The 72,089-nt window shown below is 34.3% G+C and overlaps 3 protein-coding genes across 4 annotated transcripts; 2 read left to right on the forward strand and 1 right to left on the reverse strand.

Annotated features, from left to right (window-relative positions):
* The first annotated feature begins 24,554 nt into the window (after positions 1-24,554).
* LOC140004563 (putative late blight resistance protein homolog R1B-17) lies at positions 24,555-29,851 on the forward strand. The gene is made up of 2 exons (XM_072071329.1): positions 24,555-29,153; positions 29,529-29,851. The coding sequence occupies exon 1, from the start codon at positions 24,710-24,712 to the stop codon at positions 29,102-29,104; it is 4,395 nt and encodes a 1,464-aa protein (XP_071927430.1). The 5' UTR covers positions 24,555-24,709; the 3' UTR covers positions 29,105-29,153; positions 29,529-29,851.
* Positions 29,852-35,263: 5,412 nt separating this feature from the next.
* Positions 35,264-44,867, forward strand: LOC140016686 (uncharacterized). Of its 2 annotated transcripts, XM_072070272.1 has the most exons (7): positions 35,264-36,185; positions 36,688-36,892; positions 41,032-41,097; positions 41,169-41,267; positions 41,617-43,009; positions 43,124-43,768; positions 43,861-44,867. In XM_072070272.1, exons 2-5 carry the CDS (start codon positions 36,756-36,758, stop codon positions 41,789-41,791), a joined length of 477 nt encoding a protein of 158 aa, XP_071926373.1. In that variant the 5' UTR covers positions 35,264-36,185; positions 36,688-36,755; the 3' UTR covers positions 41,792-43,009; positions 43,124-43,768; positions 43,861-44,867. The 2 variants fall into 2 exon arrangements, 1 of the variants encoding a protein (XP_071926373.1); XR_011822885.1 differs by lacking the exons at positions 35,264-36,185; positions 36,688-36,892 and adding an exon at positions 39,590-40,496.
* A 797-nt stretch (positions 44,868-45,664) lies between these two features.
* On the reverse strand, positions 45,665-47,397 carry LOC140016447 (uncharacterized). The gene is made up of 2 exons (XM_072069968.1): positions 46,781-47,397; positions 45,665-46,304 (listed from the first exon to the last, which is right to left on the reverse strand). Exons 1-2 carry the CDS (start codon positions 47,395-47,397, stop codon positions 45,665-45,667), a joined length of 1,257 nt encoding a protein of 418 aa, XP_071926069.1.
* Positions 47,398-72,089: the final 24,692 nt, after the last annotated feature.

The raw sequence follows: 72,089 nt of genomic DNA on the forward strand, positions 1-72,089 counted from the left end.
CTCCACCTTGACTCCGCTTGAAATTCACTGTCGTTTGGGTCATCCATCTTTACCCACTTTGAAGAAAATGTTTCCAAGTTTTCAAAATTTATCCCATTTAGATTGTGAGTCATGCCAATTTGCCAAGTATCATCGTTTGCCTTATTTGCCTAGAGTCAATAAATGGGTTACATCCCCTTTTGAATTAGTGCACTTTGATATACGGGGACCTTATCCAATAGTATCTAAGTTTGATATTAAGTATTTTGTCACTTTTGTTGATAACTACTCTCGTGTTATTTGGTTATATTTAATGAGAAGTCGTTCAGATTTATTTAGTATCTTTTGTTGAAATAAAAACACAATTCAATGTGTCTGTTCGCATTTTGCAAAATGATAATGCAAAAGAGTATTTTTCTAAACCCTTTAATTCATATATATCAGAAAATGAAATCTTTCACTAATTTTCATGTCTTGACACACCACCACAAAATGGTGTTGCTGAAAGGAAAAATAGGCACTTATTAGAAATTGTTAGAGCCCTCCTATTTCATATGAAGGTTCCTAAGCAATTTTGGGCAGATGCTGTTTCAACAGCCTATTTTTTAATTAATCGTAAGCCAACTTCTGTGCTTGCTGGTGAGATTCCTTATTCAATTTTGTTTCCAACCCAATCTTTATTTCCCATTGAGTCATGTATATTTAGGTATACTTGTTTTGTTTATGCTACCCGTCCTCAGGTGTTTAAATTAGATATCAAATATCTCAAGTGTATGTTTTTGGGCTATTCGCGTCTTTAAAAAAAATTAGATATCAAATATCTCAAGTGTATGTTTTTGGGCTATTCACGTCTTTAAAAAGGGCATAGATGTTACTCTCTAATTTTAGATCGTTATTTAATCTTCGTTGATGTTACATTTTTTGAGATACATCTATTTTTTCTTGAATCTAATGTTTACAGTAGTAAGGGGGAGGAAGATAATATTCTAGTCTACATTGTTACAACAACTGTTTCTACAAGACCACCAATCACTCAAGTATATTCTCGTAGTTCTCAACATATAGACTCACATCCTCTACCACCTTCTCTGTCTACAGAATCCGAATCTTGATCAACCGCTTCTTCAGTTTCCAGATTTCAATCTTGATTTGTCTATTGCTTTAAGAAAAGGTAAAAGACAGTGAACTTACCCAGTTTTATTATTTGTTTCATATGACCATTTGTCTCCCTCCTTGCGTTGTTTTACTGCTTCTTTAGATTCAATGTCTCTTCTTCAACAGTTATCTGAGACTTTGGAATATCCTGGTTGGTAGGCTTTTATGGAGGAAGAAATGATGGCTCTAGACAATAATGGCACCTGGGACTTGGTTCAGTTATCAACAGGTAAGAAACCTATTAGTTGTAAATGGGTGTTTGCTATTAAAGTCAATCCTGATGGTTCTGTTGTTCGCCTCAAAGTTCGTCTTGTTACAAAAGCGTATGTTCAGACATATGGGTGGATTACTCAAACACATTTTCTTCTGTAGCAAAACTCACCTCTGTTCGATTATTTATTTCCCTTACTGCTACTAATAATCGGTCTTTATACCAGTTAGATGTTAAGAATGCATTCCTTCATGGAGATTTACAAGAGAAAATTTATATGAAACAACCACCTGGATTTGTTGCTCAGGGGGAGTCTGGTAAGGTTTGTTAACTCCGAAAGTCATTATATAGCTTAAAACAGAGTTCTCGTACTTGGTTAGGAAGATCCAGTGAGATAGTTCAAGAGTTTGGTATGAAAAAGTATAATTTTGATCATTCTGTCTTTTATCAATAATCTGAAATTGGTATTATTCTATTAATTATTTATATTAATGATATTGTTATTATTGGTAGTAACAATGCAGGTATTGCAACTCTTAAAAATTTTCTTCAATCGTGCTTCCAGACAAAAGATTTGGGCATGTTGAAATACTTTTTAAGTATTGAGGTTACAAGGTGTAAACAAGATATCTTTTTATGCCAAAGGAAGTATGTCCTTCATCATTTGAAAGCAACAGAAAAGCTAGGTGCTAAGCCATGTAGTGTACCAATGATCCCCAACATGCAACTTACAGCAGATGATAGGGAGTTATTCTCAAATTCTGAAATATACCAGAGATTAGTGGGGAAGTTGAATTATCTTACTGTGACTCATCCGGACATTGCATATCCGGTTAGTATTGTGAGTCAATTTATGTCCTCCCCAAGAACCACCTATTAGGCAGTTTTAGAGCAAATCTTATGTTCCTTAAAGGAGCTCCAAGACGTGGTATACTATATGGTAATCATGGTCATTCTCATTTTGAATGCTTCTCAGATGCGGATTGGGCAGGTTCTAAAATTGATCGAAAATCTACAACTAGATATTGTGTCATCATTGGAAGTAATTTGGTATTATGAAAAAATAAGAAACAAAATGTCGTATCTCGCTCTAATGCAGAGTCTGAATACCGGTCTATGGCACAATCCACTTGTGAGTTTATATGGATACATCAATTATTGTATGAGGTGGGAATCAATAATTCACTTCCAATAAAATTATGATATGACAATCAAGCTGCCCTTCATATAGTATCAAATCCAGTTTTTCATGAGAGAACAAAGCACATTGAAATTGATTGTCACTTTGTTCATGAAAGAATTCAGTAAAACCTGATCTCAACCAGTCATATGAGAACTGGAGAGCAGTTTGCTGATATTTTCACTAAACCTCTAAATGGTCCGAAAATTGGTTATATTTGTGACAAGATGGGCATGATTAATATCTAAATTCCATCTTGAGGGGGAGTGTTGAAAATATGTGATCTGATATTATAGAAATCATAAATATATGATTTGATTTAATATTGTAGATATTAGAAAAGATTTGATTTGATTTGATTTGATTTGCTTTGATTGTAGTATCAGATATTAATTAGGTAATAGAGTGATTTAGATTAGCATGATTTTAGGATGTAAATTAGGTTATACTTATGTATATATTCGTACATTGTGTACTCCAAAAGAATAATAAAGAAGAGTGTTCTCTCCCTTTTTAGTTTTCACATATGATTAATATAATTTTGAAATAGCAACCAAAGAAACTCTATACAAATGTGAAAAAAAATAAAAACAAAAGGAAATTCAACAATTGGTACAACTGGAGAAGGAATGGGTTGGATGGGTTGGGGGAAGAGAGTGTAAGTGAGAGGTCCTAGACTCGAAAAAAAAAAGAAAAAAAAATTTAAAAAAAAATTGGTACAGTTTTTTATAGAAACAAAATAAATTTTATTACTAAAATTGTTGGAAATCATCCAATTCGTGCAGCTTTGTTAATACTAAATTGATTGAAATAAAAAAAGGGTGAATTACTTATAATCCTCTGGTGATTTTGTACAATGCCAGATGACCCCCATAAGGTTTTAAAATAGCCACATAATCCCTCTATGATTTTATGTAAAATGAAAAATGGATGGAATGCACAATCAATTACAGCATTTATACCAAACATGCTCTAAAAGCACATGTGGTAAAATCTTAATCTCTATTTAACCCCCTTATGATTTGTATAAATATCCACTTTACTCCTCTATGATTATTACATTTATCCATGTAATTCTCTTATGCTTTTATGCAATATAGTTAACTCGTCGATTGTTTTAGTATTTTAGTAAGGAAACTATTAATATTTCAATTAACAACATCACATAAGCTATTTTCCGTCAAGTTTCCACTTTACATGAAATCATATGGAGTAAAGTGGACTGTTTGATACGTTAAAGGGTACATGTGGTAATAGGCGAAACTACAGGGGGTTATATGTAATTTATCAAAAAAAAAAAAAGAAACAATGGCTTCAGTATTAGTTAATGTTGAACAGCATGATTTGTGGAATTGCTAACAGATTGTAGTAGTTAGTTATTCACTTTGCTATTTTTTAGGCAATAGATAAGTCAAAGTACTTGTTTTGATTTTGATTCTGAGATTTTATCTCTAGCAGATCTTTTTCCAGAGTTTTCTCTAATTCTATTTTCTTTATGCTATATAAAAGCATAGCTTGTAACTCAATAAAAAGTGACTTCTGCAATACAAAAGTTTTCATTCTTGTTCACTTTCTCTACTCTAATAAACCAATAGAGTGTTACTAGAGCTTTCATCTTGAGAGATCTGTGAGGATTGAGAGAGCTTAAACACCTTCTTTAAACATTTACCCTTATCAAAATGAATCTAGAAGTTTCCTCTACTCATCAACTTGAACCTCCCATATTTAATGGAACAAATTATCAAATGTGGACTGTCAGAATGGAAGCCTATCATAGTGGAAATGATTTGTGGGCGGATGTAGAAGATGATTATGAAGTACTTCCTCTTCCAAACAATCTAACAGTTGCTCAAATGAAACACCATAATGAGAGGAGACAAAGGAAATCGAAAGCTAGAGCAAGTCTATATGCAGCTGTCACATCCACAATCTTTACCAGAATCATGACGTTGAAAAGGGTGCATGAGACCTGGAATTTCTTGAAGAATGATTATGAAGGAGATGAAAAAATCAAAGGGATGTGAGTGTTGAACTTGGTTCGAGAATTTGAGATGCAGAAGATGAAAGGATCAGAAACTATCAAGGACTATTCTGACAGACTCCTTGACATAGTCAATAAAGTAAGACTCCTTGGTACTGATTTTTTTGATTCGAGAATAGTTCAAAAAATTCTAGTTACCATCCCTGAAAAGTTTGAGGCTACAATCGTAGCCTTGGAAAACTCAAATGATCTATCAAGTATCACCTTGGCAGAATTGCTAAATGCACTACAGGCACAAGAACAAAGAAGTCCGATAAGGCAAGAAGGTTCGGTGGAAGGTGCCTTTCAAGCCATATCACAAAACAACAACAGGGGCAAGAACAAGAAGAACAACAAAAATGTGCCTAGAAACAACAAATCTCAAGTATTTCCACTTTGCCCTTATTGCAAAAAAACCAATCATCCACAGAAAAGGTGTTGGTGGAACCCATATGTAAGATGTCACAAATGTGGTCAGTTAGGCCATGTGGAAAAGATATGCAAGTCTCAACAGCAACAAGGAGAAGCCAAGGCTGCTGAGAATCAACCTCAGTAGGAGCAATTGTTTGTAGCTTCATGTTTCGCTACTAATTGTTCCATGGAAAGCTGGCTTATAGATAGTGGTTCTACAAACCACATGATTTATGATCGAGAGCTTTTTAGAAAGCTTGATAAAATTGCTATTACTAGAGTCCGGGTTGGAAATGGAGCTTATTTTGCTGTAAAATGCATAAGAACAGTGGCAATTGAAGAGTACACGGGTTTGAAATTAATTTTTGATGTTTTATATGTTCGATAAAGCTATTATTTATGACTTATGATCAAGAGCTTTTTAGAAAACTTGATAAAACTGCTATTACTAGAGTCCGGATTGGAAATGGAGCTTATCTTGCTGTAAAAGGCATAGGAACAGTGGCAATTGAAGGGTACACAGGTTTGAAATTAATTTCTGATGTTTTCTATGTTCCAAAAATTGATCAAAACCTTTTAATTATTCCTTAGTAATTGGAAAAAGATTATAAAGTGCTATTTGAAGATAAAAGTTGCATAATTAAAGATCCAGAAGGTAGAGAAATGTTCAGAATTCAAATGAAAGGCATAAGTTTTGTGTTGGATCTGATGAAAGAGGAGCAAGCGGCTGTACACAAAGAAATTAGCGATGCCGCACTTTGGCATAAGAGATTGGGCCATTTTCATCATGCTGCTCTACTGTTCATGAAGAAAAACAATTTGGTAGAAGGTGGAGTTAGATGAAGAACTTCCTATATGTGTTGCTTGTCAATGTAGGAAGCAATCAAGACTTTCTTTTCCCCAAAATACAACTTGGAGAGCTACACATAAGCTGCAATTGATACATACAGATGTAGGAAGACCTCAAAAGACACCATCCTTGAATGGTAGTAAGTTTTATATTCTCTTCATTGATGATTACACCAGAATGTGTTAGATATATTCATGAAATTCAAATATGAGGTTGCTGACATCTTTTGAAAGTTTAAAACGTGGGTTGAAAATCAAAGCAGTTGCAGCATGCAGGTGATCAGGTCCGATAATGGAACTGAATATACCTCATAAAAATTCAACAAATTTTGTGAAGATGCAAGCATAAAGCACCAACTTATAGCCCCTTACACTCCCCAGCAAAATGGAGTGGTGGAGCGTAGAAATAGTACACTTATGGAGATGAGAAGATGCTTGTTGCATGATAAAGGGCTGCCAAAGAAATTTTGGGCAGAGGCTACGAATATAGCAATTTTTTTACAAAATAGATTGCCAACGAAAACTCTACAAAAAAAGACGCCATTTGAAGCATGGTATGGTGATAGTGATATAATTGTGCGTTTTATTCGTTAGTATTTGGTCTTAATTTTGGTCACTTATTGTACAAGACACTGGATTTCTGTCCAAATTTGGTATTTGTGTTATTGGCAGGCGAGTGGTGTTAAAAGTGACAAGAAAAGGCAAATTCCAAAAGACTAGGCATTTTATAGCATGCCCACGCTAGACAATGTAGAGCTGCATGAAAAAGACGGACCGCGGGTTCTATCCCTGGAACTACCGCCTTTCTTTAGGAACAAATTCTGAACTTGTGTGGAATAAGAAAACAAAGTCAAAGACGACTTTTGGCAGCAATTCAAGGAGGGAAATAAGGAAGCAATTCGTTTGAGAAACAACCTCTAATTCGGCTAGCTAGAGGACGGCGGCGGAGCTTTAAAAGAAAACAGGAATAGACTAGGGCTTTGTCTTTTAGCTTAGAAACTTTTGTCTTTCTTTTCTTCTTCATAACATTAGTCAGAGATTCGTGGCTTTTTACTCTTCCATCAACAAAATTCTATTCCATCGAAAAGCCTTCAATTGCTTCGTGATTTTGCGACAAGGTTAAACCCTTTTATCTAGTTGAGGAATAATCAAGGCCCGAAACATGAATAATTGTGAGATCATTTTGTTTATTCTAAACTCTGTGTTTGTGAGTATTTAATTATTCTTTGTTTGAATTGCCTGTTATTGTTTAGATTTATTGGATCAATATGGCCAGTTGTTCAATTGTCTAAATAATATACTGCCAATTAAGACAAGGGTGCGTATCACTTGATTGTCTTAAGTTAGTGGCAAATGGTACAATTTCATTGCCTCGCAAGCAGTCTAATGTGTGTCGTAGGAATAATTAACCTAGTTTAAATGAGCCCGCATGTGTGTTTGTTAATTAGAATTGAGTCTCTCTAATGTCTAAAGCTGTGATTAGATTAAATCCTTCGAGCGTCTCTGGGGTTATCTAATTTATAAGAGGGTAGTTTAAAAGCGTCTCTGAACTACCATATAATTAAGGAGAGATTGGTGGTTTGGCGGTTGTTAAATTGTTTTAACCAATTTATTTACGAACGTGTGAATTAATTCAGGTATCTATGATCAATTATGTGAACCGGTGTCGAGATTATCTCCTTGACTAGATTGTGTTAATTAATTGTTTATTATATTATTTAGCTACTATACTTTCATGCTATTAGAAATTCAGTATCTTTTGCATCTTTAATTTATCTCTTTTATCTCTCTTCCAAAAACCCCCCAATTATTTGTGTGTGATAAATCTACCGATTCCCTGAGGAGATGACCCTACTCACCACTATACTCATTCAATTTTGGTAGTAGGTTTAATATAAATTGTATTTTTGAGTTTGACAGCCACCATATGGCTACAAGCCAAAATTGCTTTATCTAAAGACCTTTGGTTGTTTGTGTTTCTCTTAGATTCCTCAGGTTAAAAGAGGCAAGTTAGACAAGAAAGCAGAGTAGGGGATTTTTGTAAGCTATTGATCTTTTTCAAAGGCCTATAGAATCTACTCACCACAAAGCAACAAAATAATTGTGAGCAAGGATCTTAAATTCCTTGAGTCAGATAGTTGGAGTTGGAAAAATGAAGATAAATTTGAATTGCAGGTAGAGAATGATGATGTTGATGAAGAACCTATTAGAGGAACCTGATTACTCTTTGACATTTATCAGAGATGAAATGTTGCTGTTATGGAGCCTGCAGGATATAAAAAAGTTGCAACTAATAAAAAATGGATAGTTGCAATGAAGGAGGAGCTTAAAATGATAGACAAAAACCAAACTTGGGAGTTGGTGGATAGACCTACATACAAAACGGTGATAGGTGTCAAGTGGGTTTATAGAACCAAATTCAACTCTGATGGTTTTGTAAACAAGCATATGGCAAGACTCGTCGTTAAGGGATATGCTCAGGTGTTTGGAGTAGATTTCTCCAAAACGTTTACTCCAGTTGCCAGATTGGATACCATACAAATGTTGTTGGCTCTTGCTGCACAAAAGGGCTGGGTTATACATCAATTAGATGTTAAGTCAGCTTTTCTAAATTGATACCTGGAGGAAGAAATCTTCGTGGAGCAACCTAAAGGATTTGCTCTTCAAGGAAAAGAAAATAAGGTGTACAATCTAAAAAAGGCACTGTATGGTTTAAAACAGGCACCGAGGTCTTGGTACAGCAGAATTGATGCACACTTGATGAACTTAGGCTTTGAAAAAAATCTGAGTGAATTTACCTTATATATCAAAAAGGTTGATGGTGAAATACTTGTGATATCTTTATATGTTGATGACCTTCTTGTTCCAAGAAGCAACAAGGAGTTGATTGACAAATTCAAAAAGGAGATGGAAGATGTCTTTGAAATGATTGATATTGGTATGATGTCATTTTTCTGGGTATGGAGATTAAAAAAGAAGCAAAATGAAGTGTTCATATGCTAGCAAAAGTATGTATAGGAGGTCCTGAAAAAATTAATATGGAAGGGTGCAAATTAACTGGGACTCCAATGAATCAAAATGAGAAGTTTTGCAAAGAAGATAGAGCTGAAAAAGTTGATGAAGGGTTGTATAGAAGCTTAATAGGTTGTCTAATGTATTTGACTGCAACCAGGCCAGATATCATGCAGGCAGTGAGTCTGCTATCAAGATACATGTAGTGTGCTAGTGAAATTCATTTTCAAGCAGCAAAAAGGATTTTGAGATACCTTAAAAGTACTGTTGATTATGGAATAAGGTTCAGTCAAGTTAGAAATTTCAATTGTTATGGTCTTTCTGATAGTGATTGGGCTGGATGTGCTGATGATATGAGGAGCACCTCAGGTTACTGTTTTACTTTTGGGTTAGGAATCTTTTCATGGTGTTCGAAGAAGCAGGATGTCATAGCTCAATCCATTGCAAAAGCAGAATATGTAGCTGCCGCTGCTGCTGTGAATCAAGCACTTTGGATAAGAAAACTCATGACTGATCTACACATGCAACAGGAAGAATGCACTCAAATATTTGTTGACAACGAGACTGCAATTTCTATTTCCAATAATCCATTGTTCCATGGCAAAACGAAACATTTCAAGGTAAAGTTTTATTTTTTAAGAGAAGTGCAGCTGATTTTCTGCAAAACAGTATATCAAAGTACTGATATCTTTACAAAGGCTCATCCCAAGGAAAGATTTGAGTTCTTAAGGCCAAAGCTTGGAGTATGCAGCTCCAAAACCAAGGAGGAGTGTTGAATAGCATGATTTGTGGAACTGCTAATAGATTGCAGTAGTTAGTTATTCACTTTGCTATTTTTTAGGCAATAGATAAGTCAAAGTATTTGTTATGATTCTGATCTAGGATCTTATCTCTAGCATATCTTCTTCCAGAGTTTTCTCTAATTTTGTTTTCTTTATGCTATATAAAAGCATGGCTTATACCTCAATAAAAAGTGACTTTTGCAATACAAAAGTTTTCATTCTTGTTCTACTTTCTCTACTCTAATAAACCAACAGTTAAAGATAAACACCAAAAGTGTGTTACTATGATAAGGCATCGACTCTTCCCCAAACTCCATCATTTCAAGGCAATTTTTTTTTTAATTTTTTTGGGTGCTTTATAACTTTTTAATTGCAACTTAGATATTAGTTATAAGGGTTAATTATAAGAATTCCCCTTGAGGTTTAAGCATTTTGCACTTTTCCCCCTAATATTTTTTCTTCACTTTACTTCCTAAACCGTTGGTCAACTCTAACATTGCGTAACGAAAATGTCAAAAAGACATGATTATTTAGTTGACATCACACTACATTATTATTGATAGAATTAATATTTTAGAAGGTGATCCAACACGACATGATTATTTTCGTTTCATAAACTAATTGAGCCATCAATAACACAAGGGAGAATTGCAATTTTGATCCCTAATGTTTAGCCATTATGCAAAATTGATCTCTAATGTTTTATTAAAAGAAAATTTGGTCCTTAAATTTAATGATTTTAGGCACATTTAGAACAACTAATGGAAATTCAAGAATGACCAACAGTCAACATTAGATTGCCATTACTTAACAAATTTAAATTCATACTTTTAGTCCCCAATATTTTGATTTTGAATCATTATATTCTCCTAAATTTTAAATAGTGACATTAACAAATTTAAAATGAAATGAGATGCAAATTAGAATAAAATTATACTAAATGGTAATAGGATTTTGAATCATTAAGGATCAAAACTACAATTCTCTCGTAACACAAACAACAACTTTTGAGGGATTGATTTTTAGTTGCACTACCTTTTTTTCCCCTAGTTTCTCCACCTTGTCTTTACTCCATATAATTCTTGGAATTACTGAAAAAATTCTGAGATTAGCAATGGATTTGCTTTTTCTAAATCATACAGCATAGTAAAAATAGGAAATAAACAAATTAATCAATTAATTAAAAAATACAGGAAACAGTTTAGATGGAATACCAAATGCCTATTTCAACAAGCTTTGGATACATGAGGATATTCCGTATCTTGCAGTTTTATTGACAATAGCAGAAAGAGAATTACAAAATGATTATATTCCTGAAACTCTGATAACTTTTAAAAGTGTTGATTATTTGTCATGATTGGGATTCGAGCATTAGTGCTGTGACAATAAGTGAAATATTTTACTTCTACAAGGAATTTTCATTCACTTAATTTTCACCACCGTCTACTTCATACGCATAGAACCAATTTTACCTGTTGGTTATTCAGAAGTATTAGTGATTTGTTTTCCGTCTTAAGTAATAATTATTGTATTATGATTTTTTTTGAGCAGCACTCGCCCAGGCACATGATATTGTGCACAATTTACCCACTAAAAAGACAATCATATTGGCACTTAAAAAAAAAGGTTCCAGGCACTTTATTCTTTTTCAATATTGTTGAATAACCTAGATTTTCTACAATTTAAATGTCAAAATTACCCTCAAGGCATAGTTTGATGATCATTTTGCAACACTTTTTATGAGGCATCAACATTATTGACTACAAAGTTTTAACTGTTTTTCTTTTTTATTTTAAACTTCAAGATTGTTTAAAGTTTTTAAATTTTGTTTAATGAATAAGCCCAAAGTAATAGATAACTCTAAAAAAATCTAGTATTTGACTCAATGACTGCTAAATAAATAATCATTCATCGCTAATAGGAAGTTTCTCCATCATTAGTTGTATAACAATTTAAGACTAATTCAAGAGTAGGAAAACTAAGTGAATTCAAGAGAGTACAGAATGTTGCCGGTAAATATATAGGGTTTTTTGTGATATTGCCCAATAAAAAAAAGGTGTAATTAAGAATTGTGAATAATCATCTCGTGTCTATTCAAACACGACGCAATTAATCTAGTCCTGTTGTGTATTACTTGTCATATTATAATTATGTCTTTGTCATGAATCTCTAACCTTAACATGACCCACGTAAGAAATAATCGTAAGAAATCGTATGTTGTCGTGTTTGAACAATTTATCCTATGGAGTTGTATTTGACTATTTAACCCGTTTATTCTTAGTAAGAGTATAGTAATATATTTGACTTGTTAGCATATTCAAATAAAAACTTAAATTTTGATCCTTTAACAAATTTTTATGTGTATATGTGCGTGTGTCTATATTGATAGGGAGAAACACCTCGAGAAAGTCCACCAAATAGTTCAATATGTAAGTCAGGAACCCAACTTTAGTCCAAAAGTTTAAGCTATTAGGTTTTGGACCCTTACTTACATATTAACCGATCTTTCTCTATCTCTCAGACCAATGTGGGACATAACCCTTTACTCATGAATCTAATAAATCTCCTCCTTCATGAGTAACCATCACATTAAACCCAAATTTACAAGCCTTTCTTTGAAGACCACTTTAATACTCAATGCAAGTCTACCTTATCGCCTAAGGTCATCTCTTCTCCCAATCATGGACCCACTCTTCTTCAACATCCAAATTACATTTTGGACCCTTGCCAACTCTTGCCTCCTTGGTCTAATCCCAACCGGACCCTCTGCCAAACCCATGGCACACCTTGTCCAATACTAGCCAAACTCCTTAGCACTTTGGCACTTCGGTCCACCATCAAGAAGAAAATTTTCACCAGTCCAACTCCGAGAAGAGTTCACTTGCCCATAAGTAGCCCAGTCTCGTAACCTGAATCTCTGATGCCAATATGATAGGGAGAAACCCCTCGAGAGAATCCATCAAAAAGTCCAATATGTAAGTCAAGAACCCAACTCTGACCCAAAAGTTTAAGCTATTAGGTTTTGGACCTTTACATATTAACCGCTCTTTCTCCATCTCTCGGACCAATATGGGACATAACCCTTTACTCATGAATCTAACATATATATATATATATATGGGGTAATGTTATTTGCATTTCTTTTATATTATTTGCACTCTCACTAATGAGATCATACTACCCCTGCTCTAATTTTTTTTTCCTACCCTATCCTGTGTTCACATGCACGGAAGTTGGGCAAAATTATCATACATGTTCAGAAGGTAAAAAAATTTAACTTTTGCTTCTTTTTTTCTAAATCTACATAACAATTTTTTAACTTATTTTTCTTATTCTTATTTCAATTTCAATTTTGCAGATTTTTTATGAGCACATTTGAGGTTCCATTACATTATCTGGATACTAGATGATGTTATGCTTTTGTTGAAGAACACTAGAAAGCTTCATTCCCTCTATAGTGGCTATATGAGTTATTCTTGGTAGATTTTTTGAAATATTAGTGTCCTATTTATGAGACATTATAGTGTACTCAGTTTTTGGTCATCTTTGACGCTTGGAATTTATTTATTTATTTTTAGGCTTGAAGTTTGTAATTTGTTCATATTATATTGCTAGATTAATCTTTGGCATCATATAATTTCATGAAGTTTTGTAGAAAATACATAATACATATTAGTGACAATTTTAAATTAGCCATTTTAATATGTAATCAAATAATTAATTGGTTTAAAATGTAAGAGAAAATCTAGCAAAATTAACTCATAGGCAAGGAGATGAAATTAGAGATGAGGTAAAATGGTCTCATCAAAATAAAAATGGGATAGTAGGACTATAAATAACATATGGGGAGTGCAAATAACATTACTATATATATATATATATATATATATAATGTTCAGTTCCCTATATGGTAGGTTATTGAGTTGCACAAATCTACGTTCTGCCAAGTAGATGTCTTATGTTTTTGCCACATGGAAAAAATTTTATGTCTGTTTATGGTTTTTGGTGAAATTATTTCTTTTTTTTTATAACAATTAATTTGCAGTTTTTTTCTCTACATTATTTATGGTACATTTCAATTAATTATCAATTACCTACCTTATGCATTTATATTAATTATGCCTTTTTTTTTCCAATCAACTCCTAGCTTTCATTTTTAATTCTCTATTCATTTTATTGGCGTGATCATCTAGTACTAGAAAGAAAGTTGAACCAACTTTCATTTTTTTCTATCATCCCTAGTGTTTTGAAAGCATGCCCGGGGCGAGTCCCAGAACAAGGCATTCCCAACCTGCCTCTGGCGGCCAAATGAGGTGGGACGTTAGTGTCATGGGACACGAACGCCTGGGCGTTTGGATGACTTTTTTTTCAAGGCACAATAAATGTACGTCATTAATATTCCAGCACCTTTTACCCTTTTTTTTAAACTCTAGAAGAACATTCAAACTGAATTTTCTCTTTGCTTGCTTAAGGAACTTGAGACCCTAAAGCTGAACTTGTTTTATTTATAGTACTTTTCTTATGTTTTATTTAAATTGGAATTTAATGATGTAAAGGAGGTGAAACTTCAAAACGTTGTGCCTCATATTGAGGATACTCTAAAGAAACAGGGAAATGACACACGCTCTACTAGTCTAAGACCACAACTGTTAAGAGTTGCGCAACTGTGATAATTAGTTTGCTAGATGACAAGACTTGCGCAAATTATCATTCAATTTTACAGTGGTTTGTTTGACTTCTGCCCATAACATAGCATTAGTCGCACAAATAGGTTTTACTTTTCTTATGTGGACATAAGGTTGCTGTTTTTCTTTAATTTATCAAATCTTTTTTTGTGTTTTTAGTATTTTATATTTATATATATATGTATTCGTATTTTTATATTTTTAAATATTTAAAAAATAAATTTTTGTGGGGGTTACGCCTCATACCTTATGATTTTTATCCCATTTGGGAAGACATAAAATGCCTTGCCTAACACCTTCATCTTTTAAAACACTAATCATTCCAATAATTTTTACTATTTTTCCTATCATTTATTACTATACCTTTATGTTCTCTAAATTCCAATCAACCTATTACTCTCTCACTTTTTACATGTTTGTACTGACTATACCTTTCTTCTCATTTAATCAATTAGTCAATCAATCATTCAACCCATGGGCCCTAGTTTTATTTCTCTTTTTTCAATCACAATATTCTTTCTTTTACCCGTGATTAGGGAAATTTATAATTAGTAACATTTTTTCTATTTTTCTATTCCTATTACTTGACTTGATTATTAATTCAATCCTATTATGCCTCATTATTGATGACAAGGCCATTAGGAAATTTATTATATTTTATTTGATATTTCTCTATCTTATATATTTTTTCTCCCTTATTTTCTTCCATATCACTACCTCTAATACTCTTTTTTCCTTGCTCCCATTATTGAGTTTGGTCACATGTTTTTTCGTAACACTTTGAAATTTAATTTTTTTTCATGAGTTGATGCCTTAATTTTAGCTTATATCTGAATGCCATCAATTCAATTCCATTCACTCAAGGTGAAGAAAAAGTTTACGTTTTCATTCTCAAACTCTTTTTGAATATTGAGTGACAAAAGTAGTTTATCTATTAAATGAAGATTTAGATTTTTCAAATTTTATGCTGTAATTTTTAATTGTACTATTGGATGCAAAATGCCCCGTGCAAATGCACGAGGAAAAAACTAGCTAATCATATTTTTGGATCAACCTAGATCTGATAGACAGTATTTGGGTTAAATACCAAAAATGCCCCATTTGATTTAGCAAATATTCGATTTACCACCCTATAGTTTACAAATCTATAATTTAATCTCTCATAGTTTGTAAATTTTTAAAATATTGATAGAAATTGTTAGTTTGTCAGTTTTTTAATATATCAACAGAAATCGTCAAAACTAACTTTGGCAAATAAAATATAAAAATTGCCCCGTATAGATAAATGGGTTACGTTCCAAAGATCCTCATGGTTTAAAAATGTTTAATTTATCTGCTTATGGTTTTGAAACCTAAATTTAAAGTTGTTAGGGTATCAGGCAAACTATTTGAGATAGAAAAAGAAAAATCAACAATTGAATAGAAAACAATAACTAGAACGAACGATGAGCAGCACACAAGAATTAACGTGTTCGATTTAATCACCAATCCTACATCCACGGAGAGAAAAACTTTTCTTACTATGAGAGAAAAAAATACTACAAGATTATAGTTTGATTCTCAAGTCCAACTCTTATATAACTCTTTCACGTACTAAGAACTCTCTCGCTCCTTTCTTATGTGTCTTTGTAGGATGCCAATTTACTTATTTATAGAGAACATTATTTAGCTAAAAAACAAATAACAATAGGAAACCAATACTAATTCTTACATTTCTACAAAATAGGAAATAACTTCTAAATCCTAAACAAAATAAGAAATTCCTTGGCTGCTAATTCAAGTAACTAAAACCAATTGGAAAACTAGTTACTTCTCACACAAAATAAAAATCTTGATTAAAAGAAATTAAACTAATTTTCTAACAAAAGTACTAGGGGTGCTAGTTGACCAAGCTATTGTGAGATTTACTCGACTCAATCTCGCAAGTACTTTGGTCAACTACACTACTTGAAGTAAGCGTTGACCGATCTCAAGTCGTGTTTGAGCTGCTTGATAGCACCCCAAGAGTCAAATTCATATTAAATTTCTAAGCTTGTCTGCTGGAAGAGTCTAATCGAGTTGCTAATAAATATATTTTCTAAGTTTTGCTATTTATTAGTATAAAAATGTCAATTATATCCCTTGTTTAAGATTATATATATAACATTATTTTATATTAGGTGAGTTTGATTAGACTTGATTAGATTCGATTAAGCTTGAGTTTGAGTTTGGGCTCAAGTAAGATAAATTGAAATTGAACTCGAGCTCGACTTTTCAAAATTCAACGAGTTTGAACTCAATTATTTTAACTTGAGTAGAGCTCGAGTACTACTCAAACTCAAATCAATTCTAATGCACCCTATTTTAAACCCTTCGCAGCATGTATGTTTTTTAAATTGCAAGGAAAATCATCAAAAACAACCAAATTTTTAAGGAACGTGTGGCTGGTGCTATAGTTTTTTTGGTAAAAAAAAAGTTTTTTTTTAACTATAAGTAATGCTTGATTTGCCCAATAGTTGATGTAAAATAAACTCCCAAATCATAATTTAGAGTTCGTCCAAATCTTCGAGAAGAGAAAATAGTAGATTTGAAGAGAAATCAGGCTTCTGCTTGTTCATATTCAATGTCATTAACTTGGGACACGAGGTTAAAATTTTAAAGGGCAAAATACACTTTACCCCATGTGATATAGCTATGGTTTAAATAACCCCCTATAGTTTTAAAAGTTATATATAACCCCTCATTGTTTGAATTAAAGTGTTAAAATAACAAAAATGATCATTCATAGCGCAACCTATGAAAATGTCAAAATTGCCCTTGTTTAAAAACTAAAATAACTGAAATGACCAAAATATATTAACATAATACATGACACTCTAATCCCGTATGATTTTATATTTTATTATATAAATCCCTTATAGTTTAGTGTTTTACCATATAACCCCCTTATGATTTTAAAAATATATACATAACTCCCTGTGGTTAATAAATAATTTTCGACTTTATATAAGGATATTTTTGACATTTCAGTTGACTCCATTATGGAATTCAAATTCTGTTACTTTGATACTTTAATTCACATCATGAGGGGTTATCTATAATTTTTGAAATCATAGGGAGCTTGTGTATAAAAATACTAAATTACAGATAGATAAAATGTAATTTATCCAATTTTAAATTCTGTAATTGAATATTGTTACATCGATTATAGGGATTTAAATTATCTATTTTGTTGGCATAGCCAAGCAATATATGCAAAACATATTTCTTATGTCTTCTCAACCAATTGAGGGGTGGCAGGATTGGGGTTTGAGATGTCAATACAGATTTCATGATTGTCAAAGGAAGCCGATGGTGAAGATTGTTGATTCTCAGCATGGGCATAGGGGGTAGGGACATGCAGAGGCAGCTTTAAAGCAGCAATTAAGATAGCACTGTACATGTTACATAAGAAATCAAAGATAACAAAAAAAAATTCTAACTATCATATAAATTCTAACATGTTGACTAAGAAAGCTTTCTTTCCTTCTGATCTTTCTTTTGGCCAAGCTTTCTCTCATTTTTTCTTGTCATGGCTGAAATTAGAGAGTAGAGAAAATTTCTTCAAGTTCCATCTTGATTTTGTGGGGAAATCAACCTTAAACCCTAAATCCATCCATAGAAGGATGCAACAAGGAAGGAAGAAGCTTGGTGTGGTGTCATTTTGAGGGAAGAAAGCTGTGATTTGCTACTCTCCTTAGGAATTGAAGGTAATCTTGGTAAGGAACTACTTTTTCCCTTTAATCTTGCATTTAAGTAGGCATATGACTTGAATATAGAAGTATTGTGGCTGGTTTTACGGATTTGTGTTGTTATTGGAATTTTTCAGCTTTTAGTTATATTGTCCAGCCATGAATTAGGAGTTTCTAGCTTTGATTTGGATATGAAAGTTGAGATATGAAGATTTCTATCTTTGGTATGAAATTTTAGCTTCAAAATAGGACTTCCTAACTTTAGTTGTGAAATTTCAGCCTTGATAGAAAATTTTCCAGCTTAGGTATATGTTGATTATAGCTAGTTTGTGGCTAAAATAAGTACTCTATGTATCCTATACCTTATGAACTTGATTTGTGGCTGTCTTGTGGGGTTGAGTGGGTTGATTTGAGAAGAAAATGTAGCCTTGAAATGGCTGAAAAAATTAGTAAACACAAAGGAAGTACTGCTGAAATTTTTCCGCAAGAGACTTCAAGTAGTCTTGAAAATCTATTATATCTTGGTGTAAAAAATTCTAAATTGAGTTCCGTTTATTGCATTTGAAACTAGATTCATAGATATTTTAACCGTGTAAAAATCAGGGGTTGGTTCAACTCCTATAAATACCAGAAAATTTACAAAGTTTCTTGAAAAACCATGACTGTTCTGTTTTACACATGAGACAGCAGTGATTTTGAATTGAAAATTTGACTAACCTATGAATTGAATTTCATGAAGATGTCTTCTAAAGTCTATTAGTACTTTGAGTCTATTTTCTAATGGTGCAAGTTTTGTGATTGTTCAACCTACGGAACTCAAGTTATACTTTTTCAAAGAATGCCGCCAAAGCTGGAAATTTTGTCAAATGAATTGAGTGGAACTTGAAAAACTTTGAGAAAACTTTTCTAGGTTTTAAACTTTAATTGCTATGATTTTGGATGGTTTTGTAGCCTTAAACAAGTATACTTCATAGTCCTAGAATATACTTGGACATTCTTTGATTGGCTTTTAAATTTGTCTTTGAGTTTGTGTTTTGAGGGGCTGATTCTAGATAGGCGTATGGCTCATGAGTAAGGCTAAAGTGAGCATCTTATTAACCTAAGTTTTAAATGATCGGACCATGACATCTTGTCTTGGTTACTTTTAGGGTTTAACGGTGGAAACTAGCACGACTCGGAGTCGAACGTTTAGCTTTGGTCTGCTTTAAAAGGTGAGTATTCCTTGCATGTGTGTGCTTTAAATGATTATGTGGAATGTTGTGAATGTTACCTAAATGTTAAATGCTTTCTAATGATTGTTAAATGGATTTTTGATGGGCGAGTGTGTACTTTATCACACTCGACCCACGCAAAAGTGAATTTTCAATGATTGAATGCTACTTGTGCATGAATGTAAACCTTTTAGCTGAACTGAGCCCTTGCCCTTTGTTGTCAGTCGATTCGAGCCAGAAGCGGACTCGGTCGGGCGGCTGATGACCCTGAGACAATGTTTGGTATACTCGAGTATTACCACAAAGTTTGGTAGAGAACTGGCCAATGAATTCAATACAAAGAAATCAATGAATGAATGACATGAACACTGAATGAGTTTTCACTGTTAAAGGTTTTTAAATATCGGAGGAATAAGGGAAATGGTTGGAGACTGAATGACTGAATGAATGAATGGGTCCAAGTGAGCACGTATCCTTCCAATAATTGAATATTTATTTCTTGAATGACTGGATATTACTGTGGAAAGTATGCAAATTGTTAAATGTAATGTTTCCATGGTTTCCTTACCTGATTGCTTGTTTAGGAACCTCACTGGACTTTTAACTCATTCCTTTAGTTTTGTTTTCCTTACAGGAAGTGGAGGTCTGGAGCAACTAAGCGTGATCTAGTGTGTATAAGTTCCTTGTACTTGTACTTTTATGGATTTAATATATTTGGGATATTTGGCAATGTAAAGCTACATTTCACTTTTGACTTGTAAATGAAGTTGAATTATGGTTGATTTGAGAACCTTACTATTTTCGAGAATGCTAGTGAGTGAGTCCCGGTGAGAGTTGGACAGACGGTCCATCAAACCCTTGGATTCACTCTAAGGAGAGGTGGGATCATCACATAAACTGAAAAAGTTTCAATCATAGTTTTGAACACCTCACATTCATCGTAAATACAATGGTACAGAGTTGAATTTTCACATTTTTCTTTATATTTTGTCTTTATTTTTTAAAAGTTTCTTATTTCTATTTATAGCCTATTGAGCTTTTATTTTTTATTTAGTATGCTTTACTTTCTACAGAATTTGTTTTGGTATTATATTATTGATCTTTCGCCCCACCTAAACTAAAATCTTGGGTCCGCCATTGTTGATTCATAAAAGCGAGCAGCATTTCAAAGACTTATAAACCACATGAGGCTATATTGTAAGTTTTTAAATCTAAGGAAGTAAGATGAAAATTCTCAAAGCCACAAAGGTATTTTTGGTATTGAACATATTTATTTGTATGGGGAAATGGTGGTGTTTTGCTTGCGAACATTATTTTTAATGATTTTTTTCCATAATTTCAAAAAACCTACAAACTACAAGGGCTTAAATTATAAGGAGGTAAGTTGAACATTTACAATACAATAGGGGGTTTTTGAAGTGAATTACCAAAGAGTGACAGTTTTTAAGAATAATTCTCAGTGGGCAATGTTGTTCAAACAATTCCCAAATAATGAAATGCATATTCAGCAAATGTAGCTTTTTGCAAAAGTAGCATTCCCTAAATGTGACCTTTTGAGTTTTGATTCGTTTAGGCATAAACTTTTGAACGTTGCATTTAACGAATGCATTTTTTTTTAAAACGCATTTACTAAGTACATTTTTTATAACCTTCGCATCTAAAAAAATTAATTTCAATAAGTAGCTACCATGATTTGGGAATTTTCTCGGGGTTTTTGATATTCAACCCGTAGTATATATACTAATTAATATCATGATGGATATAACGAATTGTACCTTAACCATTCTCCATGTTCCTAGGTCACTAAGTTGTAGTAAAAGAAGTTTCGAACGCAATAATCTATATATAACTTTCAGAGGTGCATTAAGGAACCATCAACTCTTTAAGAGTACTAGTTAATTCGGGCCTTGCGCAAGGCGCCAGGTTGCCCACATATGACAATTGATATGTGTTCAAAAGAGTCATGATAAATTGAAAACACAGTATTACTGTAGTTGAACACATTAAAGTTAAATAGAAATAGCGATTATATAGGTTAATGATAAACTGTTATATTTACATACATAAGAGTCTTTCTATAGATACTTTCACACTAATACTTTATGATTCAACATCATTAATCATCGTAGTTCTTCATGATATTTGTTATTATCGTTGAGCTAATACATGAAAAATTACACAAAGAGAGTTAGGAATTTTTTATAGGGGAAAAAAATCGATACAAATCAAGCTTAAAAATCGAACTTTTTATAAGGAAAAAAGGCAAAAAAATATGAAATCATAATTCATCTTCTGTTGAATATTCAATTCAACAATAGATGGGAAAATAAAGAAAATTCAAAAATAAATCATAAAAGCAGGGCGGATTTAAAGTGGGGGCACGGGCCCCCATTGCCCCCCTTAATTTCCTATAATACATCTACAATTTTGATATAATTTTAAAGGTGCCTCCAGAATTTTTTTTAGAAAAAATGTGAAAGAATGGGTCACAAAATTTATATCATTTACTTTCTTCCTCTAGTTCTCATTTTCCCACCAACAGGGTTAAATACCAATTATATCAGTCATTTCTTTTGGTCCCCACTCTCCAAGTTCCCTTTACTCCTGTGGTCCCCCATTTCCCTTCACAACCGACTCCTCTTCTTCCACACCCAAGCCAACTACTTTTTCTTTTTGTTACTTCATCCAATTATCATTTACTTCCTTTGTCCCTACTCCCCAATTTCCCTTTCCTCATCTGGCTCTCGGTTGTCCCCACTCCCCAACATACATAGGAGAACCATTTTTTTTCCCACAACCAAAGCTTGTTATTCTTTCTTTTGATCACTTCATCCTATTTAGAGATTGCACTAGAATCAATTAATCTTCTAGGACTTAGATCCGCCACATTTTGCAGCTCTTTTCACCAACTTTAGGAGACCATCAAAATCAGGTTCTAAATAATTACTTCTTATTATTTTATTTTAAATTTGTTTGCAAATATATTTCTAGAGCATGAGACTATTACTGTTTTAAAGAAATTTAAAAATTGATTAGTTAATGTAATAACTAATAAATGAGTTATTTGATAAATATTTTAACTTGTGAAACGGTGATTTTATGCATGAGACTTTTTTTTTTGCTTAAAAAAATTGGAAAAAGAGTAGATAAAAAATTTTAGTGGAAAAAAAATTTTAGTGTTATTTTTGCTCCCACTAAAATTTTTTTCTGGCTCCGCCCCTGCATAAAAGTCTGTGATAGTGGAGGAGGTTCAATTTGGGAAGTGACATTGGTAACAAGGTTGTAGACGGCAGTCAGTCACCACTTACTGTCAGATGTTTGGATTGCACTCACATATTTTCTTTTGTTCGTTCTGCTGTTGTATGGAAAAGACAATTCAGACCGTAACATTTCAGAGTCTGGGATCGGAAAATTCACGTGGCAAAAGCATATGAGAAGCACCACATAATTTGCTAACATGGTGAGCATAATTCAGCTCCAGCGAAACCCAGCAGTCCCACCAATAAGTATGAAATGATAAAAAGGACACCTATTAAAGGTATCAATAGGGACCAATTATACTGTTCCTAAGGCCATTCGCGCTTTTATTCTCTTAGGATTAGGATAAGAAGTAGATAAAAGTGCTAAAATTGAGTCCTTTTTTGGCTTCAACTTTCATGTCTCGTCCTAGAACACGAAAACGAAGACTTGAAGTGAGGTAATGACTTTAATATTACTTACTTTTTCTAAAGCAAAACGAAAAAGACAAGAAAATTAAGATTAGTACAGTCAATTTTGGGGTAAAATACACTTTACACCTCTGTGGTCTAGTAATTTGTCACATAACATTCCTATAGTTTTAAAAGTTATATATAATTTCCTCATAGTTTGGATTAAAGTGTCAAAATGATAGAAATCATCATTTATAACGGAACTCATGAAAATATCAAAATTATCCTTGTTTAAAATTTAAAACGGTTAAATTGACCAAAAGATATAAATATAATATACATAACACTCTCACCTGTATGGTTTTATATTTTATCATGTAACCCCCTTATGATTTTGTGTTTTACCATAAAACCCCCTTATGGTTTTTAAAATATATAAATAATCCTCCATAGTTAATAAATAATTTTTCATTTTACATAAGGATAATTTTGATATTTTAGTTAACTCCGTTATGGAATGCAAATTCCGTTATTTTGACATTTTAATCCAAATTATGAGGGAATTATGTATGACTCTTGAAATTATAAGGGGGTTATATGAAAAAGCGCTAAATGACATGGGAGTAAAGTGTATTTTACCCTCAATTTTATTTATTGCGTTCTTATGTGACTTGAATTTACTCGAGTACATCAATGGTTAACCAGGTAGACATGATAATTTAATGAAACTACTATGACAAATGAAGCTGGCGCACAATTATTTACGTGTCATCAACTATTTTACCCATTAATAGCACAAACAGAATAAAGTTGAATTTTAATTCACTAACTCCGTGCCTATGTCCGGTTTAAAAAACTTCCACCCCTATTCCAGTTTGTCAGAGAAAAATAAAAGATGGAAGAAATGTGAGGAGAAAAAAGGAAAAAGAAAATCTACATTGTCTAAAATTAGAATTTTTTTTAAAAAACACTGTATTCATGTCAAACCATGCAATTAGGAACCAATTTAGTACAAAAACTAAACATGTGGGAGTAAAACATGTTTGGATGGCACAAATATCGCAAATAATATTTCATTTACATCATAAACACATTTTCCAACTCACATTTTTATATTCTCAATTATCTTTTTATCTCACATACATCACATCACAAAAAATATTACAATAATTATTCTAAATAATATTTTAAATAATACTCTATCCAAACAAACGCGGCCAATTTGAGAAAGGTCAAAAAAAAAATTCAGAAAGACTGGCAAACCACATAATGGAGAAGGGATTTGGGGCAGGGACGGTCATCAGTATGACCGTCCCTGCACGGTTCATGGTCCAGATTGGACCTCAAAAAAATGTGCGGCTCAGATAACAAGTGGTAACTCGATTTCCGCGCCAAGTGTGAGACCCACCACTATCTGTTGTGAAAATACAACCTGTGGAAAAAAAGTTACACGGTGAACAAAAGAAGTTACGCGCTGTTGATGAAGAGGAAATTTGCCCCGAGTCCATGGAGAAGGGACATGATTAAGACAGAAGGAGACCACAATCTAAAAGGGATCTGAAATGATAAAAAGCGTCCGAAAAAGTTTGAACAGATATTGGTTACAGTTGCCAGATAAGGTCATTGATCATCTAGTAATACGACCTTTTGCAATAATGTAGATCTTTATGTAGACGTGTGAATGTAGATGCTTTAACCAGCTCAAAAAAATATCTCAATCAACAATTTCTTCAAACATTCATTTTCTTTACAAAATTCCACTGTTATTTTTCAGTCTTGAAACTCCAGCAAGATTAAAATAGTTTTTCTCAGCTAGCTGTTAAGTTTGCTATTTGTGCTTCGGGATCTTTTTCCATGGAGTGCTTTGGAAAACTTGTCAAGAAAAAGAACCGAAAAAAAGCTGTTAAGAGTAAGAATCGAACATCCACTGATGTTTTTGATTCTCTCTTTTTGGAGTTGGACGATTGTACAAGTTTTACTTTTTTTACAGAACGTAGTTCTGCTATTACCGATCAAGTTGGGATCGTTAGAATAGAAGCAGAACTGTTGGGAATGTTTCAGATGTACATGGCAAATTGGAACAATGCTGATAAGCAGCGCGGTGCTGGTCAGGGGTTGGGGTCTCTGGTGCTGGAAATTGAAGCTGCAGTTGACGAGGCAACAAGTGATGTAAGAGTTGCACATCAGAGTGCAGGAAGATATGAAAAGATTGAAATTGCAATTGCTAAGTTGCAACAGAAGCTTATGTTTTTTAGGCCACAAATGGAAGTAGCTTATGAATATGTTGCATCCAACCATTCATTTGAATCCCAGCATCCCTTAAACAATTATGAAAACTGGGAAAACTTCTGTGACACTTTACTGGGTGTTGTGCGGAGGCAAGGAGACTTGCTATGCCGCCTCTGCTCACAACTTCGTACCATGTATGATATGGTAAAATGTCTCCATAGATATGTCGAGGGAATGCAAGGTACTTGTCCAAATCTGCAAAGAGATCTCTTGACTCATTTTGGAGGTGTGCTTGTCCGCGCAGCGCATTTTTCTTATGTGTGCTGGATTCATCGAATGGATGAAGACAAGGACCAGGGGATGATCATCATGCTTTCTGATCTGGTAAAGGCGTTCAAGCCTAATACTCCACAAGTTTCAGAGCTGTGTCTCAAATTAACTACCGGTTATTGTTCATGCCACTCCTCGATATCATCACCTCATTATCTGGTGAAAGCATATATTTATTTTCTCATTCCTAAGGAGTATTATCGATACGAAACCTTGCGCAGAAGTCTCAAAGACCTGATATTCTTTGTCCATTCCATTTGTGTGTCAGATCTCTACAGGAACGATAATGTGAAGCTGACTTTAATGGAGATTAAAGCAACCATTATCGAGCTTGGATCTTTCGGTTATTCATTTCATGATACAGAGGAAACACGGGACACCGATCCTGCATTTTTTAGTTTGGTAGAAAAGATGGAGCTTCTAAGGGCAGAGGTCTTCCTGATCCGACTGCTAAACCATAGAGGCAGTTTAAAGTTCCTTGAGCATCAAATTGATTCTTTCCACAATGAACTGAAGTATTTTCGAGATTACCAGAGAAATGCACCTGTGGCGGAAACTAAAGTTCCTAAGTTGATTTGGTTGCATATCAAACCTGTGGCTGGGGAAGCTGACTCCGTTTGTCGATCATTTCTTGCCGAATCCATCACTGAAGACAAGTTCACAGATGAGCTACTTAAGTTGCTGGAGAAGATTAAACTTTTGAAGACAGAGGTACTTTTTGAAGAGCTTCTTAGTAAACACCCAAGTCTGATAGTCAATGTGAAGCTCCAAATCAAAAGCCTTGATCAGGGGCTGGTAGTCAGCAGAACTTATTTAATGGGTCCACTAGAGGAGAATGAGAAATTGATCTTGGCACAAGTAGAGTCAGTAGCAAGGGATGCAGCTTGTTTCTATTACTCTCTTCTTGAAAATGAAATTACAGAAGATACAGTGAGGAAATTCAGTCATTTGCTGCCGGGGTTAGTTGAAAAGATGAAGGATGTCAATGCAATGATCAAAGAAATTTACTTACCTCATCGAAGGTTATCAAGATCTAATTTCCCCAAGTTGGAAGGACTAGGCTGCATCGATTTCTTTCTAGTAGATCTCTTCGAGCAGCTCAAGTCTAAAGCTGATTCTATTCTTTCCGTGAAACATCAATTTCATGTTGTTCATGAAGAGATAAAGTTCTTGAGATCATTCCTCGCGTACATTGAAGAACAGTATAATGAGCATCAGGAATTGAAGAGTGTTGCTTCATGCATTATACAAGTAACACTCGAGGCAGAATATCTCATTCATCTGTTTGTGGCTGGAGATTGTTTGAGATGGTATCATCCATTATGGCTTTCTGATCTTGTGGAAGATCTCAGAATCATTAAGTTTCAGGCAACAGAAACCTGTAAGAATGTACAGGGCATCAACATCCATAATGTTCTCTCCACTTCAACAAGGGCATCATCACCAGCTGAAAGTCCCCAGATTGATGAAGCTGTTATTGATCTTGCTGATGAAAAAAAATTGGTCATTGATAGACTTGTAGCAGGATCAGGAAAACTAGATGTTGTGTCAATTGTTGGCATGGCTGGACTCGGAAAGACAACTTTAGCCTGGAAGGTATACAACGATCCTTCAATTACCTATCACTTCCACGTTCAAGCATGGTGTTGTGTCTCCCAAGCATATCAGAAGAGAGAATTGCTTCTTCAGATTTTAGGTGACACCGTGGAACTTACTGATGACCTCCTAGAAATGAGTGATGCAGATCTGGAGATGAAATTGTACCGTTGCCTGAAGAGAAATAAGTACCTCATTGTTATGGACGACATCTGGAGCATTGAGGCATGGTATGATTTCAAAAGATCATTTCCAGATGACAACAATGGAAGCAGAATACTGATGACCAGCCGTCACTTTGATGTGGCGGCAAAAATTAAAGAAGACAATTTTATTCATCCCCTTCGTATATTCTCTGAAGATGAGAGCTGGGAATTGTTGCAGAAAAAGTTGTTTGGCACAGAAGGGTGCCCTGATGAACTACTGGAACTTGGAAAACAAATTTCGAGAAGCTGTGGTGGACTCCCGCTTGCACTTGTTGCAATATCTGGTCTCCTTAAAAGAACTGATATGGAACCTGACTGGTGGAAACAAGTTTCAGAAAATATATGCTCACGCATTGCTGATGATCCTGAAACAAGGTGCATGGATATCCTAAATCTAAGCTACACATATTTACCTGACTATTTGAAGCGTTGCTTTCTGTATACTGGAGTGTTTTTGGAGGATAAAGACATCCCAGTTAGGAAGTTGACATGGTTATGGGCAGCAGAAGGATTCATAGCAATTACACAGCTGGGAAGCAAAGAAGATGTTGCAGAGAGGTACTTGAGGGACCTAATTGGTAGAAGCCTAGTAATGGCTTCCAAAAGAAGATCGGATGGAGGAGTCAAAACGTGTCGTGTTCATGACATGTTGCGCACCTTATGCCTGCGAAGGTGCGAAGAGGAAAACTTTTTGCAGTGGCAAAATGGTTATGATGAACTTTTTCCTCCTACTTATGAGGACCTAGATTATGGAGTTGATCCCGGTTATTGCTTACCTGCAAATTCCACGACATACGAAAATCGCAGGGTGTCCATCTTTTCCAAGAGGAAGCATTTTGTAATGTCCAGTCCTTGTGGACCGTGTGTCCGCTCTCTACTGTACTCTGCCACCAGCGATATGCGTCCATGGTGTCCTTATGACATCTCCTCCATTTTGAACAACTTTAAGCTTCTGAGAGTTTTGGATGTGGAATGCATCAACATGGGCCATGCTTTCCCCACAGGAATAGAAGTTATGGTGCGTCTGAGGTATTTAGCCCTTTCTGGTGATATAGACAGTATTCCTGAATCAATATCGGAGCTGCTAAATCTTGAAATCTTGCTTGTAAAGGGACTAAAAGGTAGAGTTTTATTACCAAGAACCATTTGGAGCATGGCAAAGTTGAGACATGTCCATGTAATTAATCATGCTGCCTTCAGCTTGCAAGATGGCATATGGAAAAGTTCTTCTCAATTACATAATCTGGTCAGTTTTTCCTCTCCATATCTCTCTTGTGGTGAACGTACAGAGAACATCATGAGGAGGTTGCCCAAACTTCGGAAACTGAGATGCACATTTTCTGAATTATCAGATGATAATGAGAAATGCAATCAGTTTCCAAAACTAAATTTTCTGACGGAGCTCGTGTCTCTCAAGCTGCTCTATTCTGGTAGGATTGCTCTACCCTGTAAATTTGACTTCCCATTGAATCTCAGAAAGTTGACCCTGTCGAAATTTCACCTACCATGGTCATATATTTCGGAAATTGGAAAGCTGCCCAACCTTGAGGTTCTCAAATTACTCTCTAAAGCCTTTGAGGGGAAAGTATGGGAGATGAAAGAAGGGGAGTTCCTTAATCTGAAATTTTTGAAGCTAGACAGTCTAAACCTTGCTGAATGGAATGCCTCTAGTGATCACCTGCCACAGCTTCAGCACTTAATTTTGCGAAGTTGCAGGCAGCTGAAGGAGGTCCCCTCTGGTTTTGGGGAAATCTGCACTCTGGAGATGATTGAGGTACAATTGTGCACAAGATCTGTTGGAAAGTCTGTGAGACGGCTTCAGACGGAATCACTTGACATGGGGAATGAGCTGAAGGTCCTTATTGATCGTTCGGAAATGGATTTCTGATCACCTCCCTAACTTCTGATAGAAATTTGGCACGTCATTTTATCTGCAGGTGTGTAAACTTAATCTTTTTGTTAGTTTTTCTATACCAATTTAGTGGATCCTCAGCACTTTGTAAGTTCTAGTCACCACTCAAATCATGATTATATTACTCCTGAATCATAACTTCAATAGGTTTAAGTCTTGTATCATTTTATTTCTGCTTTGAAATGGCGCACCACTCAGTTATACACATGACTGCAATTTCCTGTTTTCTTAAGGAAACCGCTCTATTGTTGATTAACAATTTATGTAGTCACTTGTGACTGGTCAGATGCAGTTCCTAGGAAACGTTAGTCCTATTGAGCAATTGTGACAAAGATCTACTTGAAAGACCTAATTACATTACTTGTAGTTGGTTAAACTAATATGCCAATATTTGTTTCAGTTGGCCCTCAGGAAAAGAGAAGTGGACCTCTCTTCAAGATGCAGAAGATGGAATTCTCGGCATCTAGATCAAGGTGAAGAAGATGGGAAAAGGGCATCTAGATTATGTTATATCTGGGATTTATTAGTTCTCACAGGGGTGTCTGTAAATTCAAAATGTTTGGTTGATTTCTTCCTTGTGATGGCAACTTGGAGATTTTATGTTTTTCTGCTTTAGCCAGATTACAAACCATGTGTTTGAAACACTTTTTGAGTTTCCCTTGTTTGATGAGTATGACTTGATTATTTTCAATATCTCTATAATGAGAATGTATATTGGTATCATTTTCATCTTCTTATTATTTTGATGACTAAGTATACAACTGAATAAATGAAAGAATTTAATAGAATTGGAGAGAGAAGTCCATTTGGATCATGTAATTGCATACAATCTGTTCCTACGGCTATGTCACAGCCGAACTTGTTCATTGCTGAAGTATGGTTTCTATTTACTTCTTGATTTTTTCTCCTTGAAAGGTAGAGGAGCTAATGATATATAAGGACCGGATTCTGTGACATGTTTAATTGGACTCCTGCATAAAACATATACTAAATCGCAAAACTTCTTGATTGTTGTTGTTGTTGTTATTATTATTTAGTTTAATAGAGAATCCCATTATTACACAGGAGGGATTGACAATCGAATTAGGTACTACTTTACAATTACCATGCTAATTGCCCTATCAATTGTGTTGGGTCTTGGGGGATCAAATTTTTAAATTTCACGTGGGAACTAAGAAAGAGTATTCAAAATTAGATATACTCTGAAAGAACCACCTTCAATCTCTGAAAGAGTCTCCTTAATCCAAGATAAAACAAATTCTTCCAAGACAATCTCAATTCGAGTATTAAGCGCCTTGAATTTTCTTTTAACCCTAGATTTGGATCAGACAATTTTAATTGTTTCTCCATTTTTTGTTTGGTACACACGGAAGGGCCAAAGGCTCATTTCGTAGAAATTAATCGGTGATACGGATGTAGGCAGGGTTTCGATCCCGGAGTTAATTTATAGGTAATCGGCGTTTGGGCCTGTACCACAAAAAAAAAAAAAAAAAAAAAAAACCAGGAATATTCTACTAGCCCTGCATTTGGATTCTAAATTTCGCAAAGCAAAGGGTCAAGGAATAACAATTTCAAGACAACTATTTTCAATCACACGATTCATCCTAAAAAAAAGAGTCAAATCTAATAAGAGATCATTGTATTAGCAGAGCAATTGAAAACTTAAGGGCTAATGATGCTTAAATAAAAACAGCATTTCATCAAAACCAAACAAACAAGAAAAAAGTGCAGTGGATTTTTTTTTTTTTTTTTTTTTTTGGGCCAATGTGCAAGTTTTAAATGGCAGACTAAAACACAGTTATACATTTAAAGTTATATTTACCGTGGAAGGAAAACTTTCAATTTGTTAAAAATAGTCCCATTGATTCTTGAAATTTGTTTCATTCAGAGCTGTAAATCGAACCAATTAACTTGGTATTCGACTTGAACACAACTCGATTGAGCTCATGCAAGTTTATTTGTTTAGGTATCAATCCAAACTCGAACATGATTTCAAACTCGAAAATATTAACAAACTAATCACAATTTTCATTTTATTCAGTTCAATATGTTCAGAAACATATAAGATAAGTAAATTCCAAACTCGAACATGATTTCAAACTCGAAAATATTAACAAACTAATCACAATTTTCATTTTATTCAGTTCGATATGTTCAGAAACATATAAGATAAATAAATTCCATAAAAATATACTTATACTTTCCTTCCTTAACTCCACTTCTTTCTTTCCTGCAAATTACTTATTTTCTAAAATAGCAAGCATATAATATTATTGTCTCTTAAATAGGCATAATTGATTTTAATCACATCCCTAATTCGTCGTAAAAAATTTCTTGCATATCAAGCAGCAATAACTAAGGGAAAAAAAGCAACAAGTTAGGGTGAAAATCTACATATAATACAACATGAAATTTCAAGTTAAGTTGAGTTTTGATTGCATGTGCATGAATAGATACTTTGACAAGTCAAGTCAAATTTTTCATGAACATACATATAAAATTTCAAGTCAAACTCAATCAATTTTTTTCAAAAATTTTTTAAACGCAAGTCAAATTCAAACTTTCTTTTTAATTTTCAAACCAATCCTAAATATACCTCTGTCTGACTCATCGTGTCTTGTTTTCAACCCTACTTTCATTAGAGTTATACCATCTTCTTGCTGCCCAACAACCCATCCGGTTGGGATGGGCTGCTTGGCGTGGTATTTGCTGCTTCCTATTTCATTCCACCTTTCTCCCGGAATAGTCTTTCAGGCGCTGGTCTGTCAGGGGCTGGGCTCCGTCCAATTATCTCCAAAGATAGCCCCACTAATCTTAATTGGGCTCAGTGACATTTTGTTCAGTCTGAATCTTTGACTTCCTTACTCCCCACTCTTTTTGTTTTTTTTTTTTTTTGAAAAGTCCTTACTCCCCACTCTGTTTTGGGTCTTTCCTTTTCCTATCTCCATTAAGTACCTTAATGATAATCTATTAACTTATTCTTTTTAATATAGATAAGATTGCTTCATGTATATGCCATTGAAGATTGTTATTTTAAGCTTTTGTATGAATGTGTTTAGCGATACATGATTTCTCAAGAAAAATTAACAAATTATATTTACTAAACATTTCCCATACAATTATATGCTATTAGGATGTAGTTCTTTAAGGTTAATTCACAAGATTTATGTCAATTGTAAATGTCTATGAGATTTTGCATAATTGTCCTACAATAATCTACAAATCATAGATGACTACATGTCTTCCAAAAAAAAAAAAAAAAAAACTTTGCCCTACACATAACGCTTATGAGCAAAATATTGAATGGTAATGTTAATTATGAACATTACGTACCAAAGTTGGGTATTTAATGTACTTTTAAATGTGACTAATTCATGAAAAATAATTTGCTAACATCATAGGCAGAAAATTGGAATTTCATTCAAGTGTATCAAAGAAAATATTAGTACTAAATTGCACTTATTTAAAAGAATTACTGCGATATAAAAATATTAGAAAACATAAATTTTAAAAATTACAAGTAATATCACATAAGAAAGACTTATTTTTTAAAACATACTAGTGCATTCCAAAGACAAATAATGCTATGTAGTCAAAATTCTGTATGATGGTTATAGTGAGAAAATTAACCCGAAGAAAAGGATTATTTAGATGTTAATTTGATTGTAAATTACGTAACAATTTAGTAAAGTACATCAATTTACTATTGATAATACACATAAGTGTTGTTTTATGAAAAAAATCAGAAGATTAAAAATAAAAAGATAAGACGTTTAGAAAGATTAAATTGATACAAATCTCTTTATAACATTTATCTATCAATTGGCAAAGACTGGTGGTATAGGTGGTAACTGGTTAGTCAACACTCCAACATGAAGTCGCCTGTTTAAGCCTTAACGCCTCATTTTGCTCCATAAGGAAAAAAAAAAAAATATATATATATATATATATATATATATATATATATATATATATATATATATATATATATATATATATATATATATATACACACATATATATTGGTAAATTCTAATGGACACAACACCTGCATATTGGTGAATTCACAGAATTTTAAAAATCTTTATATTGTTGTGAATACAATCCAATTCTCCATTTGCCTAAACATGTACCGCTCTTACGGATATGCAAATATCTAGTTACCAACTTCTTCTTTTAACAGATCATTAGAAATTGTTTAGTACGATTTGGTTTATATCACTATCCTAATGGTAGGTTAAATATGTACTAAAAATTATAAATTTATAATTTAACAGATACAATAGATATTTGCAATTCAAAGTTTACCCTAATAAATTTACCAAATTAAAAAATGGTGCAATTTCACGTCGTGTAAATTAAGACACAACACAATTAATCGAGTCATGTCGTGTATTATTCTGCCGTGTTATAAGCATGTCCGTGTGATGAAACTCTAACCTTTACGTGACCATGAAATAATCATATGCTGCTGTGATTAATATATCCATATCCTATGTCATGAAACTCTGAGCTTACCCGAACCCAAGTAATAATCATATGGTGCCGTGTTTGATCTACTCGTATCTACGGTGTTATATTTGACATATTTAATCCGTTTATTCTTAACAAGAGTATGATAATTTATTTTGGCTTGCTGACACACTCAAATTAAAATTCCAAATTTGATTCTTTGAAAAAATTTATCATATTATTGGATCAACCTGGATCTAATATAGAAACTTCAATGTATATTCATGACAATCAATAGGTATTAATTAAACTAATTCCTATCATGGTAGATCTAATGAATTGTACCTGAGCAATTCTCCATGCCATGAAAAAACTTAATGCATTTCATGTCTCATCCTCGAAGATTAAAACGAAGACTTCAAGAGAGACAATGGCTTGCAAAAATTAGATTCGTGATGTGGCTATCAGTTATCACTTTAATGACCTTCCTCTAAAAAAAATAGAAACTAATTTTTATAAAGTCATTTTTGTCTATGAATAAATCTTGTACGCACTAATAGTATATATACTAGCGAGTTTAGGTGCATATCACGTATTTAAAATTTGATGTTCAAATTTAAATTCAAATGATGTGACATTTATCCAATCTTGTGAGTAGATACACTAAAAATATAGAAAAGATTAATCATTTATTTATTGCATCTTGTTTATAGTACATTTGCGCAGGTACATTAATGCTTAACGAGGTTAACATGATATAAAATGATACTACTACGACATAATAAGGTTCTAGAGGATGAAGCTAGTGATCATAACACGATCATTTTCGTGTCATAAACTAATTGTTCCGTTAATAATACAAAACTCGATAAAGTTTGATCCTAACACACTAATTGATCTATCAATCATACAAACACGATAAAGTAAAGAAGAAATGTTATTTATTACTAGCTGCACAACCACTATCTAAAAGAAACCGAAATGATAAGAAAATCCGGTAAAATATATGAACAAATTGGTTACAGCTGTCAGATAAATGTTAATTTTTCATCTATTGACACAACCGTTTGTAATTTAATAATGCAGACGTTGATGTAGATGCATGAATGTAGATGCTTTAACCCACTTTGGAAAAAAAAAAAAAAAACACTCAATCGACAGCTCATTCAAGCATTCCAGTTCTTTGCAAACCTCCTCTGTAGTCAGTTCCATTTTGCTCTTCAAAACTCCAAGAAGTTTGGAATACTTTTTGTACTTGTACTTTAGGATCTTTTTTCGTGGAGTTCTTTGGAAAATTTCTTAGGAGCATGATCCAAACAACTGTTAAGAGTAAGAATCGAACTTCCACTAATGTTTTTAATTCTCTATGTATAAAGTTGAAGGCATTAGAACAAATTATCGTTATTGTAATAGAGATGCTGTAAGGAATCACACGAGCAGGCACAATGGAAAATCTAAAATTTTTATTCCTGCAGTAGATCATCCTTTGATTAAATGTATTTGACATAGAGTTAGTTTAAAAAATTATCTCAACTCATGAAAATCTTCTTAAATTGGTGGACATTTGACGCAGAGGGTGACAAAGAAATCCACGCAGAGGGTGACATTTGTGTATACAAAACAAATTTCCTATATCTCAAAAATATCTTTTTAGCCAATTAAGCGAGTGGTGTAATTAGGAATTTGAGATATTAGTACGAACTTTGTAATTGTTGAAGGAAGGCCATGACGAAGATTGTTGATTCGTAAAAGCCATCAGTATTTCAAAAAAATACAAATCACTAGAGACTATACTGTAAGTTTCTAAATCTCTAAGGAGACAAATCACTAGACTATTACTACCTTGTGCTATTTGGAGCATGGAAAAATTGAGACATGTCCATATGAAAAATTAAGCTGCCATCACCTTGCAAGATGGCGAAAGCATGTCCTGATGTACTAAATCTAGTTAGTCTTTCATCTCCATATCTCCTTTGTAGCAAAGGTGTAGAGGATATCTTCAGGAGGTTGGTCAATCTTCGGAAATTGAGATGTCTATTTTCTGAATTACGGGATGATACTGGGAAGTGCAATCGGTTTCCAATACTGAATTTTCTAACCGATCTTGAGTCCCTCGACGTACTCTACTCGGGCAGGATTGCTCTTCCTTGTAAGTTTGACTTCCCATTGAATCTCAGGAAGTTAACTCTGTCAAAGTTTCGCCAGCCATGGGATTGTATTTTGGAGATTGGAAGATTACCAAACCTTGAGGTTCTCAAATTACTCTATAAAGCCTTTGAAGGGAAATTGTGGAAATGAAAGAGGGTGAGTTCCTTAAGCTGAAATTTTTGAAGCTCAACAGTCTGAACATTGCAGAATGGAATGCCTCTAGTGATCACTTGCCACAGCTTCAACACCTAATTTTGCAAAGTTGCAGGCAGCTCAAGGAGGTCCCCTCTGGTTTTGGTGATAGCTCTGCTTTGGAGATGATTGAGGTGCAACTCTGCACACGCTCTGTTGAAGAGTCTGTGAGATGGCTTCAGGAGGAACAACTTGAAATGGGGAATGAGCTGAAGGCCCTTATTGATCGTTCAGACATGGATTTCGATCAACTCCATAATTTCTGGTACAACTTTAGCCTGTTATTCCTTTTGAGCTGAGTAAATTGAAGTCTTTTTGCCACGAGTCTGTTTGTGCTACTTTTTTATACCTTCTCCATTACCAGTTTTTGGACACTTCAGCTTGTTGTAAATAAAAGGAATATTTCAAAAGATCTTGTCCCACATTGGAAAACCAAAGGGACTTCTCATCATTTATAATAGTTAGTCTTTTATTGGGTTTATGTTCGGTTAGTAACTAGTATGGGCTCGCACGTATGAGAGGGAAGTTGAGTTGGGCCGTTTCAGCACAAATTGATGGATTTGTACCATTCCCCCTGCGTGTGGGTTAAACACAACCCAAGACAGTGTTCCTTCTTTTACATTTTTTTCAATGTTTGACAGTTTTACTTCTTTTACATTTTTTTCAATGTTTGACCAAGAAGATAAAATCTCATCCCATCAGTTATAAAAGTCAAACACGTTCACAACATTCTTTTGTTAACGTTGTTTTCTGTTGCACAAAATTAGGCACATTGCGGTCGCACTACCTTTGGCTCAGCCTTTGCCAGACATCTCCAAAATTGAAAATTTTGCCAATGAAAACTTCAGAAGGTGGCAAGAACGGGTGCACTCTCTACTCGACATTCATGGAGTGGCCTATACACAAACAGAAGCACAACCAATTGCAACTATGGATGCCCAGACACAAGAATCCTAGCAATATACCAATAAGGTATGTCGACATACTGTTTTACAAACACTTTCAAATGAACTGTTTGTCGTGTACTGTAGTTGCAAGGAGGTTTAGACAATTTGGGAAGCTTTGATAACAAAATTCATCGCCGAAGACGCCACCAAACAAAAATTCGTCGTGGAAAAGTACAATCAATGGCAGATGACAAAAAACAAAGATATGAAAGTACAAATCACAGAGTACCAAATGCTACTCGAGGATCTGAAAAATGAAGATATAAATTTGCCCGAAAAATTTGTTGCTGGCATACTAATTGATCAGCTAGTGAAAGATACCCTAATTGAATATTCCAACAGGAAGGAGTTAAGGACTGTCAAAACTAAGAAGATAGCTCGCAAAACTAACCTAGTACAAACCAACAATAAAAGGTACGCCAATAGATCCCAACATTACAAATCCAATAATCCCAACTTTAAGAAAAAGAAAGGCAATTGCTATGTTTGTGGAAAACTAGAACACCATGCTGCTCAATGTAGACACCAAAAGAAAGGTGACAAAGCAAATGCCAATCCTCCTAAGGTTAATTTAGCCGAAGGGGATGATATAATTGCTACAGTCATCTCTCAAGTCAACATTACAGCCCATGTGAAAGAGTGGGTAGTAGACTATGGGGTTACTCAGTACATATGTGCAAATCGAGAAGCATTTTTCTCCTATACTCCAACAAGGGATGATAAACAGGTGATCTACCTTGGAGACTCACTATGACGACCCTACCTCCCCCTAGGCCATAGGCGGACCGCCTGCCCAACTCTCGCCAGGACTCACTCACTTACATTCTTGAAATAGTCTTTCACGCCTCAAGATAAATATAGAAGTTCCATTCATCTAAGAATTTCAACTTAATTTACAACCCAAAAGTGTAATATAGGATTTCATTACCAAATCTCCAAATACATTTCATCTACAAAAGTACACGTATATGAAGATTATATACACTATTTCACGCTTACTTGCTCCGGCCTCCACTCTTATAAGGAAAACAAAACTAAAGGAATGAGCTACAATCCCAATGAGGTTCCTAAACATGCAATCAAGTAGAGAAATCATGGAAGTATTACATTTAACAATTTGCACAACTTGCACGGTAATATACAGTCATTCAAGAAATAAACATTCAATCATTGGAAGGATGTGTGCTCACTTGGAGCCATTCATTCAGTCATTCAGTCACCGATCATTTCCCTTATTCCTCCAACATTTGAAAATATTTCCTTTATTCCTCCAATCATTTCCCTTACACACTCACTTATTGAAAATTCATTTAACGACTGTAAGCACAAATTTTGTTGCCTAAAATAAAAGACAAGAAAATTCGCACAAATATCAAATTTATCGAATTAGATGATAAATAGGTTACAATCTCTGAAAATTCTTGAATCAAAGAAATTAATCTCCTGATTCTTTTCTTCGAATAGCTTCAATTGAAGGGCCGAAAAGACTTGTTCTCCAATCGAAAGGGCGTTTCCTACAATTTCGGCGTAAAAAACAATTGATTTGATGATGGTGTCAAACACTTGGAACCTCAAGTCTTCAACACCGATAGCAGGAGGATTTGTTTGACTTGATTTGGACTTAGATTTGAGGAAGAAAGCTCTTGAGAAAATTTGACAGAGTTTCTTCGGAAATTAGGAATTTTTCTCGTGCATTTGCCTTGAGGGAAGACCTTTATTTATAGCCAAATATATAGGCTAAATCTTCAAGAAAATCCTCAGAATCTTCCTGCATTTTGGATCACTTGTTACCAAGAAATCCATTTAACTTAGGCTTAAATAATGGGCCAACCCAAATAGTCCATTGTGAATTAATAAATCAATTAATTCACTCCAACTTAAGCGGACATTATGGATTTAATTTGATTTAATAGCCCATATAATATTGGCTCAATTTGCCAGTCCAAAACATGATGGACTTCTATAATTTAATTTAATTTAATCAAGATCGATTTAGTTTAAATAAATCTTGACTAAAATAAATTAAATAAATTTTTTTTTGTCTACAAATGCCCCCACTTCAAGACTCAATTGAAAGCTTGCTTGTCAAAGATTGAAATTGAGACTTGAAGTATTTGATGATGATTTTTATTTAATATAAAAGAAAGGCCTGGACCATTCCCTTTACATGAGAGGCTCACTAAGTGATTAAATTAATGTGTGGTCTACGACTAAGTGAAGTGCACAGGATCATTTCCTTTAGCACTACAGTGAAATCTCTGCTTCTATTGCAATTAGTCTCGACCCTCAGTGGCTTGGCAATTGCCAAAACCAATTCCATTATCCCAATGGCTACCTCGTTGATCTTTGAGATTCCAAATGTCCTAAGGCACTAGCCACAGACATTGCAAATCAAAAGTTGTTGAACGACTCACGGAAATGATACCAAAAACAATAAGTAATGCTCCACTTTCCAAAATCACTCAAATGCTTATGGTAACCGGCAGTATGTTGAAGCAAGAAATGGAAACATCCAATTGGGTATCACCACTTCCATTGCAACTTTTTCAAGCTTGCACTTGGAAAATTTTCTATGACCACGGCACCGCTTAAACATCTTCAACAATCAAACATGGCCACCAAATCATTCGGTGGAAACCTCCCATTCAATAATTATCGTGAGCTTACGCCTTAGACAACCGAACATGTTAACTTTCACCACCCTGCCGAATCCTATTCACAAGCAAATTGGAATTGATTTCTTAAACTTGATTTAAAGAAGTACCATTGCCGAAACTTGTAGCTTCCAAATTGGAATTAATTTCTTAAACTTGATTTAAAGAAGCACAATTGCCGAAACTTGTAGCTTCCAATTGATTCATGTATAGAATCATAATGCCGTGGCTTCATTTGCTCAGAAAATTTTTTTTTAAGAAGTCATGAGGCCACTTTCCATTTGATTTGCGTTTGATTCCATGACAATTAGATAACCACTTTCAACCATTTCCATTTCTCATGATGCGGCAACTAGTAGTCATCTAAATCGAGTCTTACGAGGAAGGAGTAATTGCTAGAATCAATGCCCAGGCAATTACCTTTGTCTGCCAAACAATGTTCATTAATTTGGGATTTGCCAAAACTCAAATTAGGCAACACAAGTTCACAACTTCCAACAGCTTTCCAACTTCAATGCAAATCCTTTGAAATCAATATGCAGCATCCGACTTGGCTACTGGACCCATATTTCCAGGTGGTATGATTTCTAAAACAACCAAGACTTGCCCGAAAAAAAAAACTGCATTGAACTGAATGAGTGATTAATCACTATCATTGGGGGACTCAAGTTTCTGGACCACCGCCATGCATTACTCCACTTTCCAAAACTCCTCAATTTTCTTTTCAGTATCTAGCAAAGTATTGAAACTAGAAAGTGCCAAATTCAGGAATATGGACTTTTCTAAATTTCAAAAGCTTCTTAAACCATATGATACCAAAACCAATTCTTACAACCTTGGAGTACGAAAGTTGGTTTCCTTGGACCTAACTTATATAAGTTCTATACAAAGTGGCAAAATTTACTAGAACATATCCCAACCACAGAGAAATTCTCCAGCTTTCTTGAAGAGCTACACCCGTAAGCTTCACACCAGGTAATTCACAATTTCATCTGGAAACTTTCTTGCCAAGAAATTCAATTTTCTCATAATTGCTGTTGCTGGAATTTTAATTTTCTTGCACTTGTTGTTGCTGCAAATTGGGCTTCGCCAAACTTTAGTCGTTGTTAAAATCAATAGTGTAGCCTTGTACCCCCACTGTTTGTCAAATTGCTCCAGTGGTCTTGCAACTCATGCAATTGTACTACAGTTTCCACCGAACACATGCTAAGTTCACCTCTATTGCATATGTTAATTCAGTGAGTGATGCACAATACTCATGAGACGTTTGGTGGCAACTGAAAATTTGGGGAGGCTAGAAAAACTTCAACACTTCTTTTGCATGATAAAATCGATGAATATTGCTTGATTTGAACTCAATAGCTCTGTCTTGCCAACTATTCACGTTACCCCTCATAACATTAGAGAAGATGCATCTTAGCATGAGATTTGTTCCATGGCTTAATTTCCCCTTTCTTGGTATTTATTTCCACTAAAATTTCATCCTATATTGGCACTTTGCAACTTGCAGTTGGAACCACTATCCCCCGCGTAACACAACTTATTGGCCAAATTCAAGGACACTGAGGTTATTCAAGTAAGTCGTACTGCCCTCACTTTTTTTTTTTTACCATCGCTAATTTGTTATTGATGGATTTTTTTTTTAAGGTTTCCCCTTGTACTGGCACCCTTTATCCGAGACAAAATTGATGCTCCAATTGTGTCGGCGATTGTAGAGCCAAAACTCTTGGCATTCACAACACCAAGGTAATTGGCATGCTCCATGACTTTTACTTCTTGTCAATGCCGTTTTTTTTTTTTTTGCCACGAAGGGAGGATCTCTCGGTGGACACTCAATTTGAAGAAGGTGCAACTGCAAACTCCCATGAGAGCCGTATTATGGCTTGAGGAGTACATGAAGGGGGTGTGACCACTCAATTTGAAGAAGGTGCAACCGCAAACTCCCACGAGAGCCATATTATGGCTTGAGGAGTACATAAAGAATGAGACACAATTACCTACTTCAATAAAAACTCACCCAAAATTCAAGGAGTCTCTTACTATCTTCGATCATGCCATTTTCACCAACCTTTCTTTTTCCTTGCTTTTGGTGCAGGTTAGTCTTGATACAATGGTGGTGTTTAAGGAAGTCACATTTTCAAATGAAAAGTATCTCCTTATCGCCGATAGTCATGATGACCCTGGTGACAAAGGGACAAAACTATTGGTTCATCTCCTTATACAAGGAACTTACTCTGGTAAGTGGCCTTCTCACCAGTACCCAGAATTGAATGACTGATCACTTGAATTTTATCAAGATGACGGCACGAAAGTCGACTCCTTGAGATCCCTTATTCATAGTAAGGAACCAAGGACAACTCCCTTTCAAACTCTTGGCAGGCGGATCATAGACGGAGATGCATACTGGGGTCCTTCCTTGAGACTCAATGGTGCATTCAGTTACATTGAGAATTACTGGGAGTGGTTGGAGGATATTCTTGGCAGGAGCAAACAAGTGCTCCGTGAGAATTACTTGTTTGACGCCTTATATGCTTCACTTTTCACATACGATAGGAATCCCCATGTACTTAGGGCATTCTGCGAGGCGTGGTGCCCGAATACTAATACCTTGCATACATCTGTCGGGGAATTGTCTCTCTCACTTTGGGACTTGCACAAGTTAGGAGGATTTCCAATCATCGGGGGTATCTATGAAGAGGTAATCCCATGTACGGAGGAGCTAACTGGAGTAAATGAAAAGAAATTAAGACATATTCCACAAAGCTGCGAGTATTTGTTCGCGGCCTTACATCATCTTCAACATGGGGAATCCAACAAAGTTGGAGTTTCTGCTGCCCAATGGATTAAGTTCTGGTTTAAAGGCAAAACCAGATACTCAAAACCAAAGCAGAGAATGATAAGGAGGGCATCTCATGCTCAAGCGACCCAAAATCCGGATGGCGAAATTGGACAACCACGCAAATTTTCAAATCAAGACAATGGCGTATTTGATACCATCGGAGTTAAACTTCACTTGCGAGAAAAAACCTATCTTGCAGCATTTATATCTTGCTGGCTCTGTATCTTTGCTTTATCAGATGAGAACCTCCATTATATTAGACCATCTACTTTTAAAATGGCTAGTATGATGGTTGCCGGTCGTAAGACTTGCCTTGCTGTTCCTGTCCTGCTAAACATATACCGTGGGTTTGATAAAATTTCAAACTCAACTACCCCAGGTGTGCACGCGTGGCTTTTCTGGTGCACTACGTATATGCTTGATTAGCGAGTTATTTCTCTACCTATTATTTGACTCCAAATACGATGCCTGGACCACCATGACCAACTATTCTGGAGAAGGTGGCGCACGATACTTTGATGAAAATAGTGCTCACGACCTCATTCATCAGGGAGACAAAGCAACTTGGGGAATCACTTCTCTTGTGAAGAACCGCAATGAATTTTTTATTGACAATGGCAAATTAGCGAATCTCGAACTAAGTTATTTTGTAAGCGCCTGCTCAAATTATTTAGTTTCGCATGCTGAAAGAGATTTTCTTGTTGAGTCATACAGTCCATACAGATTCGCGCGGTAATGCGGATTTTATCAAATTCCTCCACAGGAACTCGGGGCAGATGTTCGTTCCACGAATCATGACTTGAGTCGAATACTCTGACGCACGGCCATTCGCAGTAAAACAGAGTCAAAGGTACTTTTTCCTAACTATCCCTTGAACGCTAACAAGCACACATCTTCAGGCTTTCAAACATGGTGGTCTATGGTGCATGATGATCATCTCCTCAAAGGGCGTGATGCTTTGATTAAAAGTGTCCAATCGAATGGGGAGCAGAAGAAGTCAAAAGAGAAGGAACTTGCAAACCTGAACAATCCTTCCAAGGTTGGCAATAGTCTTGAAATGAAGCAAAAGACTATGAGAAGCAAGAAGGAAATTTTGAAGAGTTCAAACAATAATGCTACTACCCTTGAGGACCTTACTCCTAATGAAGAATTTTCGAAGAGTATTTCATTTCATCTTCCTTCAAACATTGTGAAGGCTATTGATCATGATTCTTGCAATTCACATGAGAAGAAGAAGAGCGAACCTTTTAATGAGGAGGATGAGCAATCCACCAGCACGGACCAACATTAGAATCGCAAGAAGTCAAAGGTAATGACTCTCCCCTTGGATGATATTGGTTTAGATCCCAAAGAACTCTTCAAAGACATTTCGGATATATCTGTGCCTGGTATAAGCCGTACCAATATTGTAAGGACCCTCCTTACCTTCTTTAATTTAGCATTTGAAATTTACTTGTTAATCTCATATTCATGATTTGTCTCATAACGTTTTCCCTACAGTTGGATGATCAAGACTTGATCTTTATTGATGATGGAGAACCAAGTCAAGTATCAGTTGAAGGACTTATTGCATTTAAACTTTTGGGCAAACAAGTGGTCAGTTCTACCCAACAAAATGGTGCTAGTGAGAATTTTAAAAAAACAGTAGAGGATGAAAATGTGATTCAGCAAATCATGTCACAGAAGGCGGAACATTTGACTCCATCGGCCAAAAGGAAATTCAAAGTTTTCGATCCACCATCGTGCCCAAGGGCACCTCAAGTGTCTGAATTTTGCCTCCAAAGTGTGATTTCAACATGCCACCGAAATTATATCCAAATGTTGTGAAATAACTTGAGGGTGATGATATCTCAAACAGCCTTGGAGCGCATGCCTGCTCTTGAAATGAAAGTCAACGAGATCATGGAGGAAATGCAAAACTTCAATGCCACGGATATCTCAAATTTGCAAGGCCTTTTAAAGGTTTTCTTTGCAAATGCAGCTCGTTACGTGGCAGTGAAATCTTCTCTCTTAAATAAAATTTCAACTGAATCATATGATGAGTTACTTTCTACGGCCACTCGACATCTTAGAGATGCTCAGAGTAAGGAGAAATAACAAGCGGAAAAGATCTCAGCACACATGTTGAAACTTAAAGAGATTGATCGTGAGAAAGTAGAGTTGAGGAAGCGACTTGAGTGCTTGGATACTCACAGGAAGGAGACGCTTTCACTACTACGAGAAGAGCAAGATGAGCTTACCCGAGTGCAAGACGTGATGGTCGACTTACAAAATGAAATTCGAAAGATTGAGGATTCCCCTCCCCTACTTGCTAAGGAGAATCAAACTTTGGACAAGATGCAAGCATTACTTGAAAACAATCGAAAGGAGCTGTCGTCATTTGAATTTTAGGAATAGTTGCAATCTTTTACTTTGTTTCAAATTTTATCTTTTGTTAATTGTTCAAAGCATGTAGCTATAAGTACAGGCACTTCATAATGAAACTTGATTTTTTTTTCTTTTCATCATATTCTTGCAGACGCCCTCGTCTTTACTTACTCTTTCGATAGCCACCATTTTAGGCTATCAACCATAGTATGAACAATTCCACCTTTACATAATTTTGATCACACCTGAAAAGGTAATTATTCAAATAATGTGGTAATCTGAATAACACACTTTCAAGTATATGTCACAAAATAATTCGAGTTGTCCTAAAGATGAACGTTCTCTTTTTTTTTTTATCAAAAGAATCATTCGGACAAAGACTTTAGTTTTATAGGGTTGTAACTGAATTTAGAAGATACCTTCTAAGCTGCCTACATATCCCAAAAGAGAATCAAGTCACACGTAGTTCCCACCGTTCACAGTTTACACTCTTGCGAGTCAGGAGTATCCTTTTGTTTACCACCTTAGATTTGATGGAGTGTTTCAGCAGTTTAACCACGTGTTACACTATTGGTGGTTGTTATCCACAGTTTTATCTCATGCGGGTTGGAGCAACATGCAGTTTACACTCATGCGTTATGGAGTATTCTTTTATTTACCACCTTAGATTTGGTGAAGTATTTCAGCAGTTTAACCACGTGCTACACTATTAGTGGTTGTTATCCATAATTTTAACTCATGCGGATCTGGAGTAACATGCAGTTTAGACTCATGCGTCATGGAGTATCCTTTTGTTTACCACCTTAGATTTGGTGGAGTGTTTCAGCAGTTTAACCACGTGCTACACTATTGGTAGTTGTTATCTACAGTTTTAGCTCATGCGGATCTGGAGCAACATGTAGTTTAGACTCATGCGTCATGGAGTATTTCATTTTTTTTATGGCATGTATAACTTCATGAATTTTTCATTTATAGGACCAACTTTTACGCCATCTTTGTCCACCAGTTTATAGGCGCCATTTGTGTAAATTTCTCGAACAACATATGGCCCATCCCATTTAGAGACGAAATTGTCCTTAGTGCGATGAGTCATAACTATTGAGTTTCGAACGGCGAGTATCATGTCCCCGACTTGAAAGGAGCGGCGCCGAACTTTTTTATTGAAGGTTCTAGAGAGACGGGCTTGATAGCATTCTAGATTTTGTTGGGCCTCTAATCTTTTTTCATCTAAAACTTCCAATTCTTCAAGGCGCAGGCGAACATTTTCTTCCTCCGTGAGCCCTTCTTGGATAGCAATTCTCAAAGAAGGAATTTGTTGCTCAAAGGGCAGAACAGCTTCTACACCATAGACTAAGGCATATGGTGTGGCTTGCGTTGGAATTCGGTATGTAGTGTGATAGGTCCAAAGAGTTTCGCCTATCCTTTCGTGCCAATCTTTCTTTGATCTGGCCACCACTTTCTTCAACAAGTTACACAAAGTTTTGTTGAATGCTTCTGCCAGACCATTGGCGGGGGCATTATACATTGAGGACTTGCGTTGCTTGAAATTAAATTTTTCACACAACTTATCCATCAATCTATTGAAGAAGGATTTTTCATTATCAGTGATAATGTACTAGGGAACTCCATAACGGTAAATAATATTTACACGAATAAAATTCACCACATCTTCCTTTCTAACTTGCTTGAGCGGTATGGTTTCAGTCCATTTAGAAAAGTAGTCGGTCGCAACCAATATATATAAGTGTTGACCGAACGACTTTGGTAATGGCCCCACAACATCAAGACCCCAAGCATCAAAAGGTCAAGAAGCAACGGTCGGGTGTAACGGCTCAGGTGATTGATAAATGTGATTTGCATGAAACTGGTAAGTTTGACATCTTTGAGCATATTCTATGCAATCTTTGACCATAATGGGCCAATAGTAGCCCATCCTTTTAATCCGAAAATGCAAATTGAGACCGGATTAGTGAGCCCCACATATTCCAGAATGTGTCTCATGCATCGCCCGATAAGCCTTGTATTCGCTTAGACAGCGCAACAGTTTCGGTACAGCGTATTCTTGTACAAGATAAAACGAGAGGCACGACGACGGATGTCAGTTCTTCTACGTTGCTCATCAGGTAACTTTTGATACTTGAAATAATCAACGAGGGGTTGTCTCCAATCTTCTTTGTCAATTTCATAGGTTGAGACCACATGAGCGTCGCTTCCTTCAATATCTTCATCATCAATTAGTGATGGAACTACCCACTTTTGGTATACATGAGATTGTATCTCATGATCCGGCATGGCAAGTGAAGAGGCTAGCACAGCTAATGCATCAGCTTGCTTATTTTCCCTTCTAGGAACATGCTTAATACTTACACCTCCAAACCGTTTCATAAGTCGCGTTGTATATTTGTGATACGGAATTAATTCGGACTTTTTGACTTCATAACGTCCCAAGAGTTGGTTAACCACCAATTGAGAGTCACCATAGATTTGAAGTTCCAACTGCTCCATGTCAACAGCTATTTCACGTCCGAATATGAGAGCTTGGTACTCAGCGACATTGTTTGAACAATGTTGATTTAGGGTAAAAGAGTATAACAATATCCCTCCATCAAGAGTCACGAATACAATCCCCGCTCCAACCCCATGATGATGAGCAGTACCATCAAAATACATTTTTCATGGTGGGCGAATCTCAATAAGGAGTACATCCTCATCTGGTAGGTCATCACTTAACTCCTATTCAGCAGGTATAGGGTGATCAGTAAGAAAATCCGTCAGAACTTATCCTTTCACAGCTTTTTGAGGCACATAAATAATCTCAAACTGTTGTAATTGAAGATACCATCTAGCTAAACGATCGGATAATACTGACCTGCTCATCACATATTTTATAGGATTCGCCCTGGAAATGAGCCTCACACTATGTGCTTGAAAATAGTGTTTTAACTTCTATATTGCAAAAATAAGAGCTAAACACAACTTTTCAATCGGCGAGTAGTTTAGTTCGTTAGGGGTCATCATTCTACTTCAATAATAAAGGGCAACCTCTTTTCCTTCATTATTTTCTTGTGCAAGCAATGTCCCCACTGAGCGTTCTTGAGCAGCAATATAAAGAAGTAATGGCTTTTCATGAATAGGTGCAGGTAGAACAAGTGCTTTCATAAGATAAGACTTAATGCTATTGAATGCATTACTACATGCCTCATCTCATTGAAATGACACCTTCCTGCCAAATTTGAGATAAATGTCCGCAGATAAGCTAATCGCCCTTGAAGACTTTTCAATTCATGAATGTCACGAGATTCAGGCATTCTCAATATAGCATCAATTTTGGCCTGATCAATTTCAATACCTTGATGGCGAACCACAAAACCAAGAAATTTTTCGGACGTGACTCCAAATGCACACTTGAGAGGGTTTATTTTGAGTTGATACCTTGTCAACCGATCAAAAACTTGTCTCAAGTCCTCCAAGTGATTATTTCTTTTTTTTTATTTAACGACTAAATCATCCACATAGCACTCAATATTTTTATGAAACATGTCGTCAAAGATGTTTTGCATTGCTCTTTGATATGTCGGCCCAATATTTTTGAGACCAAAGGACATTACTTTATAACAATAAATAACCTTAGGAGTACGAAATACAGTGAGCTCCTCATCCTCCGGTACCAATCGAATTTGATTATATCCAGAAGAACCATCCATAAATGACAGAACTTCATGCCCAGTAGTTGTATCAATCATGAGCTCAGTGATCGGTAAAGGAAAGTCATCTTTGGAACAAGCATTGTTAAGATCTCTGAAATCGACGTAGATGCGGATTTGCCCATTCTTCTTTCGCACAGGCACGATACTCGAAATCCATATGGGATATTTAACTTCACGAATAAACCTGACTTCAATAAGTTTATTGACTTCAATTTCGATTAATGGAATCAAATCGGGTCTAAACCGCCATTGTGCTTGCTTCACAGGTTGAACTCCCTTTTTAACAACCAAATGGTGGACGATCACTTTTGGGTCTAAACCCGACATTTCTTTATAAGTCCATGCAAAAATATCTTGATACTCCTGCAAAAGTTCAATATATGCCTTCTCTTCGTCGGAACTCAATAAAGCACTTGCGTATATTGGATACGGGTCCTCTGAAATACCAAGATTGACTTCCTTTAGACATCCACAGTGGCCTTAACACCTTCTTCCAATTCAGGTGGAGCATCTTCAGCATCTTCTTCTTCTTCAGGAGAGTCACCGTCAATTAGAGTTATATGATTGCATGAAGCAATACTCTCTTCATCATTCTCTTTTGGTCTTGTGTACACCACGGTATGCTCCCTGACTTTCAACTCAGTCCCACACTGTATTACAAAGTCTGTGCATCTTCTCATTCTCGAAGGAATGATGCTACCAAATTTATAAGGACAATCAGAAGATTCTTCAAGATTTTGCAATGATTTTACTATCTTTCCATTACTCTTATGAGAGTTTTGAGGTTTTTGTCTTCTTTGCGGTACTAACCTCTTAAAAACAGATACCCGTGGAGCTTTATTCTCCTTTTCGTGAAAAGTTTGAAATTTATCAATTATTTGAGAAGACTCATCCTCCACAGTAATATATTGGCTACTAGCTCTATTGATCTTGATGCGAATTGGTGTAGGAGAGGAATAACCAATACCAAATTTAGAATTTTCAATGGCATATCCTTTTTCCTTCAACATCTTTTGGGTAGGATTCAACCCATGCATCATGTCACTAGAAGATTGACGGGATGAAACATTTAACACTGCAGATTCTTTGAGATCGTATCCCGCCTTAGCGAGAAACTTATAAGCAATGGGATCAAAACCGTCTTTGGTTCTTGACTTTGGTATGGTGTCTTGTTCGATTTCAGATTCTTTGCTTAAAAGATTAGACCTTTTAAGTGGAGGAAATGACGTCTTCTTTGTATCAAAATGAACTATCGGAAGAGTCAAACCTTTTAGAGTTTCATGTTGAATTGCAGGTGACTGTTCCTGTTCCATTCTTGACTTGGGAGGGCAACGAAAGACAACTGATTCGTTGTTTGGCAATGAAACATCAGTTTCTTCATGAACTCCCTCTTTTGATTTCGAATTTATCATTTTTTCCCCTTTTTCCCCTTTTTGATGTAAAATTTGGCATCGGCGATATACGCTTCCGCCTCAATGAAAGGATTGTCATCGGTTTTCACACTTCTTGCTACCCCATTTTGACAGTACTTGAAATATTGATGAAGAGTTGATGGTATAACTCCATTTTCATGAATCCAGGGTCTTCCCAGTAGTACATTATACGTTGTTTTAGCATCTATCACATACAAGAGTGCTCTGGACGTCATGTTATCAATGACTATCTCCAAATTTAGTGATCCCAGAGCTCTTTGCCCTCCTTGATTAAAAACTTGAATCATCAGTCGGCTGTTGGAGAGTTCATCAACCGAGATGTCAAGCTCCTTCAGAGTCTTTAAAGGAAGAATATTGACTACAGAATCTCTATCTATCAAAATTTTATTCACTTTTTGCTCATTTACATATCCAGTCACAAACAAAGGGCGGTTATGCGGTGTTGACCCAAGCAACAAGTCTTCACTAGTAAAAATGATACTTGTGACGTTCACTTCTTCATTGCCGGTGGGCACACGACCTCTTTCATTGTCGGTAGGCACATGGGCTATCTCACAGAGAGATTCGCGAGTGTTATTTTTTTGCTCTTCGACATGATCTACTCGCGTTGTGTGACTTGCGACCACATCAACATCAAAGAATTCCTTTGGCATGAATTCTTTAGAGTGATAGGAGTTCGCGACTTTTGCTTGCAGATTCGACTTCCTTGAAGGTTGCGACAGTCATTGTTTCTCTTTACATCCATTTCTTTTCCCTTCCAGATCACCAAGCTTCTTATTAAGGCCTTGTTCTCCTTACTAGATGAACGGAAATGTCGCCTCCTTTTTCGCGTGACTAAAGTACATTGTTCATCATCCATATCGGGCTGTAATGCCTTCTCATCTTCATACGCATGTTCTTGAAGAGTTGAAAGAGTACCTTCTTGTTTGATTTCTATGGGATCAAGTGACCCAAATTGAATTGTTGGCAATGCAGGTATCCTGACCTTCTTAACCTCTATGGATTGCAGAAAATCAATGGACGTTTGATTCACGCTTGTCTTGTCTTCCTCAAGGAGAATTTTCCCTTGTCTCGCCAACTCCATTACTTTGTCTTTGAAGACAAAGCATTTTTGAATAGGATGCCCAACTAATCGGTGATACTTACAATAATTGGGATCTTCAGTGTTCCTGGCCTCGTCAGGTCGGTTCATCTCAGGAAGCGTGATCAAATTTATACTTAACAGATCGTCAAACATATCAGGAACATCAGAATCAAGAAAAGGGTACTCCTTATCTTGCATCTCCTTGAGAGTCGATTTCCTCTTTCCTTGTTCTTGATGTGCATTGATCTTCCTGTCTTCTCTCCTGGCAGTTTTGGGAATGACCTTAAAATGTGTTATACTTGTAGCCATAGCCTCCTTCTTTTCATTTTTGAATGGTGGCTTGCCCCCTTTCCTCGCTTCTTGTCTCTCTTTAGCCTTGTGAGGGTCAGGAACTGGTGGCTCTTGTCCATCAAGATTAATTTCTAACTTGTGAGCTTTTGTGGACAATTCATCAAACGTTTCTGGTTGTACACATTGTAAGATGTATTTGAGTCCCCAGTGCATACCTTAAATATACATCTCGATCGCGGAAGATTCAGAAATTCGATCTTTACAATTTAAGTTTAGATTCCTCCAACAGTCGATGAAATCAATGACAGGTTCATTCTTCCATTGACGTGTATTAGAGAGTTCAGTCATGCTAACAGTTCTCTTTGTACTATAGAAGCGACTAAGAAATTCATGTTCTAACTGCTCCCAACTGTCAATGGTTCCAGACTCTAGATCTGTATACCAATCAAAGGCATTGCCCTTCAGCGAGGGAACAAACTACTTAACAAGCAAGTCACCGTCAGTGCCTGCATTGTTTCAGGTTTCCACGAAGTGTGCAATATGTTGCTTAGAGTTGCCCTTGCCATCAAATTGTTGAAATTTTGGAGGTTGATATCCCACAGGCATCTTCAAACTTTCTACCCTAGCGGTATAAGGTTTGGTGTAACCAATATATGACTTGGCACTTCCACCAATCTTGTCCTTTATGGTGCCTTCGATAAACTCCTTCAGATTATCAACATGAATAGTGCCGTCAGGGGAGATTGAAAATTTCTTCGCGATTTGTGACTTCGCATCCTCTTTCTCCTTCTCCATTGATGATGAGTCACCTTCATCTTGTACCTTGAATTTCTGTTTGGACATATTAAGGCTATTTTCGCCTATATTTTCTACCATAACCATTAATTTGACTATCTTGGCATCTTGACTTTGCGCATGCACTACTAGCCCTTCGACAATTTCACCTAAATTTGAAATCTGGTCTTCCACAGTTATAGTATTGGTCATCATGACGGGCATTACCACAGAGGCATCCGAGTCACTTGGGCTATCAATAGATTCATCATGGGTTCCTTTCTTGTTGGGAAGCATCTTGAGGTTTGCTTCTTCAGTCACAACGTTCGCCTTGGCCTTCTCTGCTAACTTCTTCGCCTTACTCCATGTCAGAGGTGCAGTATACTGCGTCTCTTGAGTGGTTGAGACATCAGCAACTGAGCCTTCAAGAGAAAAGTTCACCTTCTTGAACTCCATTGAATTTTGAAACTGGTAAGCTGTTGGAAGAAAAGAGATGAGAGGCAGAGATGGTCCCACTGGGCGTGCCAGAAATTTGTAAGCACAAATTTTGTTGCCTAAAATAAAAGACAAGAAAATTCGCACAAATATCAAATTTATCAAATTAGATGATAAATAGGTTACAATCTTTGAAAATTCTTGAATCAAAGAAATTAATCCCCTATTTTTTTCTTCGAATAGTTTCAATTGAAGGGCCGAAAAGACTTGTTCTCCAATCGAAAGAGCGTTTCCTACAATTTCGGCGTAGAAAACAATTGATTTGATGATGGTGTCAAACACTTGGAACTTCAAGTCTTCAACACCGATAGCAGGAGGATTTGTTTGACTTGATTTGGACTTGGATTTGAGGAAGAAAGCTCTTGAGAAAATTTGACAGAGTTTCTTCAAAAATTAGGAATTTTTCTCGTGCATTTGCCTTGAGGGAAGACCTTTATTTATAGCCAAATATGTAAGCTAAATCTTCAAGAAAACCCTCAGAATCTTCCTGCATTTTGGATCACTTGTTATCCAAGAAATCCATTTAACTTGGGCTTAAACAATGGGCCAACCCAAATAGTCCATTGTGAATTAATAAATCAATTAATTCACTCCAACTTAAGCGGACATTATGGATTTAATTTGATTTAATAGCCCATATAATATTGGTCCAATTTGCCAGTCCAAAACATGATGGACTTCTATAATTTAATTTAATTTAATCAAGATCGATTTAGTTTAAACAAATCTTGACTAAAGTAAATTAAATAAATTTTCTTTGTCTACAACGACCATTGAAAAGCATTTAACATTCAAACAAACATTTACATCAATCCACATAGTCATTGGAAGCACAACATGCAGGGAACACTCACCGTTTAAAGTAGAGCAACGCTAAACGTTCAACTCTGGGTTGTGCTCGTTCCCACCGTTAAACCCTAAAAGTAACCAAGACAAGATGTCATGATCCGATCATTCAAAACTTAGGTTAATAAAGTGTTCACTTTAATCTTAGTCATGAGCCATACGCCTATCTAAATTCGGCCTCTCTAAACACAAAACTGAAAGACAAACTTGAAAGCCAATCGAAGAATGGTCAAGTGCAATCTAGGGCTATGATTCAAGTAAGTTATTAGTATAAAAAGAAAACACTTGTTTAAGGCCACAAACCACCCAAAATCACACCAATTAAAGTTTAAGATCTAGAAAAGTTTTCTCAAAATTTTTCAAATTCCACTCAATTCATTTGACAAAATTCTTAGCTTTGGCGACATTCTTTGAAAAAGCATAACTTGAGTTCCGTAGGTCAAAAAATCACTTATACCATTAGAAAATAGACTAGAAGTACTAATAGACTATAGAAGACATTTTCATGAAATTTAGCTCATAGGTTAGTCAAATTTTTAGTTCAAACTCACTGCTGTCTCATGAGCAAAGACAGAAGAACAGTTATGGTTTTTCAAGAAACTTTACAGATTTTTTGGTATTTATAGGAGTTGAACCAACCCTTGATTTTTATATCGTTAAAAGCCCTATGAGTCTCGTTTCAAACGCAATAAACGGAACTTAATTCCAACTTTCTTATACAAAGTTATAGTTAATTTTCCAAAGCTGTGCAGGGCTTCCTACGAAAATTTTCCAACAAACTATTAGTTTGAAAAACTAGGTTTTTCTTTTCTTAAACCTCTTTGTTTTGGCTCAAAACTAACACACATACAAAGAAATAGCTTGTAACAAGAGTTTTGAGCAAAATCATATGCAAGAAGAAGACAAAAATGCCCTAAATTCACACCTCAATATCACTTCCACTCACATGAACTACAAGAAAAAAATGGCCAGCATCTCCCCCGTTTTTTCCTAATTTTTCCTTCAATTCCAAAGCTGAAGTTCCACAGCAAAACAGCTCCAAACAAGTCCACAAAATATAAAGTACAAAGGGGTCCTTATTTCAACCACAAAACTAACTAATTTAAGCATATCCCTAGCACATATATATCATAACTCTAGGCTGGAAATTGAAGCCCTAGGCTAGAATTTGACACCAAGAGTTAGAAATCCTTCAAGTGAAGCCAAAAATACATGTATAAGTTGGAAAATCCTCATGGAAGCCCAAAATTTCATAGCAAAGCTAGAAAATAATCATCTCATGGCTGAAAAATATGAATCAAAGTTAGAAAAATTCCACTAACTTCACAAATCCATGATATCTTCCATGAAACCATCACACTCAAGTCATATTTTGCTTAAATGGCAAAATAAGAAGGAGAAAGAGAGATTCTTAGTATAATACCTCAAAACCCCAAGATAAGTTGCAAGACAAGAGCTTTCCTTCTCAAATAACTCCACCAAAAGCTTCCCTCCAAGTTTAGCTCAAGATTAATCGGTGTGGATTAGGGTTAGTGCTTGGAATTCTCATGGATTGAGCAAGAAATCAAGGCTAGAAAATAGAGTATTTTCGCTCCCCTTACCTTCCAAATTTCGTCCAACAAGAAGCCAAGAAGAAGAAATGGTAATAAAGGCTTGGTTTAGGATAAGAATGAAACTTAGTCTTGGTCAAGACTTCATGGTTGAGTAACAAGTGTCAAATCAAGATGTAATTCTTATCTAATTGTCTTCCATTCACTAAAATATTTAGTCCATCTCTAATTATCTCTTAACACCTTATAAAATAATATCCCTTTTACACAAAACTCCTTCTAATCTTGGAAAATTTATCGCACATACCTCACTAGTGGGTCCTACTTCCATAATCCACTACGAACTTAACATGTACTAACTTATACAAGAAAAATAGTTAAAAATCTTAACTCTTTTATAAGCAAATAAACAACTAAAATAAAATTAAAAGGAAATATAAATTAATTTTTCAAAAATAGGAAAAATTTAAAATAATTTTCGGGTTCTCACACTCACGAACTGCTAAAGTTCTGGGTAACGGCAAAGTTCTCTTGAAACTCACTTTAGAAAAAACTTTGACCATCAATGATGTGTTGCATGTGTCGAATATTTAGACAAATTTGGCTTCTGTAGCATAGTTAGGAAATGTTGGGGTGAATGTGTCATTTGAATCTGACAAGATTGTAATGACAAAAAATAACATGTATTTATGGGTAAGGATTACTGTAATCAAGAACTCTTTGTACTCAACATTTCAAATGTGATCAATGAAAATGTATCTTCTTCAACTTATATTATTGATTCAATTTTTTTATGGTATGCTAGATTAGGACATGTTAATGTTAGCTACATAAAGAAAATGCAATCACTTGAGTTACTTTCTAGTGATAATAATAATGACATGAAAAAATGTGAAATATGTGCAGAAACTAAAATAATCAAGGAAAATTATATAACTGTTTAAAGAGAAACTGAATTATTAAATCTAATTCATACAAATTTAGGTGATTTAAAACAAATTATGATTAGAGGAGGAACAAGATATTATGTTACTTTCATAGATGATTATTCTAGATATACTAAACTTTATTTACTTAGAAATAAAAATAATACTCATAATGCCTTTTTATCTTATAAGTCTAAGGTAGAAAATCAAATTAATAAGAAAACAAAAAGAATTAGGTTGGATAGAGGAGGTGAATATTTAGCTTTAGATAAGTTTTGTGAACATGAAGGCATAGGAAAAAGATATTATGTTACTTTCATAGATGATTATTCTAGATATACTAAACTTTATTTACTTAGAAATAAAAATAATACTCATAATGCCTTTTTATCTTATAAGTCTAAGGTAGAAAATCAAATTAATAAGAAAACAAAAAGAATTAGGTTGGATAGAAGAGGTGAATATTTAGCTTTAGATAAGTTTTGTGAACATGAAGGCATATTACATGAAACAACACCTCCTTATTCCCCAGAATCTAATGGAGTAGCTAAAAAAAAATAGAACACTTAAAGAAATGATGAATTCTATGTTAGTTAGTTCTCATACTCCAGATATTTTACGGAGAAAAGATATTATCTGCATGTCACCTACAAAATAGAATTCCACACAAAAGAATTGGCAAAACACCTTATGAGTTATGAAAAAATTATAAACCAAATTTAAAATATTTAAAAGTATGAGGGTGTCTTGCTAAAGTGTTATTACCTGAATTTAAGAAAAGAAAATTAGATTCTAAAACTTCTGATTGTATGTTTATTGGATATGTTGAACATAGTACTGCATATAGGTTTCTTGTTTTAAGAAGTGATGTACTTGATTGTAATACAATTATTGAGACAAAGAATGCTGAATTTTTTGAACATATTTGTCCATTGTCCAATAAAATTTCTCATGCACCTGTTGAAATAAATAAAGAAATAATCTCTAATTAGGAATTGAGAAGGAGTAAAAGGTCGAGAAAAGAAATTTCCTATGGAAATGATTTTCAAACTTTTCTTGTTGACAATGATCCTTTAATTTATTCTGATGCAATTTCTTCTTTTGATTGCAAGTTTTGGAAAGAAGCAATTAAATCTAAATCGATTCTATTTTGAAAAATAAAACAAGGACATTGGTAGGTTTACTCTCTGGTACAAAACCTATTGGTTGTAAATGAATTTTTAAAAGAAAATATAATTCTAAGGGTTCTATAGAAAAATACAAAACTCGTTTAGTAGCAAAAGGATTTTCTCAAAAACAAAATATTGAGTATTTTGACTCATTTACACTAGTAACAAGAATTTCTTCTATCCGTGTTTTATTTACTTTAACTTCAATCCATAAACTTGTTATTCATCAAATGGATGTCAAAATAGATTTTTTAAATGGTGATTTAGAAGAAGAAATTTATATGTTTTAACCTGAAGAATGTGTTGTATCTGGACAAGAAAATAAGGTGTGTAAATTAATTAAATCTCTTTATGGTCTAAAACAAGTTCCTAAACAGTGACATGAGAAATTTGATCAAGTATTAATAAAAGGCGGATTCTCGTCTGTAGAAGTGGATAAATGTGTATATACTAAAGTTGTGAATAATCGATATGTGATAATTAACCTATATGTGGATGACATACTTATATTTGGTACAAGTATAAATTTTGCTAATAGTACTAAATATTTCTTATCTTCTAATTTTGATATTAAAGATTTGGATGAAACTAAAATGATATTGGGTTTTAAGATCATAAGGAAAGATAATGGTATAATGTTGTCACAAGAACGTTATACAGAAAGACTTCTTAGAAAGTTTGAAAATTATGATGTGACACCTGTAAGTATTTCTTATGATGCCAACACTTAATTAAAGAAAAATAATGGTGATCTAATTGGTCAGACTAAATATGCTTAGATTATTGGGAGTCTGATGCATCTGATAAATTTTAGAAGACCTGATATAACTTATGTTGTATGTAGACTGAATAGATATACTCACAATCCTAATAGCGAGAGCATGGTTTGCATTAGTCAGACTGATGAAATATTTGAGAGGTACCATGAATTATAGTATCTTATATTGTGGATTTTCCACTGTATTAGAAGGGTACAATGATGCTAATTGGATCTCAGATTCAAATAAGACAAAATCTACTAGTGGTTATGTATTCACCCTTGGTGGTAATGCAGTGGCATGGAAGTTAGTCAAGCACACAATCATTGCTAGGTCAACTACAGAATCAGAGTTTATGGCTCTGGAGTTGACTGGTTCTAAGACTGATTGGTTAAGAAATTTCTTAGCCAATATTCCTCTGACTAAGGATCTATTGCCTTCTGTATCCATACACTGTGATTGTTAAGTAGCAATCGCTATTGGTAAAAATAAATTATATAATTGCAAAAGTCGACACATGAAATTAAGACATGATGTCGAAAAGCAGCTGCTTAGAGATGGAATTATTGCCACTGATTTTGTGAAGTCGGAGTTGAACTTGGTTGATCCTCTAACTAAACCTGTAGGAAGGAAATTAATTCTTTAAACTACAAGGGAAATGGGACTGAGGCCAACAAGTTGTCAATAGAGACAGTAACCCAACCTATGTGATTGGAGATCCCATGAATTAGGTTCATATGGGTAATAACAAGTCAATATTGACCGTAAAGCACTTCAAATGTAAGTTCCTCCGGAGATAAATGCTTTAATTGCAAGTAATTGTGAGGGTGAGTTTAAAAATCTTAATGAATTCATATCCCTTTAAAAAGGTGTATTTAAAGCAGTATACACTTGATGAATTCACACTATATGAAAGCGGAGTGAGGCCGCTCCTACAAGATTTATTAGTCGAATCTTTAGAGCTTTGATGAAAAACTAGGCAAGTACATGGTCTAAAAGCACAAAATTGCGTTAACAACAAATTATGGGCCGCAATGTAATTGATAAAATTTCTGTCATACATCAAGAGTTATTGGTTCATAAAAATTCATATTTCACCAATAATTCTGTAGGTCATGTTTTGTTAATTTAAATTTGGTTCATAGTCCAAAAGACAACAAACTAATTACATTTCACCCAAATAAATCCAGCAGATTATTTTTTTATCTTTTGTCCAAAATCTTTTGAAATAAGAAGAAAATTATTATAAATAAAAAGTGTATTTCAAAAGATTTTATCCCACATTGAAAAATCAAAAGGACTTATCATCATTTATAATGCTTAGTCTTTTATTGGGTTTGTGTTAGGTTGGTAACTAATGTGGGCTCCCACACATGAGAAGGAAGTTGAGTTGGGCCATTTCAGTACAAACTGACAGATTTGTGCCCCTCCCTGCATGTGGGTTAACTATGGCCCAAGATAGTTTTACTTCTTTTACAAAATTTTCAATGTTTGACCATGAAGATAAAATCTTATCCCATCGGTTATAAAAGTCGGGCACGTTCACAACATTCTTTTATTAACGTTGTTTTCTATTGCACGAAATTAGGCACGTTTCTTTTTATGCTATCAGAAATTATCTTTTATCCTCTCCAACATACACTTTCTGATGCCTATAAATAGCAGCTACTCCCACCTTAGAAAGTACACCAAAAAACTGACAGTAGAGACCTTCCTGCCAGCTTTCTTCTTCTACTTCTATTTTTTCTTCTTTTTCTTTTTTCACTCTCTACTGGATTTATGCAATATTTGCTAGTTCTGATCCTTTTTGTTTATAACAAGGAGAAGGCTTGTTTAATTATGGGGAAACATTTCAATCTTCTGAAATAGTTTTTTAGAATAGTGCTATTAAGCAGGGCTCAAGCTACATTTTATTAGCTTTAGTTAACATTATTTTTTGGCTATTTTTCCTACACAGCTTACCACTCAAATCATGATTATTTTACTCTTGAACTATCACTTCATAAGTTAAAGTCTTGAAGTTGTGCATTTTCAGTTTAATTTGCTTTCCTAGAAGTACAGTTTCTATGATATTTTGATCTTGTTAATTGTCGTAAATTTTTGGATGACCTATTAAAACGAATTACTGTGACCAGAAGAGAGGAATTGCACTAAATGCAATAAAGATAGATTTAAACACAACTTTTGGTCTAGCCAAGTTTTTTTCAGTTGCCAAGATTTGGTTCATTAGGCTGCAACTTGGACATTTACTCGTAGAACTAATATGCCAAATTCTATTTCTAGTTGGCTGTGTAGAAAGGAGAAGTAAACCTCTCAAGGTGGAGAAAATGGAAGTCTTAGCAGATGTTGGAAATAGGGAATCCAGATGATCTTATATCACAAAGTTCTGCTTAGACGTGCAAAAGCCTCAATGTCAAAGGTTATCCTCACGCTTTGGCGATTGAATGGACTTGCAGGGATGATTTTCTTGCCACTACAAGCATAGTTGGTGTCGAAGATTTGGCTTTCGCAGTATTTTCTTTAGTATACATCCACTTTTTATCAAAAGTTGCTTTCATACTCTTTCCCCTCAACTCAATCCCAGAGTCTTTTGGGAAAAACACAAGCTTCAAAGTCTCTATGTGCATTTTTTGGGAATAATTAGTTTAGGGTCTCTGGGCAGCTGAATTGCATTTCTTTCTTCTTTCTATTCAGATTTTCTTGGAAGGAGTGGCTTTCCACTATGGGTTTTCCTTGCCAGCTTTTGTGCCTGTTTTTTACAATTCAAGGAGGATCTTTACTGTTGCGGACTGGTTGAGGAGCGAATTTTACAAGACTGGTAGGAATTCTAGAAGATTGTAATGATAGTGATATATATCATTATCATTATCATTATCATTACTATATAAAAAGTATGAATATTGATATTAGGAAGTGTAAGTGTAAGCACTTTTTTGTCTTAGTTTTTGTTATCCCTAAATTACCCTTATGTCTTTGAATTAGAATTATTGCATTTTAATGTGGCACTAATTAAAAGAAATAAAACACTCCAATTGATTACATCTTAATAGTATTGGTAATTATAATTAAAAATTGCTCGTTTAAAACTATTTACCTACCATTGGATTCCATCTCCAATTATTATACATTACAAAATTTCTTAATTGAAATATGAAAAATTTCTCATTAGTGATTAGTCGAGACTGTAAAAAAAATTAATTTAAAAAAATAGATACTATCTAGAAAATAGAGAACTTATTCATCTGTATATCTTCATACAAATATCATGAGTAAATTTTACAATTATCCACTTTTTACCAATATGAAGAATTTTTCATGTTGCACCTAATAGAATTTCAATATACAGAAAATGATGATACCTTTATAACTGAAAGAGCAGTATTAAACTGAAAAAAAGAAATCTGAAATAGCACCATAAAAACTACTATTATCATTAATAGTAACCGATCAAAACAAGAAAAACTAAAAAAAATTGAAAACTATTTATAAAATGACATAAAGTAAATAGCGAATGAATTAAAAAACTAGAATACAATTCAAACAATACCAAAGACAATACCCAAATCACTGATATCCAGGAGAAGACAAACATTGTTATTGACAATAATATAGTAATTCTTCATTTGTATTGGTTTGAGCAAACCAAATCCATCCATCAAGCCGAAAGCTATCTCCAATGATAAAATAAGAATTATAATAAGAGTAAATTAAAAATGAAGAACGCTAAAATGAAAATGATATCCAAATTGATTTTAGTGATGTCCAAAACACCCTTATTTTTCTAATGATTATACATATTTATTGTATTGCAATATTAGTGAATTATGAAAGCAGTTATGAAATGAAAAGCTTTAAAATTAAGTAAATTTCATTTATGGTGACAATTGTAACTAGACAGATTTAATGCATTCCAATAATTGATAATAATCATAGTGATTATGGATTAAAACTTGGCAATTAAAAAATAAAACACTACAATATACAAAAAATTAATATTAAAATTGTTAATTAACCACAATTCTTATTCCAATTCCATGATCATAAAAAAAACTAATTCTAAAACCAAAAATATTGTGCTCATATGAAACAAGTAGGTTTGTTGTTTTGCTTCACATTTGATTGTGCTAAAAATATGAATAAAAGAAAAGTAAAATAGAAAAACTGCAACTATTTATATCTATAGAATTTCAATTGTCAGAATGTACAAACCAAAAAAACTTTACGTGATGGATAATTTATATTCCATTACTCACAAAAATAGAATTAACATAATACAAAGAATTCAAATTATATGTATGTTTATTTTTCTAACTTAATTATATTCTTTGTTTATAAAAAATTGTGATGATTGTGGTTTATATGCAATGGAATCATTAATATATAATAATTTTGTTAAATCATGATATTATCAATATTTGATATGTTAGAGTTAAAGCTATAAATAAAAAAAGTGTTTCGTTCATGATTCCAAATTCAATCCTATAGAACATATCAACTATACTGGAATTTTTTCTGTCTCTTTTCATTTAACAAAATTTTTAAAAGTAACTAGCTTAAAAAATAAATAACATAAAAATACTATATTATTATGTTGATGATCAAAATTTCATAAAAAATTTTTAGTATCTAAAGAATAATATATTTTAAGATATTACAATCATGTACAAAGCACGTGAACTATTATTACCAGTCCTGTTTTGGATTACTGAACTATTTTTGGTATTCTAGTGTCACTTGTTTCTTTCTTCCTTTTTCTTTTCTCTGCTTGAAACGTCATGCCATCTAAGTTGAGTTGCCATTGCTCGTACATGATGTATAAGGACCATATGTTTATCTTGAAACAAAAGATTTGAGGATTTTTGGTGAAGCAACATTAGTCAACTAAGCCTATAGTTAAACGCTATGGAAACATTTTATGTTGCTGATCTTCTGATTTTGATGTCAGATGACTTGCTCATTTAATTACATTTACATATAGAAAAATAAATAAAGAAAGGGTCTCAATTTTCAACGAAGGTAGTGTAATTTGAAACCGGTATAGCATGGAAAAAACCAAGGTTAAGGTTGTTGTACTACATCGGAAGAAACTGTTGTAAATTAAAAGGAATATTTTTAAAGATCTTGTCCCACATCGGAAAACTAAAATGACTTCTCATCATTTATAATGTGTAGTTTGTTATTGGGCATATGTTAAGTTGGTAACTAGTGTAGGTTCGTACGCATGAGAGGGAAGTTGAGTTGGGCCGTTTCAGTACAAACTGACGGATTTCCCCCCTGTATGTGTGGGCTAAATACGGCCCAAATGAGATATTATTTTCCACCGTTACTTTCAGTACACAGAAAGTTAGCCACGTTTTTTACTTTATCAGATATTATTTTTCACCAACGTACACTTTATAGATCACCAACAGCTGACAGAAGATACCTTCCTGACAGCTTTCTTCTTCTCCTTTGCTTCTCTTCTTCTTCTTCTTTTTTCCCTCTCTACTGGATTTAGTCGATACTTGCTAAAGTTCTGATCCTTCTCGTTATAAATAAGAAGAAGGCTTATTTAATCCTGGGAAAACATTTCAATTTTATGGAATAGTTTCTTAGGATAGTGTTTTTAAACACGATTCAAGCTACATTTTGTTAGTTTTAGTTAACGTTATTTTTTGGCTATTTCTGACTATAATATAAGAAACTACAGCCTCCAACAATGTTAACACTTCACAAGCTGCATCCGACTCAGTTGCTATCACGCTACCTTTGGTAAGACCTTTTCCAGACGTCTCCAAAATTAAAGTTTTTGTCAATGAAAACTTCAAAAGGTGGCACTCACTATTTGACGTTCATGGAGTAGCCTACGCACTGACAGAAGCACAACCAATTGTAATTATGGATGTCAAAACACAAGAATCTTGGCAATATGCCAATAAGGTATGTTGGCATACTATCTTACAAACATTTTCAAATGAATTATTTGATGTGTACTGTGGCTACAAGAAAGCTAAGACAATTTGGGAAGCCTTGATAACAAAATTCACCTCTGAAGATGCCACCAAACAAAAATTTGTTGTGAAAGAATACAATCAATGGCAGATGACAGAAGACAAAGAAATGAAAGTGTAAATCACGGAGTACCAAATGCTACTCGAGGATCTCAAATATAAAGACATAAATTTGCCTGAAAAATTTGCTGCTGGCATGCTAATTGAAAAATTGCCCGAGTTGTGGACTAACTACAAAAACAACTTGAAACACAAGCAGAAAAATTACACCATTGATGAGCTTGTGAAACATATTCTGATTGAAGACTCTAGCAGGAAGGAGTTAAGGATGGTCAAAGGTCGGGAAATGGGTCTCAAAGCTAATCTGGTTCAAAGCAACAATTAAAGGTACACCAATAAACCCCAGAATTACAAGCCAATAATCCCAACTTTAAGAAGAAGAAAGGCATTTGCTATGTTTGCAAAAAATCAGGACACCATGCTGCAGACACAAAAAGAAAGGTGACAAAGCAAATGACAATCCTCCTAAGGTTAATTTAATCGAAGGAGATGATATAATTGATGCAGTCATCTCTCAAGTCAACATTGCAGCCAATGTGAAAGAGTGGGTAGTAAACTCTAGGGTTACTCAGCACATATGTGCAAATCGAGAAGTATTTTCCTCCTATATTCCAATAGGAGATGATGAGGAGGTGGTGGTTATCTTGGAGACTCACGAACTGTTAAAGTTGTGGGTAAGGGCAAAGTTCTCTTGAAACTCACTTCAGGAAAAACTTTGGCCCTCAATGATGTGCTGCATGTGCTGAATATTCGGGCAAATCTGGTTTTTGTAGCATTGTTAGGAAAAGTTAGGGTGAAAGTGTCATTTGAATACGATAAGATTGTAATGACAAAAATTAATGTATTTGTGGACAAGGGCACTGTAATCAGGGATTCTTTGTACTCAACGTTTCAAATGTAATCAATGAAAATACATCTTCTTCTGCTTATATTATTGATTCAATTTCTTTATGACATGCTAGATTAGAACATGTTAATATTAGCTACATAAAGAAAATGCAATCACTTGGATTACTTTCTAGTGTTAATAATAATGGCATGGAAAAATGTGAAATATGCGCAGAAACTAAAATAACTAAGAAAAGTTGTATAACTATTCAAAGAGAAACTGAATTATTAAATCTAATTCACACAGATTTAGGTGATTTAAAACAAACTATGACTAGAGAGGAAAAAGATATTATGTTCTTTTTATAGATGATTATTCTACATATACTAAACTTTATTTACTTAGAAATAAAGATGATACTCATAATGTCTTTTTATCTTATAAGTTTGAGGTAGAAAATCAACTTAATAAGAAGATAAAAAGAATTAGAGATAGAGAAGTTGAATATTTAGCTTTAGATAAGATTGGTGAACAATAAGGCATAATACATAAAACAACACATCCTTACTCACCAGAATCTAATGGAGTAGTTGAAAGGAAAAATAGGACACTAAAAGAAATGATGAACTCTATGTTAGTTAGTTGTCATGCTCCAGATAATTTATAGGGAGAAACTATATTATCTGCATATCATCTACAAAATAGAATTTCACATAAAAAGATTGGCAAAATACCTTATGAATTATGGAAAAATTATAAACCAAATTTAACATATTTAAAAGTATGGGGGTGCCTTACTAAAGTGTTATTACCTGAATCTAAGAAAAAAAATTAGGTTCTAAAACTTCTGTTTGTATGTTTATTGGATATGCTGAACATAGTGCCGCATATATATTTCTTGTTTTAAGAGGTGATGTACTTGATTGTAATACAATTATTGAGACAAAAAATGCTAAATTTTTTTAACATATTTTGCACTGTCTAATAAAATTTCTCATGCACCTGTTGAAAGAAATAAAGAAATAACCCCTATTGAGGAATTGAGAAAGAGTAAAAGGCCGAGAAAAGAATTTTCTTATGGGAATGATTTTCAAACTTTTCTTGTCAACAATGATTATTTAACTTATTCTGATGCAATTTCTTCTTTTGATTACAAGTTTTGGAAAGAAGCAATTAAATCAGAAATTGATTCTATTTTGAAAAATAAAACATGGATTTGGGTAGATTTGCCTATTGGTGCAAAACCTATTGGTTGCAAATGAATTTTTAAAAGAAAATATAATTCTGATGGTTCTATAGAAAAATACAATGCTCGTTTAGTAGCAAAAGGATTTTCTCAGAAACAAAATGTTGACTATTTTGACATATTTGCACCAGTAACAAGAATTTCTTCTATTCATGTTTTATTTGACTTAGCTTCTATTCACAAACTTGTTGTTCATCAAATGGATGTCAAAACAATTTTTTTAAATGGTGATTTAGAAGAAGAAATTTATATGTTTCAACCTGAAAGATGTGTTGAATCTGGACAAAAAAAATAAAGTGTGTAAATTAATCAAATCTCTTTATGGTCTAAAACAAACTCCTAAACAGTGGCATGAGAAATTTGATCGAGTATTGATGAAAGACGGTTTTTCGTCTGTAGAAGTGGATAAATGTGTATATACTAAAGTTATGAATAATTAATATGTGATAATTATCTTATATGTAGATGACATGCTTATATTTGGTACAAGTGTGTAAATTAATCAAATCTCTTTATGGTCCAAAACAAACTCCTAAACGGTGGCATGAGAATTTGATCAAGTATTGATGAAAGACGATTTTTCGTCTGTAGAAATGGATAAATGTGTATATACTAAAGTTATGAATAATTAATATGTGATAATTAGCTTATATGTAGATAACATGCTTATATTTGGAACAAGTATAGATATTGTCAATATTACTAAATACTTCTTATCCTCTGAGTTTGATATGAAAGATTTGGGTAAAGCTAAAATGGTATTGGGTGTTAAAATTATAAGGAAAAATGATGGTATAATATTATCACAAGAACATTATACAGAAAGACTTCTTAGGAAGTTTGAAAATTATGATGTGACACCTGTAAGAACTCCTTACGATGCTAACACTCAATTAAAGAAAAATAATGGTGACCCAATTGCTCAGTCTAAATATGCTCAGATTATTAGGAGTCTGATGTATTTGATGAATTTTACAAGACCTGACATAGCTTATGCTGTGCGTCGACTAAGCAGGTATATTCACAATCCTAAGAGTGAGCGTTGGTTTGCATTAGTCAGACTAATGAAATATTTGAGAGGCACCATGAATTATGATATCTTATATTGTGGATTTTCCATTGTATGAGAGGGGTACAGTGATGCTAATTGGATCTCGGATTCAAGTGAGACAAAATCTACTAGTGGTTATATATTCACCCTTGGTGGTGGTGCAGTAGCATGGAAGTAAGCTAAATAGACAATCATTGTTAGATCAACTATGGAATTAGAGTTTATAGCCTTGGAGTTGACTAGTTCTGAGGCTAATTGGTTAAGAAACTTCTTAATTAGTATTTCTGCGACTAAGGATCTGTTGCCTCCTGCATCCATACACTGTGATTGTCAAGCAACAATTGCTATTACTAAAAATAAATCATATAATTGCAAAAGTTGACACATGAAACTAAGACATGATATTGTAAAGCAACTGCTTAAAGATGGAATTATTTCTATTGGTTTTGTGAAGTCAGAGTTGAATTTGGCGGAACCTCTGACTAAACTTGTAGAAAGGAAATTAATTCTTCAAATTAAAAGGGAAATGGGACTAAGGCCAACAAGTTGTCAATAGAGACAGTAACCCAACCTATGTGATTGGTAATCCCAATATTGACCGTAAAACACTTCAAATCTAAGTCCCTCCAGAGATAAGTGCTTTGATTGCTAATAATTGTGAAGGTGAGTTTAAAACTCTTAATGAATTCATATCCCTTTAAAGAGGTGTATTTAAAGCAATATACACTTGATGAATTCACCTATATGAGAGTGGAATGAGGCCGATCCTATAAGATTTATTGGCCGAATCTTTAGAGCTCCCATGAATAACCAGGCCGGCACACAGCCTAAAATCGCAAAATTGCGATAACAGCAAGTTATGGGTTGTAGTGTGATTGATAAAATCTCTGTCATACATCAAGAGTTATTGGTTCATAGAAATTCAAATTTCACCAATAATTCTGTAGGTCATATTTTGTCAATTTAAGTTTGGTTCATAGTCCAAAAGAACTGAACTAATTACATTTCACCCAAATAAATCCAGCTGACTATTTCTTTTATTTTGACCAAAATCTTTTGAAATAGGAAGGAGATTGTTGTAAATAAAAGGGATATTTCAAAAGATCTTGTCTCACGTCGGAAAACTAAAATGACTTCTCATCATTTATAATGTGTAGTCTGTTATTGGGCTTATGTTAAGTTGATAACTAATGTGGGCTCGCGCGCGTGAGAGGGAAGTTGAGTTGGGCCGTATCAGTACAAACTGATGGATTTCCCTTTGCACGTGGGTTAAATGCTGCCCAAGTGAGTTCTACTGATTTTAAAAACCAAAATTTGATTTGACTCTTCCCTAAGAAGATAAATTTTTTATCATAACCGAAGGTCTGGTACGTTGCGTAACGTTCACCTTTAACATTATTTATTTCATCGGTTACAAAAGACTAGTACGTTTCGTAACATTCCCTTTTAATATTGCCATCTGTTAGCATAAATTAACCGTTGCTTTCAGTTACACACGTTTTATGTTATCAGATATTATTTTCCACCGATTCATCAAAGTTGATTGTGGTACTAACTATATGAGTTGAGTTTGGACTTGTTAAAAACCGATTCATATAACCCGATTGAAAAACCTATTTATTAGGATGCAATTCATCAAAGATATAAAATTGCACTTAATAACTTTAAAGCTTATAGTATAATTTGATGGTTTTTTCCCTAGGAAAATATATTTCTAACGGTAAACAAAAAACTCGTGATTATAATGTTACCTGACATTGTGGTTTACATATATAATGTACCAAATTTATGTATTTAATGCATTTTTTTAGTTCAATTTGTGCATATAAATTATTTTTATCACAGGATTGATATGTCACTCCAATGTATTAGAAAAAACATTCTGCTTTATCATGTGTTATTTAAAGGGGTTTATAGCTATAAAACAAAAAAGCATGTAGAAAAAAATTAGATCACAAAGTAAATATTTTATTTAAGAATACGGTTACATATCATATAAAAATATTTGGTGAAATTAAGAATTTAAAAAGAACTTCTGTTGTAATGGAGAAATCAAAAGCTATATAGAATAATCAACCTGCGCGAAGCTTGTGCTTGTTTAGTCCGGAATGGGAAAATCTGCGGTTGATGACACATCATCACGTAGGCCCCACTTGCTTTACTCATAAATGGATCCATGTCAACGCAGGGCCCACTAGAAAATCAAGTCAACGTTGAGAATAACACATGAACAACTCCACCGTCTCCACGTCAAAGAGCACTTACGTAGCCTTAGCTGCCCTTTATTTATAAGGGTTAATTATGTTGCACTCCTAAATTATTCTTACATTGCACTTTGCACCCTTAACTTTTAATTGCAATACTTAAGTACCTTTAAGTTGTAATTCATTGCTTAATTTTAAATGAAACTAACTCCAGTGGGAAAGAATGATTATGCGACCAACATATCCTCAATAATTGTGACTAACTACCTAAAATACCGTGCAAGAGTAAGTAATTCAAAAAATCCTATTCACTATCCCCATATCTTTGTTTTCCAATAGAACTCTTCTTAACGCCACCATTTCTTTGTTATCTTATTGTAGATATCAAAATTTCAATTCTATTTAATTTAATTTTAATTTTGATTTAATTTAATTTAATTTAATTTTTAGTTAATCAAAGTTTGAAAAATGATAGTTAATGTTTATTTTTATTTATTTTAGTAAATTAGGTTCATCATTTTTCTTTTCAAAACATTTTTGCATTAAATTTATTAAAAAGAAAATTCTCAACAAAAAATTTATTTTTTAATCTTTTCAAACTCAATTTCTTCCAAATAGAATGAAATTTTTGTAAGGCAATCTCAATTAGGAATTGACATTTTGTTTACCCTAAATTTGTTTTGAAAAACAAAAAAAATAAAAGGAAAATATAAGATAGGTGGAAGGCATGCATAGTAGCTAAATGGGATAGGTGGGCATTAGCCATGTGATTTTGGTATTTTGCACAACACATGCAAGGGCTAGGTGGCAAGACAGGTGTAGGAAGATGAGGAAAAATCTGGAACAAGCAAGAAAAAAGAGAGCTGCGGGCAAGAGGGCAAGGAAAAAAAGAAGGAAAAGAAACAAAAGGAAAAAGAAGGGTTTTGAGCTGGGAAGGGGGAGGATTTTTGGGGGAAAAGAAAGGAAAAACTGAGCAAGAAAGGAAGAGAGATTCTGGGGAGAGAAAGAAAGAGAGAACTAGACTGTGGAGAGGAAGAAAACGAGGAAACAAACTGGGAAAGAAAGACAGAAAAAAAGGAAAAAGGGAGTTGCGGGGAAGAAAAGAAAGGGGGAAAAAGAAACCAGAAAAGGAAAAAACCTGGGGAGAATTTGGGTTGGTTGAGAGAGGAAAATCAGGAAGAAAAACGAAGAGAAACAACGGCAAGGAAAAGAGAGGGAGAGAAAACAGAAAAGGAAGAAAAATTTTCTGCTGGAAAATTTCGTCACCAGGCTGGCGAACTAGCCTGTTTCGGGGCCAAATTTCTGCTTCAATTTTGGTTTTTTGAGGGAGATTTTGGCTTCTTCACTTTCTTGGGAGAAATAGAAGAAGTTTTCATCACAAATATCTTGGAGAAAACAGCTCTAAGTTGGTCAGATCGAGACTCCAAGTTCCAGGTTCGTCAGCACTGAAATTTCTGCAGCAAACCCTCTTGAGCTTCGTTCCCAGATTGGCGTGATCTTTTGGAGGATTTTCACGTTTATTCTGCTTTAAAAAAGGTTCAAGGTAACCTTAGCTTCTCTCTTGGGTGCATTAACACTATTTTGCATGAGAATCGAAGGCTATAAGATGTGAATCTTGAATTGTTTGGCTGTTATTGTAGTTATGCTGCCTTTATCACTTAGATCTTCATGGCTGCTAGTTAAAAACTGGTTTTTTCATTTGCTGCATTTTTACTAATACTTGCTGAGTTTGAGAGAGAAAATGAAAGAATAGCTGATCTTACAACTATGAATCAAGATATTCATTTCTCTCCCTTGTCAGCTTGCCGTTGCTTTTGTTTGAAGTCTGGGCTGTGTATTCATGTGATGAGCTTTGAATTTCATGTTTAATGATTGTCATATTGGGTTAATTTTGGTGTTACATAGAAAAAGGTTCCATTTTTCACCCTTCATGCAAGATTTAGTGATGGTTTTTGATGATTGTTGTCGGCTTGGAGTTGCTGCCGTTATGGTTTTGTAGGAGCAAGAGGAAAAGCTTCTAGTTGCAGTAGTTTCCTTCGAATGTTTGCATGAAATATTCTGAGAAATCATATTTTAACCCCTAGCTTTTTAAATAATTCTGAAATGGCCCAGAATATTGGAAAAATAATCAATTCTTGCCCCTTAAAATGTTAATTTTCTTTAGTGTGCTTTAATGGGATTTTTGGACAGATTATTTATGAGTTTTAGGATGAAATTTAAGGTTTAATAATTTTTATAGATTTATAATTTTGATTTGGGTTTTATCAAAAGATTTAAAGACTTGGGTAATATTTTTGTAGATATTTGATTTATTTTGTGGATTTTATGATTGGGTGTGGTTGGCTTTATTTTGAGTCCTTAATTTTATTTTAATTTGGATCTCTAATATTTGTAATAATAATAATTTGACCCCTAAAACTTTTAAATTCTTGAATATAGGTTGTTTGCTTTCATTTAAATGCTTTAATTATTCAATTTCATGATTATTTTCATTTCTTTACATGACATTTCTTTTATATGTTAATTAAATTGGTACCTTGACCATTATCTTTGTTTTGGAGGGTAAATAAGAGAAATTTCATTTCATTAGGTCACCAATTCAAGAGAGGTACACTATACTCCTTTATTTTGATTTTACTTGATCTTATGTGAATTTATGTGTGTAATTGCATGTTTTTTTGAATGTTATTTTATTTTATTTATTTATTCACTTTATTTCTTTTAAATTTTGTATATTTATTTTAATTTAATTTTTGATTATTTGAGAGGCATTTAAATACCAAATTGTAATAGATAGGGGGTTCAAGACATGTATTTAGCTAGTTTATGTAATATATAGGATTTAATTCTTGTTAAAAATGTATTTAGTTAGATAAGTATAATAGTTAGGTTATTATTTTATTCTTCCCCCTTTAGATTGTAGTTAGGGCCTCCGAGTGTAATAGTTAG

Source organism: Coffea arabica, chromosome 11c, assembly GCF_036785885.1.
Source record: "Coffea arabica cultivar ET-39 chromosome 11c, Coffea Arabica ET-39 HiFi, whole genome shotgun sequence".
Classification (NCBI taxonomy): Eukaryota; Viridiplantae; Streptophyta; class Magnoliopsida; order Gentianales; family Rubiaceae; genus Coffea; species Coffea arabica.

What these genes read in the sequence shown, in the direction of transcription:
- LOC140016686 (XM_072070272.1), top strand. Translation starts at nt 36,756, where the DNA reads ATGAAAACTTCAGAAGGTGGCAAGAACGGGTGCACTCTCTACTCGACA. An exon ending in CCTAGCAATATACCAATAAG is followed by an intron (nt 36,893 to 41,031) that starts GTATGTCGACAT and finishes TGCAACTTGCAG; the next exon opens with TTGGAACCACTATCCCCCGC. An exon ending in AGGACACTGAGGTTATTCAA is followed by an intron (nt 41,098 to 41,168) that starts GTAAGTCGTACT and finishes TTTTTTTTTAAG; the next exon opens with GTTTCCCCTTGTACTGGCAC.
- LOC140016447 (XM_072069968.1), bottom strand. Translation starts at nt 47,397, where the DNA reads ATGTATTTTGATGGTACTGCTCATCATCATGGGGTTGGAGCGGGGATT. An exon ending in ATCTTGTACAAGAATACGCT is followed by an intron (nt 46,305 to 46,780) that starts GTACCGAAACTG and finishes CTTCTTCAATAG; the next exon opens with ATTGATGGATAAGTTGTGTG.
- LOC140004563 (XM_072071329.1), top strand. Translation starts at nt 24,710, where the DNA reads ATGGAGTGCTTTGGAAAACTTGTCAAGAAAAAGAACCGAAAAAAAGCT.